Source organism: Artemia sp. Qi Xiang Cuo, chromosome 5 (genome assembly GCF_049724085.1).
Source record: "Artemia sp. Qi Xiang Cuo chromosome 5, ASM4972408v1, whole genome shotgun sequence".
Taxonomy (NCBI): Eukaryota; Metazoa; Arthropoda; class Branchiopoda; order Anostraca; family Artemiidae; genus Artemia; species Artemia sp. Qi Xiang Cuo.
Genome location: NC_142798.1, coordinates 52,382,148 through 52,454,236, shown reverse-complemented (window position 1 = coordinate 52,454,236; position 72,089 = coordinate 52,382,148).

Genomic DNA, 72,089 nt, shown 5'->3' with positions numbered 1-72,089 from the left:
TGTAAGTAAAATTCATCTGTGTCACTAGTATCTCTGTCAGTCGGTTCTACAGGGGCATATACTACTATAACTGATACCCTGAGCTTTTTAGTCGTAAAATGGGCAATTAGTATTCTATTATTAATACCTTCCCAGCCTAAACAAGACTTGGCAGCTTCCTTATTCATCATGAGCCCTACTCCCTGTCTATGTACTCCATCCTTCCTACCTGAATAAACAAATTCTTTATCACCTAATTTAATACTTCCTACCCCTGGGATATGAGTTTCTGAAACTCCTAATAAATCCAATTCGAATCGTCTGAATTCGTCAGTAAAAATGTCGATACGACAGTCATTTTTTAACGTCGTAACATTCCAAGTTCCAATTTTCATGTTCTTTAAATCATTGATATAATTTTCGCATCAGGAAAAGCAATGATCCCGGATACCAGTGCAGGACGGGGATCACATATCTTCTCAAATCTACACCGAAGTGCTTAAGCCGGCTTAGAACCAGACAGCAAGAAGTCCCTAGGACCTCCATGAATGGGGAATTTGTGCAATCCTGGGCCCATCTTGGTCACAACATGGTTTTCAGCACTTGGCGATGCTCTTCTATCAACAAGAGTCGAAATCCTGCACAGAAGTAGAGTGCTATAGTCTATTTTGCTGGGACGTATAGGAAAACATTTCTACGGGACATATACACCTTTTCAAAGAGCACGAGTACATGCATTACCAAGGGCTATTACTAGGATTGTGTAATGCAATCAGACTGGTTTCTGAGGCAACACCTATTTTTTGGACAATTGCCTTTAGTCAAGACTAGTTTGTTAGGAACGCGTCGCTGCTAATTAAAGAATAGGATGCTACACTCAGAATTGATTGATTGGCATATGGTGTTAAACCTTTTACCAAAAGATAACTTTATTTGCGAAAAAGGGTATAGCATTTCCGAATTGGACTGTATGAACGATCTTAATTGAACAATAGGGAAAAAACAGAGCTAGATAACATTTGCAAATTGGATCGTATGAAGGTGGTAAAAAAGGCATACTCTTCTACCAATATCATAAACCATATTTTGTCTACGTGCCGGAACTGTTACCTGTGTAAAAATAGTGTGAAAATAGACAGTGAAATTGCCAGAAAAATAAAAAGGGCATTGGCAGAAAATATCACTAAGGAATATAAAGATGAATCGATGAAAAACAAAGTACCAGCAAACGTTACTGCCATCGATCAAACAGTCAATGAACCAAATAATACCAAAGACGAAAAGCATATTGAGCCTGTCGATAACACACCTGTAAAAATTGTGTATGACCAAAATGGAATAATGATTATTCTACTGATTACGAACTAAGCGAAGACAGTAGCTATAGTATCAAGAGAGAACATGATGAAGCATTTTAAGGAACAGATTCAAAATGTCCAAAGTTGTTCATTGATATTAATAATGTATAATAATATATATTTTTTTGTATTAATATTCTACAAGACATTATTTCATTAAAAATACATTATGCATTACATTGTTATGTATTCATTATTTTTAGAGTAAGCTAGCATATCAAACGTTTAGAATGTCTATTAAAACATCGGAGATGTAAGAAAAGGAATTTGCATACATCAAATGTCGGGTAGATAGGTTAACATAGATAAAATCTAAGTATAAGAATGAATAAATTCTGTATCGACATCTATTGACAGATACTTGGGATAGCATTGACAGAATCTAAGTATCAGAGTGAATAAATTCTTTATCAATGTCTTTTGACAGATACGTTTGATAACACTGACATAATTTAAGTATCAAATTGAAAAAAATCTTTATTAAAATTCTTTATCAATATCATTTGTCGGGTACGTCGGATAACATTGACAAAATCTATCTATTAGAATGAATAAATTCTTTATCATCATCCGTTGTCGGATTTGTCATAATGAAAAAATTGTAATTAAGTAAGTAACCAACTCTTTCTTGAGTTCACCTCTTTGATACACAATATAGGAATTATAAAAAAATTGTAATTTCTAGACTTCATTTGCATGCAATAGATACCGAGAGTTCTATGACTCCTCCCCGCAATGAATTCTAAGGGTTTTATGACTCCTCCCCACAATGAATTCAGATGTTTTTAGGACTCATCCCCCTAGCCATAACTCCATTCAACTTTGAGCGAAGGTATAAAAGTTTGATGAAGTACTTCTCTATTTAATAACTACATTAATAGCTTCCAAGATGATAGGACTGTATGACACAGAATTTATCGGTTTGAAAAAATCATCTTGTGGTGTTATATTTGAATTCGTATTTTTACTATTGTCTATGGAACTCAAAGAAATTGAATTTTATCATTGGATAGTGAACTATAATATGTTTGAGTATGATAAAAGCTTGTGGAGTACTACATTACGTCGTATAAACAGACTGGGATTCTACGATAGAGTGATTACACCACTTAATAAAAGAGGTCAGGAACTGAGAAATGTTCGGGAGGAAGTCAATGAAATTTGCAGCTTTTTCGGGGTTGAAGCACTCTATGTAAAGGGTAATGTACCTACAGATAAAGTTTTAATTCAAAAGTGTGACGCTAAGATTCCACTTTTCAATCTAGAAGAATTTAAGTGTCCTAAATTTGAAGGGGCTTATCACCGTCCTGAAGAGGAGGTTAGGTTCTTTGCGCAGTGGATACCTAGGGACATACCTGATCGTGATATATGCATAAGACATGGTAAAAACTATTCTATATCATAGGATCCTCGTTTCTCGATGTTTAAGAGTGAAGTTTAGGTACAATTTTTTATGCAAATATGTGTTTTTCTCAAAAAAATCTATTAATATGTTAAACCAATAAATATCTATACGCTTAACCCGTATTCATTCTTTAGAATGGTTTTATTCATTCATTAAATTATGAAGAAATGCTAAGTAAGTAACAATTGCTTTCTTGAATTGTCCTCTTGGGTACACAATATGGAAATTTCATTCAAGAAATTATGAAAAAATCGCAAGTAAGTAACAAACTCCTTATTGTTTTCACCTCTTGGATACATAATACGGAAACTTAATACACGAAATTCTGAAAAAAGTTTAAGTAAGTAACAAAGTCGTTCCTGAATTTACTATTCGGGCGTCAAAGAGAGTAATTTTAATTCAGGAAATTATGAAAAAAAATTGAAAACAAACTCTTTCTTGAATTTTCTTCCTGGACACACAATACAGCAATTTCACTGAAGAAATTATGAAAAAAAATTTAAGTAAGTAACAAAATCGTTCTTGAATTCTCCTCCTGGATAGACAAAACACAGACATTTCCTTCAAGAAATTAAAAAAAAATTGTAAACAAACTCTTTTTTGAATTCGCTTCCTGGACACAATACAGATATTTCATAAAAGAAATTATGAAAAAATTATAAGTAAGTAACAAATTCTTTCTTGAATTCGCCTCCTGGATACACAATACAGACATTTCATTCAAGAAATTATGACAAAATCGTAAGTAAGTAACAAATTCTTTTGCAAAGTCGACATAGCTTTTTTTCATTTTTTAAGGTTAATTTGGACTAGGTTACGTGCGCGCACGTAACCTAGTCTAAATTAACCTTAAACGATGAAATTTCTACAATTTTTTTTTCATAATTTTCCTTAATTAAATTTCTGAATTGTGTATCCAAGAGGTGAACTCAAGAAAGAGTTGGTTACTTACTTACTTACAATTTTTTCATTATGACAAATCCGACAACGGATGATGATAAAGAATTTATTCATTCTAATAGATAGATTTTGTCAATGTTATCCGACGTACCCGACAAATGATATTGATAAAGAATGTTAATAAAGAATTTTTTCAATTTGATACTTAAATTATGTCAGTGTTATCAAACGTATCTGTCAAAAGACATTGATGAAGAATTTATTCACTCTGATACTTAGATTTTGTCAATGGTATCCCAAGTATCTGTCAATAGATGTTGATAGAGAATTTATTCATTCTTATACTTAGATTTTCTCTATGTTAACCTATCTATCCGACATATGATGTATGCAAATTCCTTTTCTTACATCTCCGATGTTTTAATAGACATTCTAAACGTTTGGTATGCTAGCTTACTCTAAAAATAATGAACACATAACAATGTAATGCATAATATGTTTTTAATGAAATAATGTCATGTAGGATATTAATACAAAAAATATATTATTATACATTAGTAATATCAATGAACAACTTTGGACATTTTGAATCTGTTCCATACAATGGTTCATCATGTTCTCTCTTGATACTGTAGCTATTGTCTTCTCTTAGTTCGTAATCAATAGAATAATAATTATTCCATTTTGAGTCAGACACAATTTTTACAGGTGTTTCATCGACAGGCTCAATATGCTTTTCGTCTTTGGTGTTATTTGGTTCATTGACTGTTTGATCAATGGTAGTAACGTTTGCTGGTACTTTGTTTTTCATCGATTCATCTTTATATTCCTTAGTGATATTTTCTGCCAATGCCCTTTTTATTTTTCTGGCAATTTCACTGTCTATTATCACACTATTTTTACACAGGTAACAGTTCCGGCACGTAGACAAAATATGGTTTATGATATTAGTAGAAGAGTATGCCTTTTTTACCACCTTCATACGATCCAATTCGCAAATGTTATCTAGCTCTGTTTTTTCCCTATTATTCAATTAAGATCGTTTATACAGTCCAATTATGAAATGCCATACCCTTTTTCGCAAATAAAATTATTTTTTGGTAAAAGATTTAACATCATATGCCAATCAATCAGTTCTGAGTGTAGCATCCTATCCTTAAATTAGCAGCGACACATTCCTAACAAACTAGTCTTGACTAAAGGTAATTGTCCAAAAAATAGGTGTTGCCTCAGAAACCAGTCTGATTGCATTACACAATCCTACTGATAGCCATTGGTAATGCGTGTACTCGTGCTCTTTGAAAAAGTTTATATGTCCCGTAGAAATGTTTTCCTATACGTCCCAGCAAAATGGAATATAGCACTCTACTCACAGACAATCTCAAGCCTTTTACCTCCGACTCATTATATATTCATGCCTACAAAAATTATGCTACTATGGGGAGGCACCCCATAATAGATAAATTAGCTAGGAAGAGGTTTTTCAGCCCCAAGACGCCCGTCAAAACATACCAAGCCCAGAAAATTATCCATTAGTCAGAATCTCGTGCGAATGCTGTGGCGTTTACTAAGCTATAATTTTTTCGAGGGGCGCCACTCCTCAAGTAGGAACAGAGTTGACCGCAAGGTCCAAAAAGGTCGAGGCAGCCCTTTGCAGAGGTCGTTATCCATAGACCTGGATCTTACACTCTGCCGCAGTTGTCCTCCTATAGAGGATCCTCCAGAGATGGTTTTCCGCATCACCATGCAATTTAACCCATTACTGGGAGAAGGTTTGTAACTCCTGAGACTCCTGGGCCCTTTTGAATGTACATTTGAGGGGCTTTCTTCCTCCTCCACCTATTTTATGACCCCGAGCGAAGGTGCCCCAGTTTCTATTATGGACCCCCAGGGACAAGGTCCCCCTTCAGTCCGTGCCTCCTGTGGAGGTACCCTACTAATCTGTAGGGCGTTCCCCTATCGGCAACTGGGGACATGCTGAATGACCTGGGGGAGGCCGAAAACACAGCTTTACTGAAAACACAAAATAATATAGGAGTTTTGGTACAGTAAAAGCAAACCAATTAAGGACACTTTTTATAGAATCAAAATATTATCAACCCCTTTTAGGATCAATCCCTTTTAAGATAAAGCAACAATCCATTTTAGGATTGTCTTTATTTTTTACGTTTAATTTAGTATCACTTCTGCACAATGGCTCAGTTCAATGACTGGCTCTCGTTTTGGTTCTTTAAAAGGTCATCTCATGATTAGTTTGTACACAAGTTCGAAGTAAGGCCATCTTGATAGTATTAGGACTATAGACTAGCTTTAGAATTTTTATCATAGCTTGAAATTCACTCTTGTATAGAGAGAAATAATCGGATTTCCAGAGTTCATATTATGTCTTATTTGATCTTCATTTCAAGTGATACTAAAGCATACTTCTTACAATTTAAGATGGCATATTACGCAATATTGGTATTATAGCTGGTGAGAGCAAAATTCTGCGTGATAAATCAATCCAATATTTCTGTATGCTGTTCAATTTCTTCGCGGTTATTAAAAAATATTTAGTTTTACGCTTAGGTTTTTAAGATAATTTTAATTGTATATTGAAAGTTAGTAATGTCGCGAATGGTGTAAGACTATGAAAAGCTTTATAGATTCGTTTACTGTTGTCAGGCTACATACTAACTTTTGACTCTTAAACCAATAATCTTGTTTTTTTATACTTGACTTTAGTATTTTCAGTAAAGTGCTAGTTTTGTATAATCATAAAAGCATAGAAAAGCAAGAAAAATTCTTGACAGAATTTCAAGTCGATCCCTATGTAATTAGAATGATGACGTCTGCACTTTCATGCACTCCAAGGAAAAAAACATTAGGTCCATTTCATTCCTTATAATAATTAAATAAAAAAAAACAATTTTTTTTAACTGAAAGAAAGGAACGACGTTAAAACTTAAAACGAACAGAAATTATTTTATATGAAAGGGGCTGTCCCCTCCTCAACGTCTCGCTCTTTACGATAAAGTTTTTATTATGGAGTTTACCCCCTAATCAATACCTTGCTCTTTACGCTGAAGTTCCAATTTTGTTCCAATTCTTAAAGAATGACCCCTTAATCACAAAGGCCGTTAATTAGAATAAATAGCTCTTATCAAAGCACTAAACAAAACTTTAGCGTAAAGAGCGAGGTATTTACTAGGGGGCGAACCCAATCAAATGCATAATAATATCTGTTCGTTCCTCCATGTGTTTATCCATGGAAAGATCCTCCCATGTAACCTCCCCACTACCAGATTTTTTCCCCCTGAAAACGTCTGTATACTTTCCAATAACCAATATTAGGCCTATATGTAAACATTGGGCAAAGTTCATAATTTGCAGCCCTTCCCCCGAGGACTGCGGGGGAATAATCATCCTCAAAGACATAGTTACTATTTTTTTCGACCATGCTGAACAAAATGCCTATCTCAAAATTTTGATCGGGCAGCTTTTGAGAAAAAGTGGGGAGGGGACCAGGTTGCCCTCCACTTTTTAGTCACTGAAAAAGGACACTAGAACTTTTAATTTCCGTTCAATTGAGCCCTTTCGCAATGTTGTAGGACCACTGGGTGGATAGGATCACCCCTGGAGAAAAGAAACAAAAAAACAAACACGCATCCGGATCTTTCTTCTGGCAAAAAAATCAAAATTCCACTTTTTTGCATATAGGAACTTGTAACCTCTACTGTAGGGTTCTCTGATACACTGAATCTGATGGTGTGACTTTCATTAAGGTTCTATGACCTTTAGGGGGTGTTTCCCCCTTTTTTGAAAATAAGTCAAAATTTTCTCAGGCACGTAACTTTTGCTGGGTAATACTCGAGTTGATGAAACTTATTTATTTGAAATCAGTATAAAAATCTGATCCTTTTCATGTAACCACTGGTATCAAAATTCCGTTTTTTAGAGTTTTGGTTACTGTTGAGACGGGTTGCTCCTTACTTGCAGTTCATTACCACGAACTGTTGGATAAAGTAAAAAAAAAGTTTTTTTTAAATAAAAGTAAGGAGTGACATTAAAACTTAAAACGAACAGAAATTATTGCGTATATGAAAGGGGTTGTCCCCTCCTCAACGCCTTGCTCTTTACGCTAAATTTTGTTATTGTTTAAAAAAAAGAGTTGTGAGAAAGAGTCAAACTTTAGCGTAAAGAGCGAAGCGTTGAGGGGGGGACAGCCCCTTTCATATACGGAATAAATTCTGTTCGTTTTAAGTTTTAATGCCGCTCCTTACTTTCAGTTAGAAAACTTGTTTTTTTTAATTTAATTTCTGAACTTTTTTTAATTATTGCAGGTTTTGATTTTGACTCACCGTACAATACATGAATAATTAAAACGAAAATTGCATATTTACATTTTTTTGGCTGAATGGTTTTTACAAAATTTGGATATGACAAACTTTGAGAAAAGGGGGTGGAGGAGGGGGCCTAGTTGCCCTTCAAGTTTTTGATTACTTAAAAAGGGCACTAGAACTTTTAAATTTATTTATGAACGTTTTGATTAGTAACAAATATATGTTATTTACGCATTAACTTTCGTAACGAACTTCAATATTTGTATATTTTTATTACGTATATTAGGGGGTTCGTCCCCTAGTCCATAACTTGCTGTTTGCGCTAAAGTTCAAATTTTGTTCCAATTCTCTAAGAATGACCCCTTAATCCCAAAGGCCGTTTAATTAGAATAAATAGCTCTTATGAAAGTACTAAAAAAACTTTAGCTTAAAGAGCGAGGTATTGACTAGGGGAAAAAAACCTTCGTATACGTAATAATTTCTGTTAGCTTTAAGTTTTGATGTTGCTCCTTACTTTCGGCTGAAATTTTTTTTTTATTTAATTTCTGATCGTTTTTTAACTAATGCTGGGAAATCCGGTGCTTCCTTCATAGCAATGTCAGTAGGGAAGCTTCTCTAATTTCGAGGCTAACAAGATCACAGCCAATCAGAGGGCTACAATCCGACGAGAACAAGACCACACCCTCTTTCTAAACCAATTGGAGAGCTAGAAGTACTAACAGGTGTGATGCAACTAATATAAGGAAGGATTGTCAGTATAGTTGATATTAGTGTGAGAATAGAATTCAAGGAGTGAGAACAGTTGATTTTAATCGTTTATTTATTTGGCAAGATATATATTTGCAATAATGAGTGAAATGTTTTAACTATTATAAGTTGATAGTGGAGTTGATATAGCACATGTACATAGACTTCAAAGTGCTTTAAACGCAATAGTGAAATATGTTGAGGACAATAAGTTATATCGGTAATTGTGTATGTGTAATATATTATTGTTGTAATTATGCTGACACACACAATAAAATTCTTTCGAAATCGAAAACGTCCCCTTTTTTTTGTCACATTTTTTAAAGAAGGTTATCGAATATTCTTGAAGTAGAACGAATCACGGTTAAACTAAAGTCAGTAGTGAGAGTGTTAGGATTGAAAAATAAATGAATTTGAGAAAGAGAGAATTAAGTCGAATCTTGTGATTATGGGAAAATGTTTGATTCTAGATGACAATTTTCTCTAGTTATCTCTTCAATGGAAGATATTTTCTCAGGGAACAATTGACAATACAATGGGGAATGATTCTCCCCCATTGGACTATTGTATGAAGCTTTTACGACGTGACTCAAATGCTTTTACTCAATTTATTGATATATCAATTGAAACAAAGCAGAGTTATGTCCTGGATATACTTTAGAATACATTGGCATAGATTCTATGTAGATGACTCTCTCTTCAAAACAGGTTATGTAACGTCACAAAGTTACTCCTCTCTCTCCTATACCCCCTCTGAATCTATTTAACGTAGATCTGTTTCTTTTTAGCTGTGAGAGAGTTGACACTGGAAACCAAAAAATGTTCTATCCATGTCAACTATGTATGTATACCCTTGGCAGTTGGTCATCATGTAAGAATTGTACAATTATTGATGAGTATAATGAAAAGTGCAAATTATTCAGTCCGTGTAAATAACATAGTACAAATTAAAGGCTGTAATTCGTGTCTTGAAGAGATTTGTGACTCTCACCCTAGAGGGCAACTATTCTCCAATTGCCACTATGACAAATGTGATCAGTGGGAGAATACTTATCCTGGTATGATTAGAAAGAACCCTAAACGAGATTTTAGTTTATTTCTACGAGACTGGTATCGTCTTGGTTTTAATTTATTTTGGGATGAAAAGTCAGGTCTACGATTCAACTGTTGGGGTAACAAGACAATTTGGTTTCTACGTCATCGTTGTGACAACACTGCCTATTATGACTATAAACCTAATGATTTTTATTTGGCTGTTACCGAATGGGTTTCACCACTTGAAAACACTGTATGTGGTATTGCTTCAAATAGACAAATTGAAACACGTGAATTTCACAATATGAATGCAAATAGTATCATTGACTATACAAAGAGATACGACAAGAGTGAAGTTACGTTGTATTGTAGAGAGTGTGACTCTGACTTTACAGCAAATCAAGATCAATATTAAGTGAATTCAAATGATCTACCAACATTAGTGGTTCTTGATAGTTGCCTATACACCGAAGAATAAGAAATTTAAAGTGAAAAATAAAGACATTTTTGTTGTGTATATACATTTTTTTATTAATAAACAAATTTATATACATTTTTAAAACACTACTCGTAGGACAATAAAATCAATATTATACAGGTCTGAAAGCATATTTTTCACCATAAAGTCGTTCAGACGTCGATTGTCTACGTAAATGTTGAGAAAATGCTTGTAAGTATAACCACGACATCTGAAGGCGAAATATAGTAGCGCATGAAAACCGCAACTTTTAATCGTTAGATCCTGCACTCTCTTCCGATTTAGAATAATAGTTTTCCCACTGCTTTCAATATAGTTTTTGATGTTTGGAGTGTAGAATGTATAGGGTAGGCCGAGAGGATCAAAAAATTCAATAGTCTTCATTGTTTGAAAGATGCATAGCCAATGCACGGTATTCACAGTCGACGGACTGCTATTAACAATGATAAGGCTATTGTTTGCACTTTGAATTTTTCCAAGGAAGTCCGATGGTATACAATAGGATCTGTATTTGGACATGTAGGGGTCCATATTAAATACACTGATTATTTGACTAGTGTTCATGGTGCAAGGTCTAGTAGAACACTGCCTTCGGGAATGATTTCCCAATAGGTTTCACATTGATTTAGCGCGATTAGTGCGATACTTTCAGGTAATGGACCGGCAAATGTACACTCGAAACTCATACTCCCCGTTCGTACTATACTCATATCTTGAGTGCCAGACAAGTCTAGTACAATGATACCATGTGTTTTAGCGAACATTTCTTCGGTTATACCATTTTCAAATAGTTTTGAATCATAATCTAGGCTTTGCGTAGTCTACTGTGTTTGGATTGCGTTGTCCTATAGGATTTATCAAAAGATAGATTGTAGTGAGGGACTCCATTTACTTTGCAGACAAGAGATGAAAGTTCAAACATCTCAAATTTATGTTGGCAGCCAATCCACGAACCTATTGCGCTAGCGCTTTTTACAAATGCTAATACTAATTTTGATGGTATTTCGCCATTGATAAAGGATGAGTCGGCGAAGGTGCGTGAGCCTATGGCAATATGACGTTGATTGGTGATTGTATGAGGAATAAGTAGTTTAATATTATTTCCAGTGGCTCTCAGTTTTTCCACTGCTAAAGCAACAGAACTCATGACCTGCTGCTTTCGTACATGTAGTATTGCCGAGGTGAGGGAGAGAGTTAAATCAGGATTGGCAGGAAGTTCCTTTCGTAAACTGAAATTGGATGGAGCAAGCGTCAATTTTATATCCACTTTAATATTTGGTGGTAATCATTGGGGTATAATCAATATCTCATGATATATTTTTTCAACTACATGTAATTCACTAGTTGTAGCATTTTTAAGTGTATCTTTACTATCAGTATCTGTAATATATTCATATCCATTGGAGGTGCCTCTCAATTCCTTTTATGACATGGGTGTCCTCAACATGAACTGCATATAGCTTGTATAATTTGAAAGATTGTTGCTTGTGCTCACCAATGTGCCATTTATGTAAACACTCATTTGACTAAATGAATTATGTAATATACAATTTTCATAGGATATTCCATCAGCATGAATTGGCTTTCCATTGTCGGGTTTCTTGACTATCACATGTAAATCTATAAATGTCGAAGACATGTCCATAAAGTAGTCCTAATTGGAATAAATTTGAAAGTGGATATTATCGGAGAGCGGTTGTTGTGGATAAATTTGTTCATAGTATATATGTCTTACACTCACATCAACATTTTCTGCATTGAATAGATTTAAAGATGAGGTGATTGAAGGATGAGAATCCTTATGCGGTATATATGCCATTGTTCAGTCTATGAATAGAAATCCAGTTTCGATCTAACAATTCTATTCCAGGAGCTTCTTCTTCTGTTTATTGTGCGTGTCGTCTTTGTCCTTCTTTTGTTTGGCAGGGGTGATGTCTTTCGTTTCTGACCTGAGTAGAGACTGATGAGTGTTGCACTGTTTCTCCCCCTTTTTAAACCTTTTCCAGTTTGTCGATATTTCAATTGTTCGCCAAAGGTTCGCGCACTGGACCTAAGATTGTCCGAAAGACTTTTTTTTAAATCCTTGCTAGAGCTCCACTCGTATAGTGTAGAAGATGCAAAATCATGCAAAGTGCAGAGCGAAACAGCTTAGCAAACCAACTGCCAAGACCATAGCCATACATTGATGAACTACCTTTGTAATAGTCCATCCTATTGCCCAGTTGGCTTGGGCCAAGAGTATTAACATAGCAGTCAATATCAGGACAAATGAATGCCCTATTAGACATCTTGTTTGTTTTGAACACCAACAACGATGGGTCGAAAATGGCATTTAATCGCAACCAAACCTTTTGATATTGCTAGAGATCTAGAGATCTAGAAAGTTAGAGATCGCCTAATTCAGTTCTTAGTTTTAACTTGCAGAGTTCCAAATAGGAAGTGTTTACGGGGATATACTGAAGTGCTTTATATTGTAATGATGAATATGATCTTGATTGGTTTTTCGTTCAAGAACTCGTAGGAGGGGGATATTGCTAATGTCAACTCTGGATGTTTCAACAAATAAAGCAAAACGAAGTATACAAGTGTCCGTGGAGAATGCAGGCGGGTAGTCATCAAAATAAAATTTTTGTTTCGGCACTTTTACCATTGATTATATTGAGCTTAAAGCCAAGAACATCTTTTAGATTATCATTGAGAATAACCTATTCATCGGCAATGTGTGAACTAATGTAGATCTTGCCCTCTTCGTTTGAATAGTTGAAATAGAAGGCACCTTTTTTACGACAGGAAATTCTTTTACTGATAGAACGACATAAATCATTCATACAAGTGAGTTCCTCGTATGATAATCCAACATATGGATAATCCGACCAATTGATCTTTTGAATTTTATGTTGTTCGTTAACGGCTGGTGGCCAATTATAGGGTCAAATTTTTTTTTTTTCATATTTGCGGTTCTGATGTGTTTCGGAAACTGTTTCGGTTCTGATACAGAAAAGGTACATTTCGAGTACTTTTATTCAATGATTCTTATTCTTTGAAACCTTGGAATATATGCACTTCTATTTTATCGCTAATAGGGTTGAAAAACTAGAAAACAAAATGTTAATTATTGTTCTCAGCGGTGTTTCATCTTCTTCCGGATTAGCCAATATGCCTGTTGTATTCATTTACATTTCTGGATTGTTTTATCAATTAGAATAAAACAATAAACAGTTGTTTAACCTTAGGATTCCTAAGGATGACTACTAATTATAATGAAAACAGGAAGACGCCCCTTTGCAATAGTTGGAAAGAGCATGGACGCAATTTAAGCATTTTGATTGGGGGACAGTATAGGGGGATGGGAGATGGGTATTGACCCCCTAGATTCTCTTACCCCCTTCTGGATTTGGAAACAATAACATTTTTGGCATTTTCGTTGAAAAAAGCAACTTTCTATATTTTTATAAATTTACACCACTGCATGGGCACAGATTATTTGGTACTCTTGCATTATATTGGGCCCTTCTAAAAATTCAAGTTTGATTAATGAAATAAAATAAAATAGGATGAATATATAATATTTAAGAAACAAATTTGGGCTATATATTTGCTCATTAAGGGGGTAAAGCATAGCATATAATAAATACGTAACCTAGGTACCTTCCCCCTCCCTAAATCCAAAAAAAAACAGTTTAAATATCGTATACACAATAAAAACCACGCTATGCATTGTATTACTCTATAGCGGTTAGCCCGTCAAAACGGGTTTTTCGTGACTGGTTTCCTTTTACAGGCCCATATAATGCAAGAGTACCCATTATTTATTAGGTTTCGCCTTATTTGTGCATGAATAATTTATGTTAAGAATCCAATACATCAAGTTTGACGCATGCGCCACGCTGTAGCCACACTTGTTCAAAATGTCTATTCTTGATCATTCCTATGTACATTACCAACGCTATATTCTCCACTTCTCCTAGGGGGACATTGTTTATAGCCTGGAATTTAAATAACTATTTTATACTTTTCATTTAGCCATTCAACCTTGAGATAGTAAACAAATTAGGGAATCAAATCTGAAGGTTATAAATATAGGCTGATTAAGCTATCGCTTTGCAAATACATTAGTAGCTGTAACTGAAAGGCCATGTTACCTCTCATAACCGTCAATGTGTCAACAATGGACTATTGACTCCCTTACTTTTAATCCAATTTTCGACTTTCTTAAAAAAAGGGTGATTTATACATTTTGAAAATAATTGTCTATTTTCTTTAGAAGTTAGAAAGGATACATCACTACCTTCTCCCTCACCTGAAGAAACAAGTCATGAATTATATGATCGCATTGACGAAACGGTTTCAATTGAGGCGCCAATGCAATTTCGTGATATACAGGTACGGGAGTGTTATGATGGTAGTGATAACTTAGATGGTACACCTGCTGACATTATTAACGACATGGAATGGGCATATAATTTATTAGGAGAATATTTCAGTGTTGATAATAATTCTTTAGATGTAGACGCTAGTACAGTTGAAAAAAGCAATGAAGTTGGCTCAGAACAAGATTTTCTAGAGAGAGATCTACCATGGTTGAGTCCTAACACCATACACATTTTTAGATAATTTTAGTCATGAGTTAAATGAGAACCCTTACCCCTCAGACATATTGAATAAAGCCCCATTTCAATCGAAATTAATTGAACAAGAAAATGAATTCGCTTGGATTGACTCGCATAGTCCTAATGCACTAGAGACTATGTTAAGCGAACTGAGAGATTTCACTCTACACACCAACCCTATTGTTGAAAAAAGCAGGGGAGGGGGAGTAGGTAGTGATAATATACAATTCTCACCGCCACCGGAATTTCAGCAAACAAATTCAATTCCGAACAGAATAGACGTTTTTGCTACAACCTTTGGCTATCGGTTTAATACACTGTTGGCTGGGAATATAATAAGCGACCCTATAAATATCATCCATGCATATGCGGAGAAAATTCGAGCACTTCTAGAACACCGAATTCAACTGTGGGGGGACGGGACAGCATTAAGGCCTCAATTGTTTTAAAAATATTCTATTTAAATGAAAATCATGGTGAGGTATATGATCACTATGTGCGCACTGAAAAGTTGGTGCTCCACCCTTATTTGGAGAACCATGAGAACGTCTTCATGCAATGGGTTGACAATGCTGTCACACATCTGGCCGATTATAATGAGAATGGTAGTGGTTCAGTGGTTTTATTTGTTGAAAATTTAAATGTAAATGTATTTAAATTTAAAAAGATTATAAAAAAGAGGGGGGAGTAGTGCGGGGGAGGTTTGTAGTTTTAAAATATAATCCGGATTTAGAAGGATGTCAGGGTGTCCAACAAATCTGTTTCGCAACAGGCCAAAAGTGTTTCATGTAAGCATTTCTCGTATCGGCTTTTCGACTTCTACAAAATAAAGCTAAAAATTAAAATTTCAATCAGTGGGCCCTACACGGGAAAGAAGGGTCTGATTTTCCCAAAGTAGATTTCACTTGTTTAACAGGTAAATTTTCTGTAACATTCAAAGGAACAGATATTTTTGAATGGGCAAACCGTCATTTAAAGATTGGTGTTACAGTGCTACAACACGAAACAAAATATGAAGAGGGTGTGCGTTCTAATATAAAGGGAGTAATATTTCCAGTAAGGGCCCCATCGATTGACTCTGTGAAACATCGGGTTTGGTTGTTGTACACACCAACTAGTGAACCTAATTCAATAGGTCATTTCATCCCAATTACGGATGTTACTAGAGTTCTGGGGGAGGGAAAGAAGAGGTGCGGGGTACGTTACTACTGCCCAATGTGTTAGTCTAGATTTTGGACTAAATTAAAGCTACAAAATCGCATGAAACACTGCAAAAGACACGGCTATCAATTGGTGGAGACAGTTTGTGGTGACCGGGCAATTTTACAATTTGGAAATTTCCAGAATACACTTATGCAAATGTAATGAAATAAGTTTTGATCGTGAGGCTGAACTCACAGATTTGTACGACCCCCAATTTTCAAATTTTATCAAATAACCTCTAACTATTGTAGTTTCCTTTGCCCATGTGGAAAGAGACAGCAGTAACAGTATACGTTTCTAAGAAATAGCTGAGATACTGGACGAGAATGATTGCATGATCAATGTTCACCATGTGCTATTGCGGTGGATGGCGACCATTGGTTTCAGGGCTATAAAGATACAAAGAGCCCTGCAATTCGATCAGAAACCCTACTTGAAAACTTTTATTGACACGTTTGTCAGTAAACGTTCACAGGCAAAAAGTAAAGTTCAAAAACAATTGTATAAACTTATTTTAAATTCAGCTTTTGGAAAAATGTGTGAAAGAGTACGAAACAGATCTCGTTATGGACGTTGTACACTGTCCCAGAGAATGTGCACGAATCGTCGCCGATCCAAATTTCACAATATTCAGGGTCATAGACGCAGGCCGGCCTTTGGCCACATCGTTTCTCTGTGGTCCGTCAATGTCGGGGATAACGACACTTTTAGCTAAAATACTTAAAATTGTAATAAAATGTTTTTTGGAAAAACCAAAGAAAACTTACTATTGCTATAGTGTTTGGCAACAGTCCAATGACCAAATAAAAGCTATTGCCACTGCTACATCTATGCCAATACATTTCATACGGGGACTTGAAGTTTTCAATAGTATTGAGCCCAACTCACGGCTGATTATTGATGATTTAGCTGAATCCATTGAACAGTTCTCGCGAGAAATGCTACAACTGTTTACTGTTCGCTCTCATCATAAACACCTTTCCATAACCCTAGTTCTACACAATCTGTTTCATCAGAGCAAGTGTACGAGGACCCTTGCTTTGAACTGAACCGTCTATATTATCTACCGTGTTGTTCGTGATTCAAGTTCTCTAATAACTCTCAATGAGCAAATATATCCTGGTGCCCTCAAATTTCTACTTTCAGCGTACAGTCAGGCGAAAAATAAGCCCTACGGGTACACTTTGCTGGATCTTAATCAAAATACACCCGAGGATTTACGTGTAGTCACAGATATTTTCGGCAAAGAAATTACTGTATATCTTCCGATGAACAGTATAAAGGGCTATTAGTTGCCATCATAACACTGAAGAAACTACACAAAAATAGACACTTATTTTCCGTTCTAAGCCCTTCAAACCCCCTCTTGCCAGAAGGTTTTAGACAACAGACAAAGCAACATCGTTCCACTGTACGTGCTTTGGCTTGCAAAAACTAAGGAAAACATTTTAAAAGAAAACGTCTCCTTCAAGCGGGCGGTAGCTTTTTTACACTCTTAATGCCAATAATCGCAGGACTTTTATACATTTTCCTCTAGATGGCTAAACCCTACAAATTGGCTCCAACGGAACTCGTTCTTTTACCAATTGAACACTTTGAGGACAATCTAAGCAAATTTATTAATGATGAAAATTTTGCCGATGATAAAAAGCTTGTTTTACATTAATATGCACTCCGTCGTGTGGACAATCATAGACCGTATCGTTAGAGACCCACCGCCGTCAATATCACTGATCCCCAGCCCGCCAAAAAGGAAACACCTCCTTAAGATTCTGCAACAACAACAGCACAATCAAAGGAGAAGGAAGTGAATTCAATAGTGACATCAATTGGAAACCTACTGCCACACACCTATCGGGAAAAGAGTAAAATAGTATTAACATATCTCATGTTGGAAAATGGTGATGATTGTCAAGTTCAAGTCGATAGCACCGGGAAAAGAATTATAATTTAGGGAAAAAGTTATGATCTACTCGATTTAATTTGTGATATGTTTACAAATCGTAAAGAACTTTTATCATTTGACAATAATCTATACAACTTTCTAAATACATCAGACTTCCCCAAAAGTCTTATTGGACATAAGCAAATTCTAAAGATATTAAGAGAATATAGTAGAGGTGTCAGCTATCTTAAAAAGAGGAGGAAGAAGAAGAAGACTTTAAATCTATCTTAGAAAATACTGGCACTCCTAGTAGCAGCAGAAGGAGCAATAATTTGATAACACTGATGATGATGGCTAGACAAAAGCGAAGATGTATTGATATCAACTCACCGTCACAAGCACCCTCCAGTGTGCAAAAGGGTAGTGGGCATTACACTACGTGTTTGCCTTCAAAACGGATGAAGTTTTAAAACATGTCTATGAAAATATTGGCAAAGCGGGAAGTCTAAGTTCCCCCACAACACTTTCTAAAGTTGCCTCTGACATCAGTGGCAACAGCAGCAGCAGCAGCATCACTTTAAGAAATGCAAAAGAGTATCTAGAAAATGAACCGAGTTACACTCTACATCGGAATCCCAGACTTCGTGGCAAACAATATCAACAAACAATATTTTGTTATTAAATTCTTCAATCCTATTTGCGATAAAATATAAGTGCGTATTTTTCAAGGTTTCAAAGAATAAGAATCATTGAATATAAGTACTCGAAAAGTACCTTTTCTGTATCAGAACGGTAACAGTTTTCTAAGAAACTTAATTACCTGAACGACCAAAAAATTATGAAAATATTTGTAAGTCTCAAACGAAATTGAACTACTGGCTTTTTAGCGTCGTTTTAAATTACATTTATTTTTTCCCAGTGTCGATTAAATTCATGCATCATACATTTTCTTTTAATAAATTTTTGAAACTAGGGACTCTAAACTAATCGCACTGCACACTTGATTACGGCTATGGATGCAGACATCAGGCCAAGTCAGTTCAGAGATAAAGACGGACTGTTTAATTATCTTCTCTCATCTTATTATTAAAATACTACATTCTCCGATTTAAACGGTCATAATACTTGATCTTAAACAGGGTATTAGAATAAAAAAATGTGTATGAACCAAGCAAGATGTATTTCCTTTTGAGAGAAAAAATCATTAGTGAAAATATCGATAAAATTTAAAACTCTCTTTATTTTTTCCTTGAAATGCCATCGTGTTCATTGTCAATTTGCTTTCTTCTTGCATATAGGCCCGTGTATTCTCGCCTTGTATATAGGCCGTCTCAGGTCCGATGTATTTAATTACTGAAGGACGTGAGTGGTTCTCATCATCAGTTCGAGCCTTTTTGATGGCTGGATGGGCATTTTCTTCAAAATTATCCTTAAAAAGAAATTAAATTATACTCTGTTTTTTCATTTTGAGAAAAAAGCATAAAAATTTAGTGAAAAACCAAACTCGTCCATCTATCATACATCACCCCCCCCCCTTTTTTTGGGGAGGGGGAATATACCTAGGTTTGGTTATGTATTAACTATATGCTATGCTTTACCCCCTAATGTGCAAATAAATAGCCCAAACTTGTTTCTAAACTATTATATTTTCATCCTATTTTATTTCATTAGCATTAACCAAACTTGACTTTTTTTGTGTGTTATATAATGCACAAGTACCATGTTTTCTGATACAAAAAAAGCCATAATATAGCACAAAATCCCGTAGATATTATAGAAATTATGTTTCTAAAAAAAAAACTATGACCAATGAAAAAAAACAGAGAAGACTAAAACCCGGAATTAAGGGGTATAAATTATCAAATTTAGACAGCTAGGTATGCTACAGACCCATAACATAACTTTCAAAATTTTATAAGCTCTAGAAACAAGGGGTATTTAGATATAAAGGCTTGGTAACACAGTTCCAGCATATAGGCTTTAAATTAGATATATAAGCTTGATAACACACCCTCAGCATTTAGGCCTAAAATTTATACCAAACGACATTTTCAAAAGCTAGCCTAGTAGAAAATGAATTAATGTCTTCAAAAAAACATGCTAGCATGGTTAAATCTAACACACACACTTCATGCAACTCCACCCCCCTAGTGTTCAAATATATACCCTGAATTGGAATATAAAGTGGTGGGGGCTAAAATTCATTTTCGACAAAAAAAAATTGATTATTATATTCAGAAAGAGCATAAAAGAAGGCATTGAGTGGTATATCCACTTTATTCGTAAGTCAATAATATGATTTGGTAAAAATTTACCATGCAAATATCTCACTTAATTATTTATAAACAAAAACTTAAATTATAAATTTGCGCTGCAATAATATCTAAATCATCCATTTTATCTATTGTTTGTTCCTCAATGCTTTCAAACGAACTGTTACCTTAGCCTCTAAGCGCAATCAATATAAACAAAGTCTCAAGTTGGAATTGTGTCATAACATAAATTACGTAAAATTCAATGCTGAAATTCCAGGGAGTTTGGTGATGTAACACACGGCTGTATTTCTAGCTCTGTGATTGGTTTCGAAAGAGGGCGTGGTCTTGTTCTCGTCGGATTCTAGCCCTCTGATCAGCTGTGATTTTGTTATCCTCGAAATTAGAGAAGCTTCCCTACAATAAAAAAAAACAGAGAAGACTAAAACCCGGAATTAAGGGGTATAAATTTTAAATTTTGGAAAGTGAGGTAGCCTACAGACCCATAACATAACTTTTAAAATGTTATAAGCTCTAGAAACAGGGGGTATTTGGATATAAAGGCTTGATAACACAGTTCCAGCATATAGGCTTGAAATTAGATATATAAGCTTGATAACACATCTTCAGCATATAGGCCTAAAATTTATACCAAACAACATTTTCAAAAGCTAGCCTAGTAGAAAATAAATTAATGTCTTCAGAGAAAAAAAATGCTAGCACGGTTACATTTAACACACACACTTCATGCAACTCCAACCCCCTAATGTGCAAATATATACCCTGTATTGGAATATATAGGGGTGGGGGCTAAAATTCATTTCTGACCAAAAAATGATTATTATATTCGGAAAGAGCATAAAAAAAGGCATCGAGTGGTATATCCACTTTATTCTTAAGTCAATAATGTGATTTGGTAAAAAATTACCATGCAAATATATCAATTAATTATTTATAAATAAAAACTTACATTATAAATTTGCCATACAATAACATCTAAATCATCCATTTTATCAGATGTTTGTTCCTCAATGTGTTCAAACGAACTGTTACCTTAGCCTCTAAGCGCAATCAATATAAACAAAGTCTCAAGGTGGAATTGTGTTATAACAGAAATTACGTAATATTTAATGCTGAAATTCCAGGGAGTCTGGTGATGTAACACACGGCAGTACTTCTAGCTCTCTGATTGGTTTAGAAAAAGGGTGTGGTCTTGTTCTCGTCGGATTCTAGCCCTTTGATTGGCTGTGATCTTGTTATCCTCGAAATTAGAGAAGCTTCCCTACTAATGTCCGTTCCCCCATGAAAACTTCCTCGATGGAAAGATCCTCCCACGTAACCCCCGACCCTCATCACTATCATAAAAATCCCCCCTGAAAACGTCTGTATACTTCCCAATAACCAATACTATATGCAAACATTGGACAAAGTTCATAACGAGCAGCCCTTCCCCCAGAGACTGTGGAGGATTCAGTTATCCTCAAAGACTTAGCTATAATATTTTTCGACCATGCTGAACAATATGGCTATCTCAGAATTTTGATCGGGTGACTTTGGGTAAAAGGGGCGGGGAGGGGACCAGGTTGCCCTCCAATCTTTCGGTCACTTATAAAGGGCACAAGAACTTTTAATTTCCATTCAAATGAGCCCTCGCACGATATTCTAAGACCCATGGGTCGATACAATCACCCCTGGAAAAAAGAACAAAAAAACTAACAAACAAATAAACACGCACCCATGATCCCCCGATACGCTGAATCTGATGCTGTGATTTTCATTAAGATTCTATGACTTTTAGGGGATATTTCCCCCCATTTTCAAAAATAAGGCAAATTTTCTCAGGCTCGTAACTTTTGATGAGTAGAACTAAACTTAATGAAACTTATATATTTAAGATCAGCATAAAAATCCAATTCTTTTGATGTATCTATTGGTATAAAAATTTCGTCTTTTAGAGTTTCGGTTACTATTGAGCCGGGTCGCTCCTTACTTACAGTTCGTTACCACGAACTGTTTGATAGAGAATCGTGTCTGACCATGGATTTTAAAATGAAAATTTGGTTAGCTTGGGTTAGGGTAGTTTCCATAATTTTGTTAATTAAGCATTATATTTTCATAACATTTTGGTATATTTCATTAGGATTGAGCGTCAAAGAAACTGGTTTTACTTAGATGAAGAACTTGTGTGTATTAGCTGTAACAGATAGGTACCACTCTTTCTTCCGACGAAGTTAATTTGAGCTTTGAAGACGCCTTCTGGTAGATGCCTTAATGACTTTATTCTAGGAGCCCCTCCCCTAAAAGTCCACGATTTGTTCAGATGACACAATTTAGAGACACCTTCCCGCAGAGGTTGGATTGCAACTGGACCCATGGACACAACTGGAACACAAGTTTTTGCTTCCTACCAAGTTTGGCTGATATCTGGCCACTCCTGGTAGATGTACGCGGGAAAAACTTCGGGAAAAACCCTTTCTCTTCGACTTACCTATGTGTCGGATTGTACCTGGACTTGATGGAGTCTACTTTTCAGTACCAGCTTTGTATACAGATTAAATTTCAGGAGGTTTGGTCAAAGTCAAGGATCATTTTATTAAAAAGAAAAAAAAATGGTTTCCAGATTGACCTTTCCAAAATAATTTCCTAGAAATATAAAAGAAATAAAGTATTTTTGATCTTAGGGGCCTAAGAGATAATTTCATGTTTGGGGTATGTCCCCTAAATCTTAGTAGGCCACCAAATAGTCTCACATACTTTTTTTTTATAGAATTCACATGTGTTTTATCATTTGTATGGACACAAGACGACCCAAAATAAGCTTCTGAGTACATGCCTGATGGGACACTACGCGTTTTTTTCTGCTCTACTCTGAACAATGCACATACTTTACGCATTTTTTGCTCTCTTGACAACTTCCCCCACCCCTCCACTCCTGAACATATTTGAAAATGTGCTATGTGTCTTTCTTGTACAATTTATCCACAAATTTCTTTCTTCGTTATTGTGAATTTGCATCATATATATTTTATAGTGCCCATTTACATGGATACAACGCCCAGAAGCAAGTTGTGCTTGTCTACTTAAAACATCTGTTGCACGAGTTGCACATAAATCTTTGATATAAGACTGCGATAAAGCCTTAGGCTACCCGTTGGGTGGAAGATATTTATCACCATACATACTCGTTACAATATCTTAACTATGATGGGTTGTCGAATATTGCTACTAAATTTAAAGTATCATTAGTGCATGGTAGCTTGTCTTATCAAATTTGATCTAATGCCAGAGCTACAACTGATGGCCATCAGTGTTGCCACGCAAGCTAAGCAAGAGTTTGAATCAGTGCAACAAAGCTATAAGAACCACAAAAAGCTTTACCTTTCAAGTACATATTATTCAAAGTGTAAAAAACGGTAGTTTTCTAAACACAATTTTGAAAAGAAAAATATGTGACGTAAATAAATCTAGTACAAATCTATATCCCCACTTCTAGAAATTTTTTGGAGAGGCCAAGGATGCCCCATCCAACATTTTCCATCTCTGTGCTACTAGGCAGGTAAATGTAATCTTTTATAGTACATAGAAAAAGGCGTATCTGCCCCCCCCCAAAAAAAATGACCTGCTGACCCTCCTTCATAATAGTTAGTGTGTACTTAAACATTAGCGCAGGGGTGGATCCAGGATTTTCTTAGGGGGGGGGGAAGGGCAAAATAGGTTGATCCGATAAACTTGCGTTAGGAGCAAGTTAAATTAATGCAAAATTACGTTAATTAATTAAATTACACTATTTTAAACTATGTTAGGGGGCGCGCACCCCCGTCGCCCCCTCCTGGGTCCGCCACTGCATTAGCGTGTATGATTATATGAAAGATGAAGCGAACCAGTTTAGTTAAGTGAAGCTTTAAAATAAATGTCAGAAGAAATTGTCTAGAATAAAAAGGGAGTATCATCCCGCAGCGCCTTTGTTCAGGCTTACTCTAAATGAAGGAATATGAGAGATTACCCCCCCCCCCCCTCCTAGACCTATTTCTATATTCATCTGAAGGGCCATGGAGAGTTAGACAATTTGGAAATTGAAGTGTAGTGTTTTAGTCATCGGCCTCCCCTCACCCATACAATGACCCCCTCCCCCCACTGACAGTCCTTCATAATAGCCGATGAGCAATTATGTATCACTAAATATAATTTAAAGAAGATATCCGTATTATTATTAATTAATTCAAATTCAATTCAAATTAATTTATTTAGCATAAAAATAATACAAACAAATTTACAGCGGCCATCTACAAAAACCCGAAGGTTTGTTTATGATGGCTGCAAATCCATTATTATAAAGCTCTACATCCACATAAAAACTATCTCTTTACGGGGAAAAGTCAGCACCTGAACTAAATCAACACAAAGAACATCTCCTACTCTAAAAGGATTACACTCTAGAAATCGCAAGTGATAAATATCACAAATCATCCTTAAAACATCCACTCAAAAAAAAAAAAATAAAAAAAAAAAAAAAAAAAAAAAAAAAAAAAAAAAGAGATACATCTAACTAAATCAACAATGACAAAATCAATAAGTATCAGCTAGGCTATAGAGCCGACTCCGTGCGCTTTGGCTGGGTAATTTCGCGAAAATGCGACCATTATCTGTCCAAACATTTTTCATACCAAACATTAATCAAATTCAAAAATCTAATCATTCAGATTATAACCCAAAAGGTAACGCTTCAATCTACTCTTGAGCTGGCTTACATTATCAACTTGTCTAATAGCATCCGGGAGGGAATTCCAAACCCCCGGTCCCGCAAAACGAGGCAGAAACGCAGCACGTTGAGTATTCCGGAGCTCCGATGCAAGGTCATTCGCATTTCTAGTCTCATAACAGTGATAAGATGAGTTAGCTTTAAAAATTTCCCAAAATTCCTCCTGTGAACACTTATTCAAACATTGATAAATAAAAATTTCTAACTGGTGATCCCTTAACTGATAAATACTAAAAAGTTTCAAACGTGTAAAGCAATTCAATGTGTTATTTTCAAACTGAACATATTTACCTAGAATATAAACTGTTTTATTTTGTAAAGTTCTGACCCTTCTAAAACTTGAAATTAAACTACTGGCCCATAGCACGCAACCATACGATAAATAAAGTCTAACAATAGAATGATAAAGTAAAAGTAAAACATTTGACGGTATTTGATTTTTCAGTCTTCTTATCACGCCCAACCCTCTTGAAATCTTAGCTGCAAAAAGATCACAATGTGTTTTCGAATTTAAATTAAAATCAAGACTAAAGCCCAAGTATGTAACACTATTTACATGCTTTAAAAAATCACCATTAAAAACAATTTTATTATACAAAACACATGAAACTCCATTTGTACAAAATGTCACGAAATTGGTTTTTGAAATATTCACTACCAAATAACTAGAATTTGTAAAACTTATCAATTCATCGAGGGCCTTATTTGTCTTCTCAATTAATTGGTTCAGACAAGTAGCTGTAATCGTAAACACCGTGCCATCAGCAAAAGACGTTATAAGTGCATCTGTTATATAAGAACGCATGGTATCAACGTAAATTAGATAAGGAAGTGGGCCAAGCACTGAACCCTGAGGCACACCAGAATTAACGATACAAGTTTTTGAAATAGAATTTTTAATAGAGACTCGAATAATACGCTGGTTAAGATAAGATTGAAACCATTTCAGAAAAACCCCTTGGATCCCTAAGCGGCTTAGCCTATTTAACAAAATTTTATGAACCACCTTGTCAAAAGCCTTTCTAAAGTCTATAAATACTGAAAGTACCAGTACAGTTTTTTCAAGAGCACCATTCATGAAATCTATTAGGTGCTGCACTGCATGTATTGCAGAGTGGTTTTTCCTGAATCCAAACTGGGTATCACTAAGAAAACCGTAAGTAGTCAGATGGTTATAAAGTCGTCGATGCATCACTTTTTCATACAGCTTAGCAAATAGGGGCAATATTGAAATCGGCCCTTTCAGGATGAATTCATATGAATTCATCATTCATATTCATATTCATATGAATTCATCCCTTTTCAGGGATGAATGCGCTACCGTGTGGCGTAATTTCCTTTGCTATTTCCTCTGCAACCGAGAAGCTCAATATATAGTCTTTTTATACTTTTAAATCGATTGTCAATCTCACAATTTTCAGTCACTGGCACTTGGTCCTCTTTGGTGTAAAATCGTAGTTTGGTACCATGAAATAGCAGATAACACCGTGTTGCTGTGGTACAATATTTTTGATCATCTAAAATAGGGCATTAAAACTTTTAATTTCTGTTCAAATACGCCCCCTCTTGACCTCCTAGGACCATTGGTTCGATATAGCCAATTCTTTTGATGTATCAATTGCTATCGAAGCTCATTTTTTAGAGTTTTGGCTACTATTGGCCCGAGTCATTTCTTACTTACAGTTTCTTACCACGAACTGTGTGATTACAATTTTTTACTGCAGTACCTCTAAGAGACGATATAAAAATGTAATATCATAAGAAAAGTAACATAAAGAAACATAATATCCACATTTATCAATATCACATGATATTTGAAGCTGAATATGTACCTGCGTGCAAAATAGTCCAGGACTTTTAGGGTTTGACCCGGACAATATTGAAATATTAACGAAAATGGTACCAAAATGATCAGAAAAATTCTGTACAACATACTAAAAGTCCCCAGAAATCCGAGTGGGACGAGTACCCGAAAACAGGGGAAAAGGGGGAAATGCGGGCGAAAATTAGGAAAACTGCCGAGCATGCCCAAAAAATAGTTCAAAGTGAGTTTTCTGGGGCTTTCCCATAAGATGATCACGAAACTGACAACTAAACTTCAGTAGCGAATAACAGAACTACGGACACCGGGGGGAACCGGGAGAAGAGGGGAAAAAATTTAAAAATACAGGGTAGGGGTAGAAAGCACTTTGAAATATGTTTTCTGGGGTCTTTTTATCTGCTGATCCCAAAACTGACATCTAAAATGAAATAAGGAACATGAGCCCCACCATAACGGGAGACAAGGGGGACAGAGGGGAAGAAAAGGGACAATTGAAGTCAGGGGTAGAAATCAGTTTGAAATGTGTTTTCTGGGGTTTTCCTATCTGCTGATCACGAAACTGACACCTAAAATGAAGGAAAGAAAAAGAGAACCATGAAAACCGAACAAAACTGGAGGAAATAACGGACAAGGGGATGGGAGGCCTGACTCCTGAGCCAGCTGCTAATGGCTAATAAGTAGGCCTATGGACAAAATAACTCGCTTAAGTATCAAACTTTTACTTTCTTGAATCATAGACATTTCTTACAACCATTTGAATTACTAAACATAAAGAAAACAACCGCTTGGCAGTGATCACAGCATAAAACTTCAGCTATTATAGGTAAAATTTGTACTTTCGAAGGCAATATCGTTGAATAAAAAACTAAAAAAAGAACTTCAGTAACTATAGGTAAAATCTGCACTTTTTTAAGGCAGTAGAGTTGACTTGAAAAACACAGCATTGATGTCACTAGTCGAGCTCCTCATCTTCGACAATCTCGTTGTCCCTGTTCAAACAGTTTATACCCTGACATTCTCCGCACGCGAACGTACACGCTAATCCATTTTGCTTGCAGCTGCATCGCGAGTTCTCGCAGCCTGTCTTACAGTTGCATCTCACGACACTCAAAAGAGTCTGAGATGCGGGCAACAAATCGGTCATCACAGGTGAGTATTTATGGTCTCTGAGGACCCAAACCCAATCAGCCGGGTCGAGGTCAGCTGGTTCCCCTTTCCAAAGGGATACCTGGAGGCGCACTCGCTGGGAGTGGAATGAAGCTGCAGCTTCGGTTGGCAGAAGCCTTTCAGGCTTAACAAACGCCGTAGTATTTGACGAAGAAACTTTTTCCAAGAAAATTCGATGTCGCAGCTTAGTGAGATCTTCGTTTGGTCGTGCTTTATACAAGCTGAGGAGAAGATATTCATCCGCTTTCACAATTTCATCTTTAGACGATGATTCATCCAGAAACACTTCTTATTTTTTTCTGAACACTTCGCTCTTCTTCAAAAGAGGTAGCACAGATTGCTTTCCAAGTCCGAAAACTCGTGAGGTCGTGTCACATCCCAAGAGTGCGTGCCCTACCAGAAGTAGCCTGGATACTTCTCCCATTTTTTTAACTTCGTTGAGGCACCAGAACCGTGTTATCGCTTCTTTTGTGTTCGTTGACGATTCGAAGTAAAGTGTTTTTGCATTAGGCGGGAGGTGATACAAAAGTAGAATCAGAAGGTCAGTGTCGTTGTCAAGAACTATTGTTTCAGAGTTTTCTGCTTTCGTTACGGCAGTCTTCACGATTAGATAGTCAGCATCGTCCTTCGCATGGACGACTTCAAATCCTTTGGCTCTGAGTTTTTCCCCGGTGTAGCTTATAATTCGCTGTTTGTTCTGAGAGTTGCTCAAAAACTCTTCCTTCTTTTTCTGGAGCTTCATCCCTAAACTGAAATCGATCACTTGATGCTGGCTTCCCTTATACCGTCGTTTGTGGGTAGCATCTTTAGTGGTTGGACCAGCGCTGTATCCATCGAAGACAACAGTAGGGGAGGTACAGCGTCGAGTAACGAAACTAACATAGTTGTCACAGATTGAATCATAAGTATCACCAATCTTCCAAGGTACTTGCTGAAGCAGCCAACCTCCGTCAACTACAGTGACACGATCTGACACTGGCAGATGGTGAATCGAGTCCGTTTTCGCTTCTTTCCATATTGCTTTCGCTAGAGCAGGTTTGTCTGGCTGACACATTATGCCAGAATTCTCAAACAAAGCGGGCGGATAACTGCACAGTTCGTAACGTAGTTTCTGCCATGTCATTTTCAGATGTATGGGCAGCAGTCGAAAGACGTTGAAAAAGCAGTGCAGGGTCGATATACAAAATCTCGCCATCTATCCTTATGTTCCCATCGGATGCCAGTGCAACGACTTTGTCTTTCTTCCTGAATGAAAAACTTTCGACAGATTGGCCATCCATGTGCTGGAGGATCAGCTCACCTACAGCTTTAGAATCCTCTGCATTGACGCCTTTTTGGGCAATCAGCCCGGAACCTATACTTCTCAGCACTCTGGAACTAGTGAAAGGATAGTTCTCTAGAAGGAATTCAAGAAATGTCAGTAGATCCTTAGAATCTCTCTTTATTCGGGCTGCGGTTGCAGTAACGTGCTGTTCACTAGAACTGTACTCTAGGCCCGTCAATTTCTGCATTAGATCATTCACTGAAGCGAGTACTGGCATAGACATTGTCCATATGTTTCTCTGAAGCTCAGTCATCCCTTTTCCTCTTGTCAGCCCTCCATCTGTTTTTAGGCTCTTCATCAGCACTGTCTCGATGACGAGGTCTGGAGCCAATCCAGCCCAAAACGATCACTTCGTCGGGCAATAAACTTGCCGCTTGCAAACTGTCCGAAGAGCTGTGGATTCGATGCTTCAAGTTCCTGCATCATCTGAATAAAAAGACGAACTGACTTGGCATAAAGATTATGCCCCGCAGCTGCGAGGTATGGGAGCATTTCAGAAAGAGAGGATAAGTAGAGATCCCAGTCTCCAGTCCTTTCTGTTTTCAAAAAGTTCCGAAAAATTGAAACCATTACGGAATACTGGATGAATAGTTTCGCAGTTCCGCTGGATTTCAGAGACGATTTTAAGGCTTCGAGGCGTAGCGAAACTGCCTGAAGGGCTTCGTGGTTAGCCACTTCTTCTACAGAAATTTTTCCATCCACTAAATCGTCATACACGCTGGAGACTCGTACAAAATCTTCGTGGTCGGAAGGTCTCTCGCCATACGAAATTGAATAAGCCATGCACAAAAATGAAATATTCAGTGATGCGTCGACTAGCTTTAGAGCTCTTACTACTCTTGCAACCGCTTTGCCGCTGAAAATGTGTTTCACTGTATTCTCCGTGTTTCACTGTATTCCGAACCTATGGGGTAGCCGAACCTCTATAGATCTCCTGTATTAACATTTGTAAACATTTCCACCTGCTTTCTACCCCTACCCTGTATGTTTGCCTTTTTCCCCTCTCTCCCCCCCCCAATTTCCCTGTTTTATGTTAATCATTTTTTTATATCATTTTAGTTCTCAATTTCGTAATCACCAGATAGGAATATCTTTCAAACCGCTTTCTACCCCTACCCTGTATTCTTCTCTTTTCTCCCCTCTCTCCCATGTTCCCCCATTTTCCTTAGTACTCTTTTTCTATACTGAATTTTAGATGTCAATTTCGTAATCAGCGTATGTGAAAACCTCAGGAAACTCACTTTAAACTATTTTTTGGGCATGTTCGGCATTTTTCCCATTTTCCCCCGCATTTCCCCCTTTTCCCCTGTTTTTCGGGTACTCGCCCCACTCCGATTTATGGGGACTTTTAGTATGTTGTACAGAATTTTTTTCTGATCATTTTGGTACCATTTTCGTTTATATTGCAATTTCGTCCGGGTTCGACACTTTTTTGAGCTAAAAGTCCTGGACTATAAATTGCAATAGCAATAGTCTATTCTATTACTAAGTGATGCTTATTTGCTAGAAATGTCCTTGTATCGACCCTATGTCAGCTGCGATAGACTCCTAGACCCTGTATTTTCAAGGAGAGGTTAATTCATGGCAGGGCAACAGGCACAGGGATTTGACCCACTTTGAAGTCAAAACAAGTTAAAGAACCAACGGTATAATATATGATGCCTCCCATATTTACCTATTTTCCCCCTTTTTTTCATAATCAGGGGAAACAAATATCTTGCCTTTTCAAAAATAGACAAGATAATTCTGCACTGAAACTCATCTTATCTGACAACGCTGAATCATACAAAGAAACCATAGGAGTACCCAGCAGGTGCCACGTTCGTCATAGGCTGCTGTCAACTTGCTATGAAAGCCGCAAGATAGATGATCCAACTGCTGTCGGCTTGTTTCGACACTGACTTTTGGTTTCGTTATCCTATGAACAGGATCTGTTTAGGATTCAAAAGGAGTACCTCTTTCCGCTTTGTAGTTTCAGAGAATCTGAAACTACTATGCATAACCTGATTACAAGAACGTGCTCGAGAGTGTAAGGAGATGTATTAGGATGGAATCTTAACTTGGTCACTGAAAACTGCAGCTGCCATATTTTCAAAAATTCTGAAAATCCAAATATTTCAAACTGTTTCAACCTACTGTTGATAAATCTCTAAACCAGGGTACTGGTGCATTATATATAACACACGAAAGAAGTCAAGTTTGGTTAATGCTAATGAAATAAAATAAAAAAGGATGGAAATATAATAGTTTAGAATGAAATTTGGGCTATATATTTGTACATTAGGGGAGGGGGATGGGCGTTAAGGAATAAGATATATTAAATACGTAACCTCCCCCCCTAAACCTAAAAAAACAACTGTTTAAGTATTGTAAATGCGATAAGAAATCACGCTTTGCAATCCATTATCTCTTGCAAATACCCGTTTGACGGGTTTTCATTTGTATTTCCTTGTACAGTCTATGACGCTGTGTTATATATAATGCACCAGTACCAATCTTAGCTTCATGGTACAGAATTTAAGAGAGAAAAATACGGGCATTGTTTAAATAAAACAGTGAAACAAAATAAACCCAGCAAACTTTAAATAATGAAAACTCAAATATTTTGACTCCACGTCCGGGAGCTTTTATCGACGGAAATACATTATTATCTCTATGGATTCATATATCCAAAAATGGTAACTTATGTTATATTTCTTTTTTAAATGTAAAAGCTAATTTCCCTCCTAAATGATTTAAAAGTTCTAGGAAACCTTCAATTTCTTATTCTCTATAATTCCAAATAACTAAAATATCGTCCATATATCTTCCCCAAAATTCAAGCTTTAAAATTATATTTCTATAGTTAAAGTTTCAATATAATCTACGTAAATATTAGCTAAAAATGGACTTAGAGGTCTCCCTAATGGTAATCCCCTTACTTGAAGAAAAAAGCATCTCTAAACTTGAAACAGTTTGTTTATTTAGTAGCCATTTCAACTAAGTTTAATATAGCTTCTATCTTTATTCCTGCGGCTGGTTCTTCTATCGTATCTTTATATTGTTCACGTTTTTTTTTATAAAATCGTACAAGATTTACCAAATTGTACATACGGATACATTGATTGTATATATCAAAATTTAAACAGCAGTGATTCGCTTGATATTTTTACAATTATCAGTTTTCTTTTAAGAATTCTGAGTTTTTTATGTAAGAATTTTGGAGATATATAACAGTGGTTTTTAGTGGTCGATGCTATAGGTATCTGATGAATACATACTTTATATATTTAAGCTAGACCGTATATTTTTGGGCAAGCCATTATTATCTCTATCCAGGCTTTTAGGTGATTGTAGTAGTTTTATTTATTTGTTCGTTGTTTGTCTTTTTCTTTATATGTTGCGATTCATTTAATTTAACTATATTTTTTCCTCGTTGATAAAGGCCCCTGGACAGGGAGTCGAAATATTCATATTTTTATTATTTAAAGTTTGTTGTTTTTTTTTACAATGTTTTATTTAGATAATACAAGTTTTTTCCACTGAAATTCTGTATCTACTTATATTTATCAGCCAAATATTAAATAATTTTTTTTTTTAATGGATTCACATTTCCGAATTTCTGAAGTTTGAAGGTTTAATTCAAAACTGTTGATGAGTCAAGCTTAATTTTTGGTAGGTTTTTAGTTGAAAAGTCTTTAGTTTTAGTTAATTTATTTTCGCAATAATTTTTTACTTTTAAGATGAGTAGGCGATTTATGAAGCTTACTAAGAGGGTCTGGAAGGGGAGTATATGTAAGGGGTTCTTATAAACCTTCAGTTAAGGGCTTTGGACCATAATTATTGCAATGGTACTGTTTTATGCTTCCAAACTCTTCCACTTAAGAAGTTGCAGCAAAAGTGCCGTTTTTAGTGCTATTTGAAACTTGCAGATGATGGAATTTATAGGAAGAAAGTAAATATGATCAATATTTTTTATATGAGCTATCAAAAATCTATCTAAGATGTTCTGGTAGCCTGCTAGCCCCACACTTTGCGGAACAGCATAAAAAGATCCTTTTTTCGTGCCATATGGCATTTGCAAACGGCGGAATTTATATCAACCACCTACATATGAGAAATAGCTTTTGAATGAGCTCTATGATGTTCTAGTAACCCGCTAGGCCTGAAAAAAAAAAAGAAAAAACGACCGTTTTAAAAAAATTTTAAGTTTTAGTTACTATGCGCTGTGGTTTGCTCTTTACTAGGTTGCAGTTAATGCTTCAACCATGACAAAGAGTTCATTGCAAATTCTCCTCAGAAACTAGTTAACATTGAAATCTGTGAAATCAAATAGATGGTAGAATTTTTTAAAACCTAGTAAATATAAGCAATAGCTTTAATTGAGCCACTAAACATCTATCTACGACGGTGTGGTAGCCTGCCAATGTTTCAATAGCAGACGATTTATGAAACCTGCTAAGAGGGCTGGGATGGGAGTGTACGGGGGGGGGGTTCTGCTGAACCTACAGTTAAGGGTTCTGGAAAATAACTATTACAATAGTACCTGTTTTGTACTTCAGAGCTTTTCCACTTAAGAAGTGGCCCCAAAATTATTGTTTTCAGTGCTATATCGCACTTACCAAAGGCAGATCCAGGATTTCGTTAGGGGGGGGGCGCAAAATAGGTTGATCTGATAAACTTGCATTAGGAGCAAGTTTAATTAACGCAAACTTGCGTTAATTAAGTAAATTACACTACTTTAGACTACGTTAAGGGAGGTGCGCTCCCCTCGCCCCTCCCCTGGATCCGCCACTGGCACTTACGAATGGTAAAATTGAAAAAAAGCACGCATATAAGAGCAATAGCTTTCAAATGAGTCATTAAACATCACTCTTATAAGTTCTGCTAGCCCAATAGCCCAGCCTTTCTACTTCAGACACGGCAACAAAAGTGCCCTATTTAGTGCCATTTGGAACTAGCTGATGGTGGAATTTATATGAAAGACGTAGATATGAGCAATATCTTTTATATAAGCTATAAAAGATCTGATTACGATGTTCTGGTAGCCTGCTAGTGCCACCTCTTGATAAATGGCACAAAAAGTGCCATTTTAATGTCATATGGCATTTGCAGATGGCAGAATTTATAAAAAGCGCGTAGGTATGACGCGTATGGCGCGTAGGTAGCCCACTAGGCCTGTTGAAAAAAACAAACAAAAAAAACGGGAAATAGATCAGTGCTACCGATGCAAAAATGTGATTTTCCTTGTTATTCAGGGAGGGGGACCGTAATTTCTGTGTTCTTGGTTTTCGACCATGCTGATTCCAATGATATATTTTTTATTTTGATGTGACGCCATTTTCGAGGGGTCTGAGGGTTTTTTTGAAATCAGAATAAATTTCTTTTTGCAATAAACTTTTTCTTTTAAGACGAACCGAAATAATAGTTAACATTCGTCAGTCAGTGTTAGATGGCAATTTGTTTTCATTAGGCAGGTTTTTTTTTCAAATCGCGTTTTTAACTTTGGGTTACTATGAGCTGTGGTTCGCTCTTTACTAGGTTGCAGTTACTAGGTTCGTATTTATATCGGGGCGTACAAACAGCTCCTCTCATTTGATCTGCCATCAGCGGTCCAATTACCCTGGAACACGTATTTTGGCAGAAACTTTCTCAAAATGCCTTTGAAACCAACTTGAGACTTCGAAACCTATTTTTAATTCCTAAAAACATCTAATAATAACATTACACTACTAACTACCGATTTTCATGTATTATTGGAATAAATTAATTTAAAATTAGTTTCTTCAAAATTAGTGTTCCAACGCTGAAGCCAAGTTTCGCGTCCAAGAGAAATCTGACTTGTCTACCCATGAAAAGACCTGATACCGCCTATGTTTATAGCTGCAAAAACGTTCTCCGGAGCACTCGCACCCCGGTCCGGGTTTTGATAATGGGTGAGATAGGGAATGATCATACGGGATAATTATATGAACTGTGGGGCTGTGGTTCACTCTTTACTAGATTGCAGCTGCTGCTGCAACCATGACGCACAGACCAGGATTGAATAATCCAGGCATCAGCTACAAATTCAAGCTCAGGCGTATATTCTGTTAGGCAGGCAAAACAACCCAAATGACGAAGTTGAATCTTTTACCAAAGAGATTCTTTAAAAAAATTCTTATGCAATTTGATTAACCAAGCCCTACAGTGTGGTTCTTGATGAAACAGCAGACGTGACACGGAAGTGACGACTAAGTATTGCACTTTGCAACAATTACAATTGCACAAGACTTGAGAATCTCGTAGTTTTCGTTTTTTTTTTAATATACCCGAAACGTGTTACTCGGAAAGAATTGAAAACTTTGAACCGATAATTAAAGGCAAAAGGCTTGGAAAAATCGAGTTGGATTTTATTCGATCTCTTGGGCTTGACTTGCTAAATTATTTTGGCATAGGCGCTGATGGGCATGCTATGATTATTTCAGAGCTTTTTGGTGTTGTAAGAGAAGTTGAAAAGATACCAAGGAATGCCCTGTATTGCCTGTGTTTCAACCATGTTCTAAATCTTTCCATGTAAAAAGATTCTCTTGTCCAGAGTGTTAGAAACCCCATCGGGGTAGTAAAACAAATAGTCGGTGGTTTTTTCTGGTAATTCTCCAAAGCGCAGCTCTGTTTTAACCAGAGTGATAAAAGCACAGCTAACTGGCATGTGTGAAACACACTGGATCAAAATACACGATTCCTTAATGCAGCTCGTCGTAAAGCTCCCATAATTCGTGAAAGCTCTTAAGATCATCAACAATAGGCCAGAGTGCACGACTACTGCAAAAACAAAAAAAAAACTGGAAAAACTGGCGATAAAATGGCATTTTGTCGGTAACAAATGGAGCATCAAAAATCATGACATCTCGTGGAAAATGTGAGATCCAAATAAAAAAACATATCCAATATTTTCCCTAGGCAGAGAGGGGCGAGGCTGCATAAAATTCTTTTTCTTCTGAATTTGAAGGAGCGCCCCCCCCCCCCTTTCATAAATGCATTCTATTAATTCGTAACCCCTTAGGAAAGAAGACGGTCCCCCAGAACAGTTACTGAATCGTGTTCCTGTTTCTAGTCCAAAATTAATTCAGATTGAAACGGCAGTATAACCTCAATTTCTCGTGTAAGTTTATGTAACGTTTTCTCTTACTACTCTTAATGCTGTTAGATTTCCAAATTTCCAGCTATGATCAGTCATAAACTGTCAAAATTTATGTTTCCGCTATTAGCAAGCAGCTGAGAGACGATTGATTTATTGCATTCTTTGTTGGAAATTTCATACTACCGACAGGGCACTTTGTGTTTCATGGCCCCTGTTACGGTTCACTAGTTGGTGGGTGGCATTTTTTATGTCATAAAGTGGTTCAGGTATCAGAATTGAAGTAGGCTACGAAAAGGAATATTTTACTTTGTATGTAAATAAGACAGCTGTATTTTATGATTTAGATCAGGGGTCTTCAAACATTTTCACAAGAGGGCCACAATGACTGTCAAACAGAAGTTTGGGGGCCAACTACACGCTAGAGGTCCAAATTAGAAACTATCAAAACATAGATGTTTTTAATTATGAATTTCATATTATTGTAATTATAATATTAATATTATTTAATAATACACTGATACACTGTAGTTGAACAGCTTTACAGTGGCTGATCCACGGGAGGGTGAGGAGGGCACGTGCCCCCCTCACGTAGTTTAAAGTAGTGAAATTTGCTTAATTAACGTAAGTTTGCGTTAAATAAACTTGCTGCTAACGCAAGTTTATCGGATGAACCTATTTTGCGGTCCCACCCTAAAAAAATCCTAGATCCGCCCCTGCAGCTGTATAAGTGGGAATGGTGATTTTGTGTCCTGGATGCCAAAATAGTAGATATTTATGGTTTAGATTTGATACCCCTAGCATCAACAGTGACCTAAGATTATCATCAGACTTCTTCTTCTTCTTCTTCTATTTAACAGCAGGCGGGCTTTTCAGACAAGTTAGTTATCAAATTGTTCTTCTTGTTCTTCATCCTTGAAAAATGTCTGTTTTCACAAGTATGTTGTTCCGAAAATTCAAAGGTACCGTGGCGCAAAAGCTTTGACATTAGGAAAGTATTCCTTGGGCAAAACTGGTTAAAAATCGAAAGGGCTTCTTTAAACTTGTCCCTAAGAAGGTCCTTTACTTGCAACTCAATAACCTTCAGCTGCAGTTTATCTAATGGCCACGTCTGCTTCAAATAGATTTTGAAATAGCCTCACTTTTTCTGCCTTTGTATCCAAGTCAGAAAACTGCTGCTGAAACTGCACATGGAGTTCTTTGATGATCTCGCATGCAAATGATGTAGGGAACTCAGATGTTGTTTCAGCCATGAAGACCTTACACTGCTCAAAGTGTGTCAACTTGTTGACCCGTAATTGTTCCAAAATCAAAATAAATCAAACAGTTCGTGGTAACGAACTGTAAGTAAGGAGCGACCCGGCTCAATGGTAACCGAAACTCTAAAAAACGGAATTTTGATACCAATAGATACATAAAAAGAATCAGATTTTAATTCTGATTTCAAATATATAAGTTTCATCAAGTTTAATCTTACCTATAAAAAGTTACGCGCCTGAGAAAATTTGGCTGATTTTCGAAAAAAGGGAGAAAGACCCCCTAAAAGCTATAGAACCTTAATGAAAATCACACCATCATATTCAGCGAATCAGAGAACCCTACTGTAGAGGTTTCAAGTTCCTATCTACAAAAATGTGGAATTTTCCATTTTTTGCCTGAAGAAAGATCACGGATGCGTGTTTTTGTTTTTTTGTTTTTTTTTTATTTTTCCCAGGGGTGATCGTATCGACCCAGTGGTCTTAGAATACGTGAGAGGGCTCATTGGAACGGGAATTAAAAGTTCTAGTGCCCTTTTTAAGTGACCAAAAAAAATGAAGGGCAACTAGGCCCCCTCCCACGCTCATTTTTTTCCCAAAGTCACCCGATCAAAATTTTGAGATAGCCATTTTGTTCATCATGGTCGAAAATATTATAACTATGTCTTTTGGGATGACTTAATCCCTCGAAGCCCCCAGGAGGAGGCCTGAAAGTTATGAACTTTACCCAATGTTAACATGTAGTAGGCCTATTGGTTATTGGGACCCGGCTCAATGGTAACCGAAACTCTAGAAAACGGTATTTTGATACAAATAGATACATCAAAAGAATTGGATTTTAATGCTGATATCAAATATATAAGTTTCATCAAGTTTAATCCTACCCATCAAAAGTTACGCGCCTGAGAAAATTTGGCTGATTTTCGAAAAAAGGGGGAAAGACCTCCTAAAAATTATAGAAGCTTAATGAAAATCACACTATCATATTCCGCGTACCAGAGAACCTTAATGTAGAGGTTTCAAGCTTCTATCTACAAAAATGTGGAATCTTGCATTTTTTGCCAGAAGGAAGACCACGGGTGCGTGTTTATATTTTTTCCCAGGGGTGATCTTATCGACCCAGTTGTCCTAGAATATCTGGGGAGAACTCATTGGAATGTAAATTAAAAGTTCTATTGTCTTTTTAAGTGACCAAAAAAAATAGGGGGCAACTAGGCCCCCTCCCACGCTCATTTTTTCCCAAAGTCACCTGATCAAAATTTTGAGATAGCTATTTTGTTCAGCATGTTCGAAAATATTATAAGTATGTCTTTTAGGATGACTTAATCCCCCGAAGTTCTCGGGAGGAGGGCTGAAAGTTATGAACTTTACCCAATGTTAACATATAGTATTGGTTATTGGGAAGTATACAGTACAGACGTTTTCAGGGGAGATTTTTCCTGGTAGTGAGGGAGGGGGGGGGGGTCGGGCAGGGAAGTAAGCAGGGAGGGGGCCTCTGGGCCCGGGTCCCCCCGAAATCTCATGATTTTTTTCATTTTCCCATAATTTTCTGATTTTTCTCACAGAATAATGGGTTTGAAGGATTTGCCCCCCCCCGGAACAAATTCCTGCGTACGTGCCTGGGGTCGGGGGTTATGTAGCAGGATCTTTCCATGGAGGAAGTTTTCATGGGGGAAGGGACATTGCTATGAAGGGGACGCCGGACTTCCCAGCATTATTTAAAAAAAGATCAGAAATTAAATGTAAAAAAACAAGTTTTTCAACTGCAACAGCAGCAACATCAAAACTTTAAACGAACAGAAAATATTACATATATGATTGGGTTCACCCTTTAGTCAATACCTCACTCTTTAAGCCAGAGATTTTTTAGTACTTCATAGGAGCTATTTATTCTAATTAACAGCCTTTGTGATTAAGCGGTCATTTTTTAAAGAATTGGAACAAAATTCGAACTTTCGCTTAAAGAGCAAGGTACTGACTAAGAAGCGAACCCCCGAATATATCCATTAAATATACATGAATATACAAGTGCGTTACAAAAGTTAATTCGTAAGTTGCGTATATTTATTACTAATGGAAATTTTTGTAAAAAAAATTAAACAACTTTCGAGAAAGCCATTTAACCAAATAAAAGTCAATTTATATCAAAATTTTGTTTTAATTATTCATGTACTGTGAGCCAAGATCAAAATCTGCATTTATTCAAAAACATTCACAAATTAAATAAAAAAAACTAGTTTTTTTTAACTGAAAGTAAGGATTGACATTAAAACTTAAAACGAACAGAAATTATTCCATATATGAAAGGGGCTGTGCCCTCCTCAAGGCTTCGCTCTTTACGCTAAAGTTTGACTTTCTCACAACTCTATTTTTTTAAACAATAAAAACTTTAGCGTAAAGAGCGAGGCGTTGAGGAGGGGACAGCCCCTTTCATATCCGGAATAATTTCTGTTCGTTTTAAGTTTTAATGTCGCTCCTTACTTTCAGTTAAAAAAAACTTGTTTTTTTTATTTAATTTAGATCTGAAGGCATTTAGGAGAATGTATAGATTAGAAACTAGACTTTCTCTCCTTGTAGTTTTAGGTTCAGAAGTTATAAATGACCGGTAATTTCTGCAGCAAAGGCCAATCTACATACTCACTCTTCATCAGACAGTAATAGCTTTGACTTGCCTTTACTTTCTAGGAAGTCATTCATTTCCTCTCTTAATTCAAATACCCTACTCAGAACTTTCTCATAACTTAGCCATCTCACTACTGTGTAATATGTTAAATCTTCCGACTCTGTATCTGTATCTTTCAACATGTCTCTGAACAGTCTACGGTTGAGCCCACGTGAGCTTATTAAATTCACCATCTTGACCACAGGGTTCAATATACTTCTAATGCCAATATATTTAGTAAACAAAGCTTGCTGGTGAACAATACAGTGCAGGAACACTGTTTCTAATTGCACATCTTCTTCACTTTTCCAACCATGATTATTTTATGTCACTCATGTTCTTTCCTCCATCAACAGTTAAGCTTCATCCAATATATCCTCTCCAGTATCTGTGCCACACATGCTATGTGGGGAAGCCAACTCTCCCATTAGATGGCGTTATATCAGTTAATTTACTTTGAAAAGTCAATGAAATGATATAAAACCAATCTGGTGACTAAAAGGCCCCCAGGGACCTGGTGAGAGGGTCTCGAGGGTGGCAGTTTGGAGATCCTTTTAGATCTAGGGTGAATACTAAGAAAAAAGGGATATTCATTTACTGCCATGTGTTATTGGCAATTGAGATGATAGGCCTAGCTATAATAAATGGATGGCTCATTCTTTTACATCTAATAATGTCTAAGCTAATCTAGAAGATCTTCAGTAACCGTAAAGTTAAGTTTAATTGCAAAAGGACAATGTTCCGTAGGACAGGAAACATTCCGTCATATTTAAATGTCCTAAATTACATTATCAGAAGTAGAAAACCCCACAAGATTTAGTACAGTCTATAAGACTAGGAAAAATTGTAGCCTAAAAATGCACTGTTTCGTTTTTTCAGAACAACCCCTCCCTTGATACATATTTGAATCCGATCCCAAGACAGGCCTACAAACATCAATGGTATTTTGTATTACAGAACCAGAGAGATGCTCAATTCTATGATTTTCTTTTGTAAAAAAACTCCAAATTTTTAATTTTCACCATTCTATCGTATAATCCTGATGATTCGCACTTCCTCTAATGATCCATTTGACCACAATTGATTCTGCAATCGGGTGTTTCAATTTGTAAGTGCCTTATAGCCTTTTTTTGGTCTTTGTTGTTGCTTGCCTTCGCTATTTTCCTATATAAAAAAAGACATTTTACTTTTCAAATTCATTTTACCTAAATTCAGAGTCAGATTACTATCTTTACTAGAACAACCGCAGGGTCAGATATATCCCTTTTGTCCTGGGATGTATCTGTTCGATTCCTCTTCATCTTTGCCTTGTCTATATACTAAGCCTTATAATTCTGTTGGACTTTCCCTTGACAAGTTAAGACAAATAGCTTATGATATTTCAAGGAAATTTCAACGTTTCTAAAGCATAACAATGCACTGCCGGTTTATTTGAGTAAAGGGCCGGCAACAGTAATCTTATTCACCCGTCACTCAATATATGCTTCACTGTTGTAATGCCTGTCAGGAAAACTGTCAAAGAATATAAAGAGGCAGTAAAATACCACCCAAGTTTGAAACATTAACGTGGATTATACAACATGAGACAACCCAAAGCTGCATTTTTGACGGTGAACAGACAAGGGGTTAGACATCTCATCTCCCATGAAATATCCAAAATGAAAGTATGGTATATACAAACACAAATTTTGAGCAAGTTCAGTTTCAAGTTATATATTTCGTTGCCAGTGGGGGATCCAGGGGGAAGGGGGGACACGCACCTCCCCCTAACGTCGTCTAAAGTAGTGTAATTTACTTAATTAACGCAAGCTTGCGTTAATTAAACTCGCTTCTACGCATGTTTATCAGATCAACCTATTTTGCCCCCGCCCCAAAAAAAATCCTGGATCTGCCCCTCTTCGTCGCAGCATTTCTTTTTCATTTAAAATGTGACCTTTTCAACAGTATTTAGTGTATATTTTATTTAGACATATCAATATTGACGGATGCTCCGACGAGGATGGGCTGAGTATAAATTCTTGCAGCTGTTCCTGTGCTATGAGATAGGATGGGGTCTTTGCTCCTTCATAAGTTCATTCCTCTGCGCCTATCCTCGAAAGGAAAATCTTGCCTGCGTTGCCTCATAGTGCGGTTAGGGTGGACTTTTCGCTTGTTTTCCTAACCAGGACCTTGACTGCTAACACCATTGAAGGGTGATCTTGAGGAGTGGCACTAGACCCCGGCGCCGCGCCGGCGGATCGACCGAACGCCGCTGACAAGAGGCCCCGTTCGAACGCCACCGAAGTGTCGCAAAGCCGCCGGCGCGCCGCAGCCGGCAAAGGAGGCGGCGTTCTGTCGACTTTACATTAATTTTGCGGCAATTCTTTATTGCGTCAACCGCAAAGTCAGAGCTTTTTCTTCTCGTGTGGTTTAGTATTTCGATTTTCCTGATTAGAAATCAAGCAGGGCTTGCAATATCCCCGAATTTTCGAGTATTTCCCCGAAAATCTATGATCCACCCCGAAAAAAAATTTGGTTCCCCAAAAATCGCGCAATCACGGTGCAGAATTTTTTTTTCTTTTGCTGTTTTCGGATAAGATTTTCGTAATGTTTAATACTCAATTGTTGAACACCTGATAGATTAAAGAAAATACTATCTTCTGTCTGAAAATATTTTACCCCCACCCCCCCAAAAAAAACCTCTATTGAGACAAAATTTAGCTATAGATTAAGCTAGCTATGTAGGTTGGGGAATTAAAGATTGAAACGGAAGTTATCCCAAAAATATGATTCATAAAAAAATTGTAAATTATTGTCTATAAGGGGGGGGGGATAGGGGGCTATCATTTTTAAATGATAATACCTAATTTTTTATATTGAATGCAGGGATGCCAAAAATATATTTTTTTCTTATCATTTAAAGCGGAGATGGAAGAAAATACTATCAAATTCCCTGGGAAACCATTGAAATGTTTTTTATAGACCCAGGGCCCGCCATTGGGACTTGTTCATTGGCTTGGGTATTTTGCGATATCTCATATGCTACTGGCCAAATTTGGCTTTTGTGTGTGCTCCCTTTTAATTAGATTCTTTGGATCTCATTGAATGCCACGGCGAATCTATAACTGAGTTTTCCAATAGTTTGGGGTATATTTGAATAGTCTCGCATTTTTTGTTGTTGTCTTTGTACCCCTTTACTCATACGCTCAATTTTTTCAAGGAACACTAGTAGAATGCTAATATTGAATTCTATGCATGCTCTACACCTTTTCAAAGAGAGTCAGTACTCCCTCACACAGCTTCACGTGCACATTGCAAAAAGCATGCAAAACCTAAAAAGTGATTAAACACGTTTTGAAACTACATGCTATTTGCTTGCCTTATATTCCCTTAAAGTTTTGACGACTACATTCACGAATACATTCACGCCTACAAGAATGTGCAGTTTCACGTGCACATTGCAAAAAGCATGCAAAACCTATAAAGTGATTAATTCTATGTGTATGTCGTGTAAACCTCTCTTTAGTTCTTTATTTGTATGCCCTTTTTATATTGGCAGATGTAATGGTTGACGTAAATTCCAAAGATAGACGATAAACGTTGGTACATGGTCTTTATTAAATAACGTCAGAATACACATAGAGAAAATAAGGTAGCACAAGAACAACTAGCTACGACGAAGGCGAAAGATGGACTGCCTTTAGAAATGAACCAAAAATATAACTTTCCTGGAACGGAAGTTCCAGCTATTGGTTGTTCAACCATGCCTGGGAACGGGCCCTTTCCCACGACTAGCTTTAATCCCAAGAGCCCCCCTGGAATGCTCTCATTGACACATAAATGCCCAAATAACTAAGAAATGAGATACCCGGAAAAGCTTCTCGAATTGATGTTAAATACTTTACAGATTCTCCCCCCTGTTTTAAGTTAAATTTCCCAAATTTGGCTTATCCCCTTCTCAATAAACCCCCAAACTTTAATTGAATTCAAAACATTCCCTTCCCAAATTATTCACTTCTCGCCTACTAACATTCTACAGCATGAACTAGTAAACAATTACATAATACAAACACTACACAATACTTGCATAAGTAAAAACTTACATAGTATAAACGAACCACACTAACAACAGTAGTCGGAAACTGGATATTTTAACACTTAATTTTTCCTTGTATACTTTAAAATAGACTTGTACCCCATACCAATGAATTTTGATGAGGACAAGGAAGGTTGGGATTATGTATAAACTTCGGATTAGGGCAAAAGGAATGACCGAGAAAGGCTAATTAATCCTGAAAATACCGGCGACAAATAAATGAAATTGCATAAACTTATAAATAATGGAATAGATATGTCAACCATTGCAGTTTGATAGGCCTACCATGCTGCAATGACGTCAAGATATTATTACCAATAAAATCCTCGGGGCTTTATTGCTGCGGAACGCCTCGGTTTTGACCTATTTGGTTTTGCTCTACTAACTTGTGGTTCGACAAATGGCAATACTACTGTTGAACTCTCTACATAACTATTAGCACTACGCATTAAAACCGTCCCGTGAGGCATCAACCTCATCCCACTTGACCTCAAAACCAGCCCCCTTTCCACCTTTTTTTTCTCATCCCAAGGGACCTCAAAACCAGCTCCCTTTTCCTGGGTAGCCAAACCGCCCTGCGAGGCATCAGTACCATCTCGCAGTGCAACAAAAAAAACCATCCCGTGAGGCATCAGCGCCATCCCACGGGACCTCAAAACCAGCTCCCTTTCCATGGGTAGCCAAACCGCCCTGCGATGCATCAGTACCATCTCGCAGTGCAACAAAACCATCCCGTGAGGTATCAGTACCATCCCACGGGACCTCAAAACCAGCTCCCTCTCCATGGGTAGCCAAACCGCCCTGCGAGGCATCAGTACCATCTCGCAGTGCCTTCTCATTATCATTGAGTCCAAAAGACGTGTCTCCTTTCCCCACTATCTGTTCTATCTGTTCATATTGGTAATGCAACCTTATACGCATCACCTAAACAAAAAAAATCTGCACTAGTCTCTAACAAATATCGTTTGTAGGACGGTCTGATCCACTCCTTGAATAAATTAAGAGCAAATCTTCCAAGGACTACACCATCATCCCTGGCTTCTAAGGACACCCTACATGACCTTCCTAATTTTTGCATCCTTCTATAGAATAGATATACCCTTTCATCCTTAAATTTGAGCCACGCCTACAACCTCTGCAACGATTTTGCCTGGTGCATATGCTGCAAGTAATCCACGTTTTAAACTTGACAAATTTATAATCGAGGGGAGTCAAATAAAAGAAATTGAAATATGCCATTTATCCTCCACTGTTTTACAAAATCAAAAGCAACCTTTTTGTTATATCCAGTTTTCGCCGGGTCAAATATAGGAATAATAACTGACATATTGAGATCAAAATTTGAAAAAGCAATTGTTCAAAAAATTTAAATGTCTGTTTTAAACACAGCTCTTTAATTACGGACGCCAGATTTTGGGCAATAAACTTCACCTTTAACAACAAGGGTCTAATAAAATTTACTGGGTTGTTTAGTCTTGTTAAATCACTGACGAAAGACAGTCCGTTCCAAATCCAATTGTAGCTGGTCTCCATTAAATCACCAGCGGCAAATGTAGTCATAATAGAGAATTAATTTCCGATTATTGAATTCAAAATGTTAAATTTTGGTTGGAAACTGTCAAATGTAGATCACACGTCGACTGTATAAAATCAGGTAAAAAAAAAATTACCAAACGTAGAATGGCTAGGTGAAGGTAGAAATCAACCGGAGACTCTCAGTTGTAGAAATTTGAATTAGTAGGTAGAAGCTATCGTGAGGAAATCCATATTAGGCACTGTGTAACATCCTATTTCAAAATGTTCATTTAAAGGAAAGTGTTTCTCAAGAAGGCACTTTGAATAGAAGAAAGTTCAATAGCTCGTAACGTTTCGATGTCATTTTAATCAGTCTGTTGCAGTATTCACGGCTCAATATCACAAGCAATTTTGGTAGCAGGCGAAATACCTCTTCAATATGTTGTCAGTATTTAGCGTGACATGTCGTAAGTACTTATAACGGTCACTCAAATGTCAGTTGGAGGTTTTCCCCTAGTGATATATGCTCCACTAGTTTTAACCACTTGCCACCACTCTTTAAACCTTTCTTTAGTTCTTTATTTGTTTGCCCTTTTTATATTGGCAGATGTAATGGTTGACGTAAATTCCAAAGATAGACGATAAACGTTGGTACATGGTCTTTATTAAATAACGTGAGAATACACATAGAGAAAATAAGGTAGCACAAGAACAACTAGCTACGACGAAAGCGAAAGATGGACTGCCTTTAGAAATGAACCAAGAATATAACTTTCCTGGAACGGAAGTTCCAGCTATTGGTTGTTCAACCATGCCCGGGAACGAGCCCTTTCCCACGACTAGCTTTAGTCCCAAGAGCCCCCCTGGAATGCTCTCGTTGACACATAAATGCCAAAATAACTAAGAAATGAGATACCCGGAAAAGCTTCCCGAATTGATGTTAAATACTTTACAGTCGTCTCTGTGTGTGTGTCGTCTCTGTGTGTTTGTCGTCGCTGTGTGTGTTGTCTGTGTGTTTGTCGTCTCTGTGTGTGTGTCGTCTGTGTGTGTGTGTCGTCTCTGTGTGTTTTTCGTCTCTGTGCGTGTTTCGTCTCATTGTGTGTTTCGTCTTTGGTTGTTTTTCACTTCTATGTGTGTGTTGTCTGTGTGTGTGTGTCGATTCCTTGTGTGTGTCATCTGTGTGTGTGTACTCTCTGTGTGTTTGTCATCTCTGTGTGTTTATCGTCTGTGTGTTTGTGTCGTCTTTGTGCGTATGCCGTCTCTCTTTGTGTTTCGTCTCTTTGTGTGTATTGTCTCTGTTCGTGTGTCGTCTCTGTGGCTGTGTCGTCTCTGTGTGTGCGTCGTCTGTGTGTGTGTGTCGGCTCAGTGAATGTGTCGTCTCTTTGTGTGTGTCGTCTCTATGTGTGTGTCGTCTCTGTGTGTGTGACGTCTGTGTGTGTGTGTCGTCTCTGTGTGTCTTTCGGCTCTTTGTATGTGTGTTTTCTGTGTGTGTGTATCGGCTCTCTGTGTGTGTCGCCCTGTGTGAGTTTCGTCTCTTTGTGTGTGTCGTCTCTCTCTGTGTGTCGTCTCTGTGTGTGTATCTTCTTTCTGTGTGTGTCGTTTCTGTGTGTGTGTCGTCTCTGTGTATATGACGTCTCTGTGTGTGTTTCGTTTCTGTGTGTGTGTCTTCTCTCTCTGTGTGTCGTCTCTGTGTGTGTGTCTTCTCTGTGTGTGTGTCGTCTCTGTGTTTGTGTCGTCTCTATGTGTGTTTCGTCTCTGTGTGTGTGTTGTCTCTGTGTGTTAGTGGTCTGTGTTTGTGTGTAGTCTCTGTTTGTGTGTCATCTTTGTGTGTATCGTCTCTGTGTGTGTGTCGTCTCTGTTGACACAAAGACACAAAGAGACGACACACACACAAAGACGGCACACACAAAGACGACACACACATAGAGAAGACACACACACAGAGACGACACATACACAGAGATGACACACACACAGAAACGACACACACATAGAGCCGACAAACACAAAGAGACGACACACACAGAGACGAAACACACACAGAGAAGTTACACACAAAGAGACGACACACACACAGAGACGACAAATGCACACAGACGACACACACACAAAGACGACAAACACACAGAGACAATACACACAGAGACGACACACACGCAGACGACACACACACAGAGACAACAAACATACAGAGATGACATACGCACAGAGACGAAAAACACACAGAGATGACACAGACACACAGACGACACACACACACAGACGACACACACACAGAGACGACACACACACAGAGACGACACACACACAGACAACACACACAGAGAAGACACACACCCACAGACGACACACACACAGAGTCGACACAGGCACAGAGACGACATACACATAAAATTAATCACTTTATAGGTTTTGCATGCTTTTTGCAATGTGCACGTGAAACTGCATATTCTTGTAGGCGTGAATGTATTCTTGAATGTAGTCGTCAAACCCTTAGGGGAACATAAGGCAAGAAAATAGCATGTAGTTTCAAAACGTTTTTAATCACTTTATACGTTTTGCATGCTTTTTTGCAATGTGCACGTGAAACTGTGTGAGGGAGTACTGACTCTCTTTGAAAAGGTGTAGAGTATCCATAGAATTCAATATTAGCATTCTACTAACACATACCTACGAAATACTAAGAAATCTGGCTAAGAAAAGTCGAAAATATCAAATTACACACCCCAAATCATAAGTTTCAGACAACACACACCTACGAAATACTAAGAAACCTTAGCTCAGAAAAGACCGAAATAGTATTTTACATACCACAAATCATAAATTTTAGACATCATACAACTAAGAAATAGTAAGAGACCCAGTTTATAAATGCCGGGATTATCAAATTACACACCCCAAATCATAAGTTTCAGACAACACACACCTACAAAATACTAAGAAACCTAGCTCAGCAAAGTCAAAAATAGCAAATTACACACCCCAAATCATAAGTTTCAGACAAAACACACCTACGAAATACTAAGAAACCTTATCTCAGAAAAGCCCGAAATAGTAATTTACATACCCCAAATCATAAGTTTCAGACAACAGACACCTATGAAAGGCTAATAAATCTAACTCGGCACAGTCAAAAATAGCAAACTACACAGCCCAAATCATAAGTTTCAGACAACACACACCAACGAAAGACTAAGAAATCTAGCTCAGAAAATCCCTAAATAGTAATTTGCATACCCCAAATCATAAGTTTCAGACAACACAGACCTACAAAATACTAGGAGACCTAGCTCAGCAAAGTCAAAAATAGCAAAATACACATCCCAAATCATAAGTTTCAGACAACACACACCTATGAAAGGCTAAGAAATCTAACTCAGCAAAGTCAAAAATAGCAAATTACACACCCCAAATCATAACTTTCAGACAACACAAACCAACGAAAGACTAAGAAATCTAGCACAGAAAAGCCCTAAATAGTAATTTGACAATCCCAAATCATCAGTTTCACACAACACACACCTAAAAAATACTAGGACACCTAGCTCAGTAAAGTCAAAAATAGCAAAATACCCATCCCAAATCATAAGTTTCAGACAACACACACCTATGAAAGGCTAAGAAATCTAACTCAGCAAAGTCAAAAATAACCAACTACACATCCCAAATCATAAGTTTCAGACAACACACACCAACGACAGACTAAGAAATCTAGCTCAGAAAAGCCCAAAATAGTAATTTACATACCTCAAATCATAAGTTTCAGACAACACACACCTACGAAATACTAGGAGACCTAGCTCATAAAAGCCAGAAATAGCAAACAACCCAACCCAAATTGTAGGCTTCAGATAACACATACCTATGAGAGACTAAGAAACCTAGCTCTGAAAAGCCAGAAATAGCAAACTACCTACCCAAAATCATAAGTTTCAGATAACACACACCTATCCTTCTGCCAATCAACCCATCTCCCCCAAAACACTTTTCATCCATTTCTCGTTAAAAATTCTATTTTCAAGTCATCCACTCGGGTTTTCGCTAGGAATTCGGCCCACAGTACATCACTATAAGTACTCTAAGACACCCCGCTCCCATCACCTCATCCCCCTCAAAAATATTTTTCAGAGATTTCTTAAGAAATTTTTTTTAATTCAAGTCATCCACACGGGTTTTTCGTTAGCAACTCGACCCCCACTATCACACTATAACTACGCTAAGACATCCTTCTACCAATCATCTCATCTCCCCCCAAAACACTTCTCAGCCATTTCTCGTTAAAAATATTATTTCAAGTCATCCACACGGGTTTTTCGCTAGCAACTCGGTCCCCACTATCACACTATAACTACGCTAAGACATCCTTCTGCCAATCAACCCATCTCCCCCAAAACACTTTTCAGCCATTTCTAGTTAAAAAATTTTATTTCAAGTTATCCACACGGGTTTTTCGCTAGCAACTCGCCCCCCCCCCACTATCACGCTATAAGTACTCTAAGAAATTCTTCTGCCAATCAACCCATCTCCCCCAAAACACTTTTCAGCCATGTCTCGTTAAAAATTTTATTTCAAGTCATCCACACGGGTTTTTCGCTAGCAACTCGCCCCCACTATCACACTATAACTACGCTAAGACATCCTTCTGCCAATCAACCCTTCTCCCCCCAAAACACTTTCAGCCATTTCTCGTAAAAAATTTAATTTTCAAGTCATCCATTCGGGTTTTTCGCTAGCAACTCGGTCCACAGTACAGTACTATAAGTACTCTAAGACATCCCGCTCCCATCACCCCACCACTTGTGTATTATACAGAAAACATTGAAGAAGTAAAGCTATCCGTTATTAAAATTCTTTTCTTGCCATCTACATCTCTCTTAGTATCAAATTTTTTATTATGGTATAACGTTAAACTCTATTTTAAATTGACAACACTGTTCAAAAACCACTTGTGTATTATACAGTACACATCGAAGAAGTAAAGCTAGGTCAAGTCATAAGACCACCCCTTTTTTTCTCCACCTTCATACGATCCAATTCGTGAATGTTATCACCGACACATTCATATCAAACTATTCTTGGCTAAATGCAGTTGTCCAAAAAAAATCAGAAACCGCTCTTGATAGCACATACTTCAAAGAAATGGAACAGTGGATAACGCATGGGTGATAGACAGCTTTTCCCACAAAATCATTCCTAAATACGCAATTTGACAATCTCTAGTTTTCGATTAAAAAAACAAAAAACAATTATACTCTCAAAACATGTTGGACCCCTTTATAGGTTTACCAGCTTTTTTAAAATGTGCATGTGAAACCGAAGTGTATATTCTTGTGCAATTGATATCAATAACAAAAAGCCAGTCTGGTTGTCTTATACAATCACAACCATACTCTCAAAGCGTGTTTGACCACTTTATAAGTTTGCCAGCTTTTTTGCAATGTGTACGTGAAGCTACGCTGCATATTCTTGTAGGGTTGATACTGTTTATACGGTTACTACTGATACCGTTAATCATCATTAGATACCGCTAAAAATGCAATCAATTCTAGACGAGATGCAGCTGCAGGTTATTAATCTGTTTGACAAGTTTTGACTTAGAAACATGTCCGGCTTGGCTGTATTGTTTTTAGAAACATTATTTTGTAGTAAAAAAAATTATTATATTAGTTTTCGGCCGAAACTCGTCATTTTTTCAAGGAAGTGCATTCACACTATGCATTAGACTTCGCATATATTAAGACAGGAAATCCAACCAGACCGGATCGATGACCCCTAGAAAACCTATCTGACAAGTCATGTTCGTCCCTGAAAGTAGTACATGCCTGTCTAGGAGGTCTTGTCCGTTGAAACTGCACACAAATTCTTGTGTAATTCCTTGTATGCTTTGCGTCAATAGATGCTATACTACTGCTTTATCTTAAAAGGAATTTATCCTAAAAGGGATTGATATATTATTTTGATTCTATAAAAAGTGACCTTAACTGGTTTCCTTTTATTGTACCAAAACTCCTATATTATTTCGTGTTTTGAGTAAAGCGCTAGTTTTGTATAATTCTAAAAGCATAGGGATACATAATTAGTTGGTTTATTTGTACTATTTATATTAATATATATTAAATAGTCTGTGAAGTATTAATTTTAGTTCGTTTCAAGTTTCAACTTCGCTCTTTACATCCCTCGGAAAAAGTTTATTTTTTTTAAATTAGTCAGTTTTGTCATGCAGCACTAGGAGAAAGTGCTTTATTGTGAAGGGAATTATAGACATGAAAACGATATTTAGTGTAACCCCCTCTGCAATGGTATACCCTCCATACCCTGATTTACACAAGAAAAACTTTTGTGTAAGTTTTATAGAATTCATTTATTTTTTAACCAAGATACAACAGGGAAGGTAATTTTCAAACTCCATGAGTCAATTTTCCCTTCCAACTGGAATCCTCGGCAATTTTTAATTAATATAAGGTTTTTGCTGCAACCATGGGCGTACGTAGCTTCTTGTCTAGGGGGGGGGGCAGACAAGTCTATGATGAAGGGCTGGGAGAGCTGAAGTTATATTGGCAGTGCACAAAACCTTACATTGCCAGCCAGTTCTATAATACCTAAGAAATCTTTATTAATAAGTAATCACCAAAAATCATAAATCATCAATAAGTTTTAGCATCAATCTTCTTGGAGTAGAGCTAAATCTTTCCATGAGATTATGGATACTTGCTTCTTGTTTGACTTTTATTCTGTCATTCCATCTGTTTATTTCCAGCTTTTTCAACCCTCTACATTTTATCAACTGCTTTTTTATCCATCTACCTTTTTTCAACTGCTGTTTCAACCATCTGCTTTATCAACCATCTGCTTTTTCAGCCATAACTAGTTTAAATTTGAAGTTTTAGGGGCGGGGGCATCTGCCCCCTGTCCCCCTCTGTACGCCCAATACCAAACGGAAAGAAACAGATAAAAGTCAAACAATGTCCAACGGATAAGTTAATAATCCTAACTTTATTTTTCGAATACTTTCAAATTTGAAATACGGTCGCTATTTATATGTTGTAAATATGTCACAGTGTAATGTTACACAATCTGTGGTAATACTTTGACTTATCCTGTGTCTTTGCTTAGACAGCGCTATTGCGCTGCCTATGATTTTTATTTCGCCTTTATATGGCCCACTGATATCAATGCTATTTATTAATATAAATTGGCAAACCCACAAAAAATCAATTTAATAAAAAATCATTAATGATATATTAATAAAACATGTATGTTAAAAGTTAACAAATTAAATCTTACCGAGTCAAAATCTATTCAAAATTACGAGCAAATGAATAGCGCGATATCCCGGGGCTATTAGAATAAAGCTTCGTTCAATTATAAGATTGAGCATCCTGTGCTGGGCGTAGGAGTTAGGGTACGTGGAGGGAGGGTATGTACTGCAGTATTAGTGGTGAATCTGGCTGAAAAAAGCCAAATGTATACGACGTTGACCTTCGCCCACCCGAAAGCTTGTTTACGCGATACTACTGTCGTCTGTAACAGCTCATTGCTGACGATTTTAGTAAAAGCCAAGCACTAGCACTTATATTTATGATTGTTTAATGTGTGTTTATTGTTTACAAAGTCTTACGAAATCTTTGTAAATTCACCAAGTAGCGTGTTTGTTAAATAGTTACTTTTCTTCACTACCGATTGAATAGCACCTACCTTTAACTGGGTGGGGGCACTCCCTCTTGCCCCCGGACAATAAAAATACTGTAGCTACACCCCTGACTGGAGGTCCCGGGGCCTTCTTGCTGTCTGGTTCTAAGCCAGGTTAATTGCTTCGTGTAGATTCGAGAATCTGTTTTAGTCCCCGTCCTGCACTGGTTCAGAGACCATTGACATTTTGACTGATGATTTCACACGCTTTAACCTGGAATTATTAGGAGTTTCAGAAACTCAAGGGGGTAGGAAACATGAAATTAGTGATACATAGAATTTATTTACTAGGGCAGGAAGGATAGGGCTCATAGGCCGGAAGTAGGGCTCATGATGAATAAGGAAGATTCCAAGTCTTGATTAGAGTAGAAGGCTATCATATACTCCCACGTGACACCCCTGCTGCCACCTACACATTTTTTTTACATAATTTATGTCTGTTTGTTGTCAGTGAGAATGAAAAAACAGGAATTTTGTCACATTTATGGATGTTTCATGGACGGTTATGTGTGTTGGTCAATTTATTTGATGTTTTTCATGGATGTCAACAGTAATTTATGTCTGTTTATGGTTTTTGTCAGTGAGAATGGAAAAACAGTATTTTTCTCACTTGAAAAAACAGGAATTTTCTCACATTGATGGTTCTTTCTTGGACGGTTATGTATGTTGGTCAATTTATTTTATGTTTTTCATGGATGTCAACAGCAGTTCGTGTCTGTTTTTATGGTTTTTGTCAGTGAGAATGGAAAAACAGGAACTTTCTCACTTTAATGGATGTCTGTTCTGGATGTTTTGAGTCTAACAACTGGGGTACCGGAGTCAATGAATTCTGCTGCCACCTACAACTTTTTTTAACACCAAATTTGGGCATAGAGTCATTAGGGAGAACACGTGGTTAATGGGGTCAATGACCTAAATTTCCAAGGTCGATGTTGTTGTTGTTTTGGCCATGTGCATAGAGTCATTAGGGAGAACACGTGGTTAATTAAAGCGATTGGGAATTTGGAACACCTGTGCTGTCAGTCATTAATCAAATTGTTTCCGGGCAAAGTTTAATAATTTCTGACAGGTACTGTCAATCATTAATCAAATTGTTTCCAGGCAAAGTTTAATAATGTCTGACAGGTGATGTCAAGATTGATTGATATGTCACGAAATGGGAATTAATTTGTTGTTTCTAAGGGGAATTATTGATTCAAGAAAGGGGAATTAATTTGATGTTTCTAAGGGGAAGGTGGGGAAGAGATATATTGATTGCGTAAACGAAGTGAGGGAAGTCCAAAGAAATTGATTACATAATCGGTGGAACCCTATAAGGCGATCGTGACGGGAATCCATTTATGGGCATAGAATGACGTAATCAAATAGGACGAATGGATTTCTGAGAAATTGATTACATAATCGATAGAACCCTAACAGAAGGTCGTGACGGGAATACATTTATGGGCATAGAATGACGTAATAAACTAGGACAAATGGATTTCTGAGAAATTGATTACATAATCGGTAGAACCCTATCAGAAGGTCATGACGGGAATTCATTTATGGGTATAGAATGACGTAATCGACTAAGACAAGCAAGTTACTTTCTTAATGTCCCTCCTAAACCCATTTTGCAACTTAAAGTACGTATCTTTTTCACCCACAACTATACTTTACAGCTTTTTGGATACCTCAACAACAAGAAATACTTTTCAAAGACAAATTCAGACCCAGTTACTTTCATAATTTCCCTCCTAAACCCATTTTCCAACTTGATGTAATTATCTTTTTCACCCAAAACTATACTTTACAGCTTTTTGGATACCTCAACACCAAGAAATACTTTTCAAAGACCATTTCAGAGCAAGTTACTTTCTTAATGTCCCTCCTAAACCCAATTTGTAACTTCAACTACTTATTTTTTTCACCCATAACTATACTTTAAAGAATTTATGGTTACCGCAACCCAAAGAAATACCTTTCAAAAGGCATTTTAGAGCAAGTTACTTTCTGAATGTCCCTCTTAAATCTATTTTGCAACTAGAAGGACTTATCTTTTTCATCCACAACTATACTTTACAGATTTTTGGATAACTCAACACCAAGAAATACATTTCAAATACAATTTCAGAGCAAGTTACTTTCTTAATGTCCATCCTAAACCCATTTTGCAACTTGAAGTACTTATCCTTTTCACCCACAACTATACTTTACAGCTTTTTGAGTGTCCCAACACCAAGAAATACTTTTCAAAGATCATTTCAGAGCAAGTTACTTTCTTAATGTTCCTCCTAAACCCATTTTCCAGCTTCAAGTACTTACCTTTTTCACCCTCAACTATACTTTACAGCTTTTTGGATACCTCAACACCAAGAAATACCTTCCAAGACCATTTCAGAGCAAGTAAATTTCTTAGTTTCAATCATCAACCCAAATTCAGACTTGAAGTACTAATTTTTTTCACCCAAAACTAGACTCTACAGGTCTTTGGATACCTCAACTCCAATAAATACCTTTCAAAGACCATTTCAGATCATGTTACTTTCTTAACGGCAATCCTAACTCCATTTTGCAACTTTAAGTCCTTTTCATTTTCACTCACAACCATACTTCACAGATTTTTGGATACCTCAAAATCAAGAAATACTTTTCAAAGATCATTTCAGAGCAAGTTACTTCCTTAGTATCCCTCCTAAATCCTTTTTTCAACTTGAAGAACTTATATTTTTCACCCACAACAGTACTTTACAGCTTTTTGTATACCTCAACACCAAGAAATACTTTTCAAAGACCATTTCAGAGCAATCTACTTTCTTAATGTCCTTCCTAAGCCCATTTTCAAACTTGAAGTATTTATCTTTTTCACCAAAGCTATACTTTACAACTTTTTTAATGCTCCTAGACCAAGAAATACTTTTCAGAGGCATTTCAAGACAAGTTTTTTTCTTAATATACTTCTTAAACCAATTTTACAAATTCTAATTTTTTCATGAGGAAAGACTGTAGTAAATATCCTAGCGGTTAATATTGCCCTGGCAGAAAAGCGCGGCTATTTAAGTTCAAAATTTTCTGAGTGATGCGGGTAAAAGTTCAAGTTCTCCCCGGAACTGTTTTGTGAAAAAGAAATTAGTGCTCTTTCGATTCTATTTTTCCAAATAATATAAAAATTTTCAACTTCAGTTAATGTATTGCACAAAAGGTTGAAAAATATTAAATACAAATCCAAATTGTCCTCTACGATGTGAAGAAAAGTTCAAGTTCTCTTCTGAACCTTACCAAAGAACACACTTCAATTCTAATTTCTCCAGAGAAAACAAAAATCTTCCACTTCAGTTCTTTATTTCACAAAGACATAAAGAAATTTAATGTTCAATTCTAATTTGTCGGTGGAAGATAGAAAAAGTAATCCCCAAACTGAAGGACACCCCCGGTCCCCAAAGGCCCCAGGCCCTCTGTTCTCAAAACGGTCCACCCAAGGACACTACGATCACAGGTCCCCACAGACATCCCGCTCCTTCAACCATACCACACAACAATCGAAGCTATTATAAAGATTATTAATCAGCAAGGATATCACTTTTCTGCTTGAACGCGGAAGTTATCTAGAAAACATACCAAATATTTTCATAGAAGTAACATTTTTTGATTGTGATAACAACTTTCCTGTCAGAAGTAGCAAGTTTTGCTTAACACTAATAAACCCGCTCAGCAAACTAATAGTATTTTACCTTAAAACTAACATACTTTTACGGATCAAATTCAATTGTCTCATCCAAAAAATATTTGTTGTCAATTATAACACTTTTTCTGTTCGAGCGAACAAATCTTCTATCAAACATATAAAATTTTTTCATAGAAATAACTTATTTAATTGTGTTAACAACTTTTCTGTCAGAAGTAGCAAGTTTTGCTTAACACTAACAAACTTTCTCATCAAAGTAATGATATTTTACCTTAATACTAACATACTATTACTTAAAAAACCATCATGTCTCTTAGAAATAATATTTTTCATTACTGATAACACTTTTCTGTTTGAACTAGAATGTCTTCTGTAAAAGATACAAAATTTTTTCATAGAATTAAAATTTTTTTATAGTGATAAAAACTTTCCTGTCAGAAGTAGTAAGTTTTGCTAAACACTAACAAACCCACTCATCACAATAATTATATTTTGCCTTAATACTAACATACTTTTACTGAAATCACAGAAATTTCTCTTAGAAATAATATTTTTCGTCAGTGATAACACTTTTTCTGTTCGAACTAATATGTTTTCTACCAAATGTGTGATAACAACTTTTCTGTCAGAAGTAGCAAGTTTTGCATAACACTAACAAACCTTCTCATCAAAGTAACAACATTTTACCCTAATACTAACATACTTTTACTGAACACACACAAATTTTTCTCAGAAATAAAATTTTTCGTCAATGATAACACTTTGTCTGTTCGAACTATCAATTTTTATACCAAATATACCATAATCTTTATTAGAATTAAAATTTTTTTATTGTGATAACAACTTTTCTGTCAGAAGTAGCAAGTTTTGCTTAACACTAACAAACATTCTCATCAAAGTAACGATATTTTACTTTAATAATAACATACTTTTACTGAACACACACAAATTTTCTTTAGAAATAATATTTTTCGTCAATGATAACACTTTTTCTGTTCGAACTAGCAAGTTTTCTAGCAAAGATACCAAATTTATTCTTAGAAGTAACATTTTTTTATTGTGATAACAGCTTTTCTGTGAGAATTAGAAAGTTTTGCTTAACAATAAAAAACCTCATCACACTTACGATATTTTACACTAATACTAAAATACTTTTACTGAACACAAAAACATTTTTACTAGAGATCGTAATTTTCATTACTGATAACACTTTTCTGTTTGAAATATCAAGTTTTCTACCAAGGGTACGCAATATTTTCATTAAATTAAAATTTTTTGATTGTTATAACAAGTTTTCTGTCAGAAGTATCAAGTTGTTCTTAAGACAAACAAAAATCCTCATAAAAGCAATGATGTTTTACCTTAATACTAAAATACTTTTACAGAACACAGAGAAATATCTATTAAAAATAATATTTTTCGACTGTGATAGCACTTTTTCTGTTTGAACTAGCAAGTTTTCCACCAAGCATAGAAAACAGTTTCGTTGACTTAACATTTTTTTATTGTGAAAAAGAATTTTTTGTCAGAACTTGTAGGTTTTGCTTAGAAGTAACGTAACTGCTCATCAAAGTAATTGTTTTACACCCTGATACTAACATACTTTTACTGAACAAACAAAAATTTCTCTTATAAATAATATTTTTCATCACTTATAACACTTTTTCTGTTCGAACTAGCAAGTTTTCTAGCAAAGATACCAAATTTTGTCATAGAAGTAACATTTCTTTGATTGTGATAACAACTTTTCTGTCAGAAGTAGCAAGTTTTGCTTATAACTAACAAACATTCTCATCAAAGTAACGATATTTTACTTTAATACTAATATACTTCTACTGAGCAGACACAAATTTTTCTTGGAAATAATATTTGTTGTCAATGATAACACTTTTTCTGTTCGAACTAGCAAGTTTTCTAGCACAGGTATCAAATTTGTTCGTAGAAGTAAAATTTTTCGACGGTGATAAAAAATTTTCTGTTAGAAGTAGCAAGTTTTACTTAACACAAAAAAAACTTCTCATGAAACTATTGATATTTTAACTTAATACTAACATACTTTTACTGAGCAAAAAAAAATTTCTCCCAGAAATAATATTTTTCATCACTGATAACACTTTTCTGTTCGCACTAGAAAGTTTTCTGACAAAGATACCAAATATTTTCATAGAAGTAAAATTTTTTTATTGTGATAAAGACTTTTCTATCAGAAGTAGAAAGTTTCGCTTAACCCAAACAAATATTCTTATCAATGTAAATATGTTTTACCTGACTTATAATAAACTTTTAAAGATAACGCACAAATTTTTCTTAAAAATAATATTTTTAATCAGTGATAACACATTGTCTATTTGAACACGCAAATTTTCGACCAAAGACATATAATTTTTTCGTCGATGTACAATTTTTGATTGTGATAAAAGATTTTCTTTACGAATTACGAAGTTTTGCTTCACACTAAAAAATATTCTCATCAAAGTAATTATATTTTACCTGAATACTAACATAATTTTACTGAAAACACACAAATTTCTCTTAGAAATAATATTTTTCGTCAGTGATAACACTTTTACTGTTCGAACTAGCAAGTTTTCTAGCAAAGATACCGAATTTTTTCATAGAAGTAACATTTTTTATTGTGATAACAACTTTTCGGTCAGAAGTAGCAAGTTTTGCTTAACACTAAAAATCGTTCTCATCAAAGTTACAAAATTTTTCTATAATACTAAAAAACTTTTAATAAACAAACAAAAATTTATCTTAAAAATAATATTTTTTATTACTGATAACTAATTTTCTGATCGATCTATATATTTTTCTAGAGATTAATCCAAATTTGTTTATATAATTAAATCTTTTTGTATTTTCATAAAAACTTTTTTGTCAAACTTAACAAGTTTGCATATACACTAAAAAAACGTCTCATAAATGTAACAACATTTCACAGTAGTACTAAACTACTTGTACAGAGCCCACCGATTATGTTCTTATAACTAAAATTTTTCGTCAATGATAGGACTTTTTCCGTTTTAAAATGAGTTTTTTCTGAAAAGTATATGATATTTTTTCGTATTAGCTACATTTTTCTGATTTAGATAACAATTTTTTGTCAGAAGTAGCATGTTTTACTAAAAACTCCTTAACATTACTTTTTATCAAATTAATGATATTTTAACCTAATACTAACTTGCTTTTACTCAACAAACAACAATTTATCTTATAAATAGTTTTTTTTGTCTGTTATCACACTTTTTCTATTTTACACGGCAAGTTTTTTATCATAGTTACCAAATTTGTTCTTATAAGTAAAATTTTTTATTGTAGTAGCGTCTTGTATTTCATACATGGCAATTTTTTCTCAACACTAACAAACATTCTCATCAAAGTAAGGACATTTTACCAGAATACTAATATACCTTTATTAAACACGCATACAAAATTTTCCTAGAAATAGTATTTTTCATTTCTACATCTGAATCTCTTTGCTTACGTGTCTAGGGGGGTGTTTGCTTAGGTTAGGTTAGGTCTGTTAGGTTAGGTTAGCTAATAAAAATTTCTCCATGTTTAAGTTCTCCAGGTTTAAGTAGGGTAGTGTTAGGGTAAAATATTATTACTTGGTTGAGAAGGATTGTTTTTGTTACGAAAAACTTTCTACTTCTGACAGAAAAGCTGTTATCACAATAAAAAAATGTTACTCTTAGGAAAATAATTGGTTTCTTTGCTAGAAAACTTGCTAGTTCTTTGGTAAAGTTCAGAAGAGAACTTGAACTTTTCTTCACATCGTTGAGAAAATTTGGAACAGTATTTTAAATTTTTCATCCCTTTGAGAAAAATCTGAACTAAAGTTTATAATTTTAATATTATTTGGAAATAGAATTGAATAAAAACTAATTTATTTTACATTGAGAAAATTCAGAAGAGAACTTGAACTTTTCTTCACTTCATTGAGAAAATTTAAAATTGAAATAGAACTGCTTATCTTTCGAGAAAATATTCACAGCTATGATAAAGCTTTTTCTATCTACTATGGAAAAATTTAGAATTTGAAAAATTGGTTTAAGAAGCATATTAAGAAAAGAACTTGCCCTGAAATGGTCTTTGAAAAGTATTTCTTGGTGTTGGAGCATTCGAAAAGCTGTAAAGTATAGCTTTGGTGAAAAATATGAGTACTTAAAGTTTGAAAAAGGGCAGAACAAGGACATTAAGAAAGCGGCTTGCTCTGAAATGGTCTTTGAAAAGTTTTTCTTGTTGTTGAGGTATCAAAAAGTCTTTAAAGTAATGTTGAGTGTGAAAATGATAAGTATTTCAAGTTGGAAAATGGTTTTTGGAGGGACATTAAGAAAGGAACTTGATCTGAAATGGCCTTTGAAAAGTATTTCTTGGTGTTGAGGTATCCAAAAAGCTGTAAAGTATAGTTGTGAGTGAAAAAGATAATTACTTCAAGCTGGAAAATGGGTTTAGGATGGACATTAAGAAAGTAACTTGTTCTGAAATGGTATTTGAAAAGTTTTTCTTTGTGTTCAAGTATCCATCTAGATGTAAATTATAGTTTTGGGTGAAAAAGATAAGTTCTTATTGCTTGAAATTTGGCTTATGATTGATATTATGATAGTAAATTTCTCTGAAATGATCTTTGAAAAGTATTTATTGGTTTTGTGGTATCCATAAATCTATAGAGTATAGTTGTGGGTGAAAAAGATCAGTAGTTCAAGTTGCAATTTGGGTTTAGGAGGTACATTAAGAAAGTAACTTGCTCTGAAATGATCTTTGAAAAGTATTTCTTGGTGTTGTGACACTCAAAAATCTGTAAAGTATAGTTTTGAGTGATAAAGATAATTACTTCCAGTTTCAAAATGGATTTAGGTGGTATTTTAAGAAATTAACTTGCTCTGAAATGGTCATTTAAAGGTATTTCTTGGTGTTGAGGTAACAAAAAATCTAAAAAGTATAGTTGTGGATGAAAAAGATAAGTACTTCAAGTTGGAAAATGGGTTTAAGAGGGACATTCAGAAAGTAACTTGCTCTAAAATGCCTTTTGAAAGGTATTTCTTGGTGTTGAGGTAACCAAAATGCTGTAAAGTATAGTTGTGGGTGAAAAAGATAAGTACTTCAAGTTGCAAAATGGGTTTAGGAGGGACATTAAGAAAGTAACTTGCTCTTAAATGGTCTTTGAAAAGTATTTCTTGGTGTTGAGGTATCCAAAAAGCTGTACAGTATAGTTGTGAGTGAAAAAGATAAGTACTTCAAGTTTGAAAAGGGATTTAGGAGTGAAATTAAGAAAGTAACGTGCTCTGAAATTGTCTTTGAAAAGTATTCATTGGTGTTGAGGTATCCAAAAAGCTGTAAAGTATAGTTGTGGGTGAAAAAGATAAGTACTTCAAGTTGCAAAATGGGTTTAGGATAGACATTAAGAAAGTAACTTGCTTGTCTTAGTCAATTACGTCATGCTATGCCCATAAATGAATTCCCGTCATGACCTTCGGATAGGGTTCTACCGATTTTGTTATCTATTTCTCAGAATTTCAATTCCCCTTGTATACTACGTCATTTTATGCCCATAAAGGGATCCCCGTCATGACCTTCTGATAGGGTTCTACCGATTATTTAATCAATTTCACAGAAATCCATTTGTACTAGTTGATTACATCATTCTGTGCCCATAAATAGATTCCCGTCCCGATCTCCTTATAGGGTTATACCGATTATTTAATCAATTTCTCGGGAATTCCCTCACTTCAATTACGCAATCAATATATCTCTTCCCCACCTTCCCCTTAGAAACATCAAATTAATTCCCCTTTCTTGAATCAATAATTCCCCTTAGAAACAACAAATTAATTCCCCTTTCATGACATATCAATCAATCTTGATATCACCTGTCAGACATTATTAAACTTCGCCTGGAAACAATTTGATTAATGATTGACAGTACCTGTCAGACATTATTAAACATTGCCCGGACACAATTTGATTAATGACTGACAGCACAGGTGTTCCAAATTCCCAATCACTTTAATTAACCACTTGTTCTCCCTAATGACTCTATGCACATGGCCAAAACAACAACAACATCGACCTTGGAAATTTAGGTCATGAACCCCATTAACCACGTGTTCTCCCTAATGACTCTATGCCCAAATTTGGTGTTAAAAAAAAGTTGTAGGTGGCAGCAGAGGTCATTGACTCCGGTAGCCCAGTTGTTAGACTCAAAACATCCAGAACAGACATCCATTAAAGTGAGAAAGTTCCTGTTTTTCCATTCTCACTGACAAAAACCATAAAAACAGACATGAACTGCTGTTGACATCCATGAAAAACATCAAATAAATTGACCAACATACATAACCGTCCAAGAAACAACCATCAATGTGAGAAAATTCCTGTTTTTTCAAGTTAGAAAAATACTTTTTTTTAAATCTCACTGACAAAAACCATAAAACAGACATAAATTACTGTTGACATCCATGAAAAACATCAAATAAATTGACCAACACACATAACCGTCCATGAAACATCCATTAATGTAACAAAATTCCTGTTTTTTCATTCTCACTGACAACAAACGGACATAAATTATGTAAAAAAAAAGTTGTAGGTGGCAGCAGGGGTTTCGCGTGGGAGTATAAGATAGCCTTCTACTGATTAGGTAGGGAATGCATTAATAATAGAATACCAATTGCCCATTTTGCGTCTAATAAGTCTAAGGTATCCGTCATAGCAGTATATGCTCCTTTAGGACTGACTGATGAAGACAGTTCTAGGCGTTTACCGCCCCACCAGCGTTTACCTCTCCCCCGGAAATTACCCTCTCCGTAATATACCTCCCCCCCCCCCGCAGAAAAAATTCCCTGAAGAAATCCCCCTCGGAAAATACCCCCCCCCCCCCAGAAAATACCATCCCGTGGAAAATAAGGCTTTCCGAATTTAAGAATTTTATTTGAGTTTTTTTCCGTGTGGGGAAGGAATTTTGGTACTTGTGTATTATACGCCACTCACTCAAGTTTACGATAAGTAAAACTCGAGAACAAACCGGTTTCTTCGTTAAATTCTTTCAGCTTAGCGCAAGACAAGACCAAGGCTTATGACAGAATAAATGGGAAATATGTAATTTAGATTATATATTTGCACATAAAAGGGGGGGGGGGTAAAGTATTTGGACAGTTTGAAGTCAGAAAACAGTTCTTACTTCATAATATTCAGAATATTTGTACCTAACACATTTTGCATGCAGGCCCCCTATACTTTATCCCCTCCCCTAATTTGCAAATATATAGCCCAAATTTGTTTCTAAAGTAACGAAGAAACTAACGAAGTAACCAGTTTGTTCTCGAGTTTTACACATCGTAAAATTCAGTAAGTGGCGTATAATACAAAAATACCGGAATTTTTCATGGAGAGATCTCCCTGCCGGATGTCCCTGTATTATTTAAAAACGATCAGAAATTAAATAAAAAAAACAAGTTTTTCCAACTGAAAGTAAGGAGTAACATCAAAACTTAGAACGAACAGAAATTATTACATATATGAAAGAAGTTGCCTCTTCCACAAGACCTTGCTCTTTACGCTAAAGTTTTGACTTTTTCTCCTAATTCTTTAAGAACGATTCCTGAAATACAATGGTCGTTTAATTAGAACAATAATTTGTTTTGAAATTCCGTATAAAAAAAACTTCAGCGTAACGAACGAGATCTTGAGGGGGAAGCAATCCCTTTCATATACTTAATAATTTCTGTTCGTTTTAAGGTTTTATGTTGCTCATAATTTCAGTTAAAAAACTAGTTTTTTTTATTTAATTACTTACAGATAGTATTTGTTAATGGGAAACACACGGAACAAGTTTTTTAATGAAAAGTAAAGAACCTCATTAAACCAAAAATGAGCAGAAATAAAGTCAAATAATCTTCAGAGTAAAAACTATGGATCTAATAGAAGAAATACAAAAAATGTGAAACATTTATTTCTATGAAAAGGACTATGTCAATAAAAATGAACAGAAATTAATTTAAAAAAAATTCAGCAAAACAAATTTGTCAAAAAATAGTAAAGAGCCTCATTAAGCCAAAATGAGTAAAAATAAATTCAAATAATTTTGCAAGCGTAAAACTACTACAAATTGCCATCATTATGTGAACTAAACCCAAAACGAACAGACATTACAATAAATAACCGATTCAATCTCAAAGAGAGCAAAACCTAACATGAAAGGTCTATAAAAAAAAACTTTAGCGTAAAGAGCGAGGTCTTGAGAAGGAGGCAGCCCCTTTCATATAGATAATGATTTATGTTCGTTTTAAGGTTTGATGTTGCTCCTCACTTTCAGTTGAAAAACTTGTTTTTCTTAAATTTAATTATTTACAGATAGTATTTGTTAATGGGAAGCAAACGGAACAAGTTTCAGATTAACAAATATTATCTGTAAGTAATTAAATAAAAAAAAAGTGGTGGGAAAAAAGCTTCTTTTTCTTCCAACGATTTATCGAGTCGATATTTTTGATTTTCAAAAGTATGGTGGGTATTGATGACCTTATCCATGTCAAAATCCAAAACCCAATCATCATCGCTATCATTTTCAATTTGTTTGGTTCGTTACACCTCGGCATATCTTTCGTCATTATGAAATACGTATTTCCGGACCTTTATTATTTTAACAAACATATGGGGCACACGATAGGCTTCTATATATGGATTCTCACTGACGCTTGTCTTTTAAACGCAGACAATTTGAGACTTTTCTTTGATGTCATGACGACCAAATGGACCTTAAATTAGAAATGGTGCCTTTGTGAAATTTTTAACTCACTGTACAATAAATGTAAAATAGTAGAGTAATACAAAAAAAAAAAAAAAAAAAAAAAAAAAAAAAAAAAAAACAACGACAATCTAACCACAAATATAATCACTAATAAAAAAAAACGGATAAGACTGTGATGTGGGCCCAACCGAAAACTAGCATCCTGACTGATCTTCGCTTGCACCGTTTCAAGCGAGGACAGAATTGCTGTTGCACCATAACGACCAACAAGGCGCCTATTGCGCACAACAAGCGGCAAATACAATAAGAACTTACAGTATCTAAAATAATTAACCTTCATTTGTTTCAGATCATGCTTAGTAAAAAGCGGATACAGCCCAGAAGCGGATAAAATCGCATGGTCACAGAAACTACAGTATAGTTTAGCAAGACCATGGCTATTAAAACGTCCACGGTTTGCAACTATTTTCGCATAACCAGCTTTAAGCTTATCCTTCGAATCACAAATAAATTTACGCCGGATGCTTCCTACGGATTCACATATGGAAATACCAAGCCATTTGATAACAGGGACACTAGGTACCATAAAGGTGTTGCAAGCAATGGGAGTAGCAGGGGGATTAACAGCGTTGAAGAGTAAATATTCACATTTCGAAGTATTTAATGATAAGCCTATTTCACTAAGCATAGATCCAACCATGCTAACATTCCGTTCAAGCCTCCTTTTGGAACGACTAATCAGGAGGAGGTCATCAGCATATGCTAAATAAGACACTTCCGAAAAACCAAAAAAACAACTGGAGGGAATCTTATTATACACTCGACATACAAGCATTAAAAAAATGAGGCGAAAGAACTCCTCCCTGCCTAACCCCGCATTTAACAGGAATATTTCCAAAAGCACATCCATTCGATTTCAGTCTAACATATGAATTCGAATACCAAAAATGTAACAAAGAAATAATCGATGGGTTTATACCAAGCTGATGTAAAGAATAAAAAGCCTGAGGGTGCACAACACTGTCAAAAGCTTTAGATAAATCTAAAGCACATATGTAATGATTAACATTTCATATGTGAATCCTTGAACTGAAGAGTCAGAACACAATGTGCGTGTCGACAAGATATTTTCTTTAAACATCTAAATTGATTAGCATCACAATTCAGAAAATCAATAATATCGGGAAAAAGCACATATTAAAAATGTTTGCTAATATTGCAAGTGACAGTCCTAGGCCTATAAGAATCACATTTATTTACGTCTTTTCCTCTCTTTACAATTGAGGTAACAGTACCACATAGGAAACTATCAGGCAATAAAGAACAGCAAAGACACATTTGAAAAAGTAGCTGCAAATGTTTTACAAGTTCCCGAGAATCTTTCCTTAAATGAAAAACACTTATACCATCAATATCAATAGACTGAGACTTCAGCCGCCTGATCGAATCAGTAATTATCTCAGCTGACACAGGAGGGACGTGCTTTTGTTGCATTTTTTCGGGAAGGCCCTTAGCAAGGAGTTGGGAATATCGGCTATGTACAGCGAAATTAACACGGTAAAAAATATTAGTATAATGTTGGATCCAAGCTGAATGCGGAATATTATCACTCTTATAATCAGTAAACTTAGAAGAATTCGTCTCAAATTTCCACTCTTTCGAACTGTTTGGAAAATTAACTCCAGCTTCACGGACGGACCGCAGTTGTCTTTTATAAGCCGTTTTCCTTTTATGTTTAATATCAAAAACAGTACCACGAGAGGGATACCCACGAACAATCCAAATCCGTAACCATAGCTTGGCCTGATTTTTCACTTTTTTCAAAAGAGGGTCATAATTCCAAACAAACTTTCGCGTGTTGGACCGAATACGTTCAATTGGGACAGCTAATTGTTCGGTTTTTTTCAAACATAAAATGATTTGATGATAATACGTATTCAATTGCAAACAAGCACTGGGTGAGGTAACTCGGCAACGGAGGAGGTTATAAGGCACATTAATGGTACTCAGCAGGCTTGCAAGCGTGGCCACATATAGAGGCCAATCACAACGATTCCAATTTCGCCGTTGAAACCACATTTTTTCTATGGATTGGGGAGCATTTATCGCTAGTTTAGATGATACTGACACGCAGAGATATGGGTATGTGGTCATAATCTCTTTCATCTTCATCAACGTGGACAGTTGAAGTTGTAACACCAGCAGAGCATACACAGTGGTCAAGGTTAGACCGGGAGCCGCTGGCATGTATGTAAATAAATGGTAGATCTTTTGTCAGAATCCGGAAACCAAGGGGGAGGCACTCGAGCAGTGAATCGGATCGGGGGGGGGGGAGCTGTATATATATATACAGCTTAATATTATGTATCAATTCTTAACAGTCTTAGTAATTTTGGATTTATTAAAGTTAAAAAAAGAGAAAAAAATTTAAATTCACGGGGGAGTGACTTTAATTTAGCTCATTAATTTCTTTGAAAAACTTTTTTTTTGGAAACAGTTTTTTTCTAATTAATTATTAATAAAGACAATGGGCGTAGTGAAGATGTTAAAAGTAGAATAGCCAAGGCGCAGGGTGTTTTTTCACAGTTGAAAAAGGCTTAGAAGAATAGGAAGATAAGTCTGCGAACCAAAAGTAGAAGATTGGAAGTTACAGTGATGACAGTTCTCAAATGTGGTCCTGAAGCGTGGGCACTCCCTAAAAGGAAGGAGGATTTGTTAGCTGAATTCGGAATAATTGTCTACGAATTGTATTGAGCACCTGTCTGACTGACTATATTTTGTAGGAACTGTAAGCTGTACGAAAAATGTGTTTCAATCCCGCTTTCTAGGGCTATGATGAGAGAAAGGTTGAGATGGCTAGAACATATTCTACGGGTGAAGGATGATAGATTGCCAAAGATCACCCTTCTCGGCCAGCCATCAAGGGCCAAAAGAAAAGTGATCATCTTCGAATGGGGTGGGAGAATGTCGTAAGGAAAGATGTAAGGAAAATTTGAACTTCTTGGTAGGGCATAAAGAGGGAGGTTTTGAATAGACTGGGATGGAGAAGGGGCGTGTGTTGTTGCGTTAGACTTAGGGGACTACTGGTACTGTGAGTTGTTAGTAGTATTAGTAATAGTATTAGTAGTAATATTGACGGATTCAGCCGCGTCAAAACAAACTACTAGTTGGCCAAACAGCAAATCCATTTATCATGCTCGCACATTTCGGATTGTGTTAATACAACCGTGGGTTAGGATTACGCTCGTACATACGAAGATGTTACGCCTTAAATAAAATATAAGCACGAAGCACATGGTCATTCCCTAATTATATCTGCATCCTAAAAAGTCCACTATTAAAAAAGACGTGTCGGTGGCATGACATTTATCTCCTTTTTTTTCTTACAACGACTTCTTTCGCGTTCGGCTTAAAACTTGAGGTGGGACAGCACACTAACTAGTCAAAGCTGCTTTCCTCCACGAATGGATAATCAGTTTGTACGTTTTACTCTCGCAGACTAGTGGGTGGGATCTAATTTATTTTCAAAATACAGGGGGATTGCAAATTTGCTTTTTGTGTTGTTTTTTTTTCAATGAAAATACCGGTAAAAGGTATTTTTAGTGAAATAAGAAAAAGGTGACTCTTTTAAAACAAGGAGGGGGTAAATATTTATAGGGGGGCTAATTGCCTCTTGCTAATAGACGCCCCTGGAAGATCAGATTCGAAATTACTGAAACTGTAGCCTAGCAATGCAACTACAGGTATGCATGATCACAATTTCTATGCAACAGCTCTAATAGTTGCGCAAACTATTGAACCACTTAGGGCCCGTATCAGGAAACCTAAAACAGGTATTTCGTTCGGCTATAGAGTTTTAGGCTTTTGTTTATAATATATCATTAACATGAACTTAGTTGTGTGATCTATACTACGGGATAAACATTACAGTTTATTCCTACCCTAGAAGGAGTTTAAAAGAGAAGCGAAAAGCAATTTAGATCCGTTATGTTAAGTTGAAGAAAATTAGACATAAATCTTACACTTATGTAATAAGATAACATAACAAAAGGGCGTATCAGAAAACATAGCATATGATAAGATAACTTTTATGTAATAAGATAACATACAATTGAAAACAGATAATTAAATATTGTAAACACTATTGTAACCAGCAAGTATTCGAATTTAAGGCCAAGGAAGACAGAAAAGCTAAAATAGCATAATTGTCCTTCAATACCTCTGATGAAGCAGAGCTGCTCATAATGTAGCTTCGGTAAGTTTCAGCTAAACACTTAATAGAAGAGAGACTTATTTTTGTTTCAAGAAATGCTATAAGAACATATAATAATATCAGATTAATAGCTGAGTCACTAGTGCAGAAAACTCAGCGGTAATATTCAATGTTTCCCGCTGTCACGAAGTGGTGGTCCAAATACCGCCTGACGTTTCTCATTTACCGCCTACTGCTCTCACTTCAAAAGGGTTCTTTTCCAAGTGTGACGAGTTGCATTGTACATGGTATACTTTTTTTTTAAGGAAAATTGCATATTCCTTTTGTTCGACTCCGTGTACAAGGATCTAAGCTCAGTAGTCTACCGAAATCTTATGCTTCAACATGTTAGTTACACTACCCGAGTCATTCCTATCAGTTTTATATCTGTCACCATGAATTCTTATAGGATAACAGAAAATACATAATAATATTTCGAGTGAATGTGGAACAAGACAGCAATTTTAACCTCCATATAGAGTACATAAAAGCTTTTGTATTTTTTTTCTCCTTTTTTTTCCATGTCAGTGTAACTGCGGTGTATTTTTGTCACTAGAAAAATCTTTTCTGCCATCTACCATTATTAGGAAAAACGTGCTAGCCTAAAATTTACATACAGCATGTAGGAATTTTGTAACCAAAGATATCACTAATAAAAATTGAGAAAACTCCTTGAAATTTAATATGACGGATTGGCACCTAATATGACAAATTTCCAAACAATTTGGATTGTTTGGATAGAATTCAGAGGAAAAAAGACATTGAATCAAATGTGATTGCACAGGGTCTCTAGATGCTAGCAAAATTTTGAATATCAAATCAGATAAAGTAAGTCGGCAATCATAGGTATTAAATATTAAGTTCAATTATCTTTTTCCTTTTACAATCAAGTATATAAACCACTGTAAATAAATAATATAGCAGGAAGATCAAGGCTTAGTGATTTTAGGCTACGACATCCTCAGCGCATATAAACAGCTTCTCCCATTTAATCTGCTATCAGCGGTCCAATTTATATTACCCTGGAACGCGTATTTTCGCAAAAACTTTCTCAAAATGCCTTTGAAACCAACTCGAGACCGAAACCTACTTCTAATTCCTGAAAACATCTAATCCTAACATTGTACTACTAATTACCGATTTGCATATAAGCATTGGAATAAATTAATTTAAAATTAGATTCTTTAAAATTTCGTGTTACAAAGGTGAAGCCAAGTTTTGCCTTCAATAGAAATCTGACTTGTCTACCCGTAAAAAATCTAATGTCGCTTATGTTTATACTTGTTTAAATGTTCTGCGGAGCACTAAGTGCTTGCATTCGAGTCTTGTCGAGATGCAAGTCTTGCATCTCGGTCCGGCTTTGTATAATGGTTGAGATAGGGAATGATCATACTGTATTATATTTATGTACAGTGATATAAACACACAATCATATATGAATATTTCTTTTTTAGAGAAGATAGTGGACCATTGATTACTGAGCCCTTTTGCGGAGGCTGGTAAAAGTGGAAGCTTTTATTATGGCTTGAAGGAATTGGCAACGGAAAAAAGCTGACCCATAAGCACATCTCAACGCTGCCAACTTTTAAGGAAATCGGAGTCAGATTCGTACTCGAAGAGCTTTTTAGCTTTGCTTCATCTCCAAAATATCGTGTGTTCCTTAGTATTTTTGTCATGTTGTGTAATTTTGCACGTGTCACAGATACTAAATATTAATTCCTCTTTCCTGTTTCTCAATCACAGTCTCACACACGATAAACTTACATTCCTTTATTCCATTTTAATTTTGCTTTGTTTTCTATCCGCTCACGCCCGCTAAATTAGCATATTCCTGCATCTATTGTAATTTTGCTTTGTGTTCTAATCGAAAACAACACTATGC